Below are 72,089 nucleotides of genomic sequence, written 5' to 3'. Positions count from 1 at the left end.
TCTTGATTACCTCTGTTTTAAGACGAAATTTCTCAACGATTGTAACCTCATTCTCAGACTTTAACTTAGAGTCTTCATCCTCGAGTTTCTGGTTCTTCATTCCATCTAGCCCTCCTGTTCTGGAACCAAACTGCAACTTTTTGAGGATCAAGGCCAAGCTCAGAAGCGAGCTTGTCTTTTCTCTCGGTCTCAAGTTTGTGCTCGTGTTCAAAAGTCTGTTCTAAGAAGCTTAACTTGTTCTTCACTAAGCTTCCTCTTCCTCACTCGGCTATTGCTCGCTTCACCTTTGTCCTTCTTCCTTCTCCCGTCATGGTTTTGCCTCTCCTGAAGAAAGAGTGGAACGTCATGTTAAAGCATTATAAGTAGAGGTAACAAATGGATAGACCGACTCTATAACTTGAGGGGTCAAACGTGTTAAATTTAAAACGGGTTGTGATCCAATCCATTCAAAGTTAAATGAGTCGAGATAAGTTAAATGACGGGTCATAATTCAGCCTATCCAACTTTCCAACATGATCAAATTTATCCGAAAAGAAAGAAGTAAAATAATGTATTTTACTTACTTATGTTCTTTTCAATTTAGATAATCCTAATAATCTCTAAATTTAATTGTTTATATATGGGTATATATGGGTTGTAATTTGACGCGTGGGGTTGCAATCTTTTGACTCGTTTGGACCCTAATAGTTGATGCGTCAGTTTGATAAGTTAACAAACAGGTCATAATCGAATCTTTTTAAACATAAGCGGGTTGAAGGAATTAATAAAAAATGGGTTAATTTTACCAAAAACTACAACCCATTTTGTAGCTTTGATACTTGATAACATATAAAGATAGAAGTTGCACTATGAACCTTGTTGGGGTACCAGTTGAGTGTAAATATCAGGATATAATACTGAGAGATCATCTAGCTGGTGAGTCATATTGCCTTTCTTTCTGTCACCCTCTCTTAGCTTGTTATCGCTATTGCTTGCTGATGTAGAAAATGAAAGTTGATAGATCGAGAGTGAATTAATAAGTGAAAAGGAAATTAATATAGTAGACTTACTCTAAAGTTAAAGAGAAGAGTATACTAAAGGGGTGTGATTATAATAAGAAATTAGAGAGTATACTTGGCTTGACTTTATTTATAGACCCGGTCGTATGGAAGGAGATTCCATCACTCAATTGTTTGGAATATTCTATCCTACCTCGAGCCAAGGGGGAAACTTTTGTTACCTAGCTTGAAAAGGAAATTAATGTGGAAAATTGAAAAGGACGTGGCTTTTTTTGTTTGATTGGTGAAATTTGTCTAGGTTGATTGGATAGCAAGAAAGCTAATTACCTAGCTTTGATTATTTAAAAGTTCTATAGCACATAAATACTATGAAATGATATTCAGCTCGTAAGTATTAGAAATTTATTATCTTGCTACTTAATTTTTGTGTTTACTTAATCAAAAGGCGCCATTTATATTGAGAGGGGAATACTCCATACGTTCTATTTATTTGGCCTATATACTAGAAATAGATTTTTCTTTTTATTATCTATTTTAACAAATAAAAAGGATTTTTTTCCAAATATTGCTCTTATCATTAAGTACGATATAAAGTAATCCCTCCGTCTCAAGTTAAGTGTCTTAGTTTGACTAAGCACGGAGTTTAAGAAATAAAGAGAGATTTTTGAATCTTGTTGTCCTAAATTAAAGATATGTATAATGTACTAAAATGTTCGAATTGTCAACTTACTAATATACAAAGAAACACTCTTTTTGGAACAGACACAAAAAATAAAGCAAGACACTTAAATTGGGATGAAGAGACTAATTAATAAGGATAATTTAATAAATAAATCTCTAGCAAAATAATACTCCATCCGTTTCAATTTATGTGAACCTTTTCGGAGTACGAGGGTCAAAATTGACGGAAAGAAAGATTGAGATGAACAAAAATTACTCTTTGTATTTCTGATAAAAACGCATATGTTGTACAATACCTATATATATAGCTGACTAAAAGAATCTACAGAATAACTATCTATACACCTGTCACTATCTTATTTGTTTCCATCTAACAAAATACTAGAAATTAAAAATACAGAAATAGGATAATTACAAGGAATGTTCTAGACTATCTAATGTGGGATATGTATAATATTCTCTCATACAGCTGTTATATCTTCATTGTATCCGTATGAGCCTCTGATCAATCTTCTTTGCTTATAATAGGCCCAATAGTGTGCAAATCAGCCCAATATTCCATTGATCCATTTAGACCACTTCAGACTTCATTTTATGACTTCAGACAAGGAACTTCTTCTCCTCAATTGCATCGAATCAGTTCCTATTTCATCTTTATAGTTATCATCTCCAACTAGGGCTGCATATCGGTCGGTTCGGTTCGGATTTCAAAATTATCGGTTTAACTTATTGGTTATCGGTTTGTAAATATATTAAACCGTTAAAGAACCGTTAAAATATAGGTTAATGGGTTATCGGTTAATCGGTTTTTGTATGTTATCGGTTCGGTTATCGGTTTAACCGTTAAGATTTCACACAACAAAAAAATGGCTTGACCACAATATGAACGGTGACTGGTTAAAATTGAGGTAATTGGCAGGTTTATCCCGCTTAATCATGATTTATAATTGACAATGGGTTTCAACCCACAAAAAGATCAAGAAATGGATGTAGTTCCATATATGACTTTTCTTCATTTGAAAACTAATACTGTTAAAAGAAGGTTATTTTGCCACCATCTTTCAAAAGGTTATATTAAAATCACTCCTAACCCATAAACAGAACATAAACAAGCAACAGTTGAGTTTAAATCTTAACATACATCATATGCAAACACAACCTGAGACTTCTATATATACAGAACATAAACAAGGCAGCAGAGCATCTTAAGTGTATAACCAACAAAACACAATACTATGTTTCAGCCTTAATACTATCAAGAAGGCAGGTTGTTAATCATCTTTACATTTCTCCATCATTCTACGGTCTGCATCTTTACAGGGGTTAGTAAACTACCTATGAACGCCAACCCTATTGACAGGACCATAATTAAGCTATAGATTAGAACTTAGAAAATAACCCATAGAACAGCTTCTAGTGGGCACTGGGCAGCAGCGACAAAGGCAAAACAGTGCACAACAACTTAGTTAAAGGGTAGAAATGTAATTAATTAAATTGTTATCGGGTTATCGGGTAACCCGTTAACAAAAATGGTCAACCCGCGACCCGACCCAATAAGCCAATAACTCAAAAACACCACCCGGAACCCGAACCGGTAATCCATTAACCCGAACCATTAACCCAATAACCCAATAATCGGTTCGGGTTATTGGTTTAACCGTTAACATGCACAGCCCTATCTCCAACACCCCCCCCCCTCAAGGTGGAGGGGGCGATTCGCACACCCAACTTGGACAATATCGAGTGATAAGAGAGACCAGATAAAGGCTTTGTGAATAGATATACTAATTGAGAGGAAGAAGGCACAAAAGAAAGGGAGATCAAGCCGGCAAGAAATTGTTGCCGGACGAAGTGACAGTCCAAATCGACATGTTTGGTGTGCTCATGGAAGACCGGATTTTTTGCGATGTGAATCGCAGCCTGGCTGTCTGAATGAAGCGGTATTGGAAGAGAAGAAGAGATAGAAAGATCATTTAATAAGCGAACAAGCCAAGTAATCTCTGCTACGATAGGATGCGTGGAGCGATATTCGGCTTCAGCCGATGAGAGTGAAAGAGAAGCTTGTTTCTTGGATTTCCAAGAAATAGGACTTCCACCAAGGCTAATAAAATAGCCACTAGCAGATCTTCGAGATTCCGAACAAGTAGCCTAATCGGAATCGGAAAAAGCGAGTAGTTGAAAAGAAGGAGAAGCTAACAGTCATAAAAATGCCCAATCCAGGGCTAGAAAGAAGATACCGGAGTACATAAACAGCAGCATCGAAATGGGATTGCCTGGGATCCTGCATATATCGACTCAAATGTTGGACTGGAAAAGAAAGATCAGGTCTAGTGTTCGTCAAAAAATTGAGTTGGCCAATTTAATCGCTGATAAGCAGTAGGGTCAGAAAGTGGAACACCGTCATTAGCACGCAATTTACAAGATGGATCCAATGGAGAAGAAGCTGGCCGGAGGGACAAATAATTATACTCACTGAGAAGGTCCAAAGTGAATTTTCGTTGGCTCAAAATTACACCTTGAGATTCCCTGACGACTTCCATGCCGAGAAAATAATGTAAGGCCCCTAAATCTTTTACTTTGAATTCAGAATCAAGAAAATACTTGATAGAGTGTAATTCCTCCAAATCATTTCCTATTAAAATGATATCATCCACGTAGACTGCTAGAATAGAAACTGATGTGCCATGTCGTTTATGAAATAAGGAATAATCATTAAGAGAATGCACATAACCCTTGAAACTGAGTGCAGTAGTCAAACGAGCATACCATTGGCGAGAAGCCTGTTTAAGACAATAAATAGATTTCTTTAGGCGGCAAACATGTGTAGGACTAGGAGCAGTCATACCTGCTGGAAAACGCATATAAACTTCTTCCTCTAGCTCTCCATGGGGGAAAGCATTATTGACGTCTAGCTGAAAAATACCCCATCCTTTTTTAATTGCAATAGCCAAAACACATCGAATAGTAGTCATTTTAACTACGGGACTTAATGTTTCAGTAAAGTCCACACCTTGTCTTTGCGTGTCACCTCGAATAACTAGTCGAGCTTTTAACCTTTCTAAAGATCCATTAGATTTAGTTTTGACCTTATAAACCCATTTGCAAGCCAATAGTTTCTTTCCAGGAGGAAGTTCCATTACTTCCCAAGTCTGATTAGTGACCAAGGCATCTAATTCTTTTGACATAGCTAACTGCCAACCGGGATCTAGAGAAGCCAAAGAATAACTAGTAGGTTCTTGAATGTGAGACAAAGTATTAAGAAAATGTTGATTAAACTCAGTTAATACATTAAAAGAAAATGAGGGAACAGTGGGAGGAGATAAAAAACAAGAAGAAGAAACATCAGTAAGACAAACAGTGCTGCAGATATAATCTTCTAACTAGGCATGTGCTTTAACAGACCTAGTAGACCTTCTTAAAATTAAAGGATCAAGAGTAGGTGGACTATTTAGAGGAGGAGAGGAACTAGAAGATACAGACTAAGGGCTGGATTGAATAGGAACAAGAGAAGATGAAGAGGAATGCGTAGGAATATGAGGAGATGGACAAGGTGTAGTGGAATTGGGAAAAGAAGTAGGAGAAACATTAGGAACTGGAAAATCAGTACAGTTTGTAGTAGAGGAAGGAGTAGGAAAAATAGGTATTGCACCATGATGATGAGAAGGATCAAGAGTATAACCAGAAATGGGAGAGAGGGCACTAAAAGGATAAATTGTTTCATGAAAAATAACATTTCTGGAAATAAAAAATTTCTGAAAGGTAAGGCCGAATAACTTATATCCCTTTTTCCCATAAGGATAACCAAGAAAAACACAAGGTTCTGCTCTAAGATCTAATTTAGATCTGCCTTGGGATAAAGTAAAAGCAAAACAAAGCCAACCAAAACACTTTAAATTGGAATAACTGGGATTTTATCAAAGAGTAATTCATAAGGTGTTTTGAAGTTTAGAATTTTAGAAGGACACCTATTGATAAGGTAAGTAGTAGTCATTAAACAATCACCCCAAAAAGTGGTCGGTAAATGAGATTGAAAAAGCAAAGCTCTAGTAACTTCTAACAAATGTTTATGCTTTCTTTCAACTACACCATCTTGTTGTGGTGTAGCCACACAAGATGTTTGATGAACAGTCCCCAAAGAAGTGAAAAATTGAGAGGATTCTTTGCTGGAACCCAATTCCCATGCATTATCTGATATGATTTGCTTAACTTTCAGATTAAATTGTCTTTCAACCATGCTAAGAAAATATTTGAGAAAAGAAAATGCATTACTTTTAATGGCTAAGAGAAAAGTCCATGTTCCTCTACTATAGTCATCCACTATCGTGAGAAAAAATCTATAACCGTCATAAGTGTGAGTCTTGAAAGGCCCCCAAGTATCTATGTGAATTAGATCAAATATAGCTTGAGAAGATATTTCACTAGTAGGGAAAGAAAGCCTAGTTTGCCAGGCCAAAGGACAAATATCACAAGGAGTAATAAACTTGGTAGAAACCGAAATAGGAATTTCATTGATATTTTTCATGTTTGACAAAGGCATGTGCCCAAGCCTAATATGCCATTATTTTTGGCTTACATTATAATTGGAAAAACAAGAAACTGTAGAAGACAATCTATTTTTAGGGAATTTAGAAACAGAATTAGAAACACTAGAAAAGCTATTACATGTCTTGATAGACTTATGGAATTTAGAAAAACTATTCTGCAGCACATAAAGACCATTGAAAGAATCACCAAGGACCTTGGGGCTCTTTATTGAAGGGCCCTGCATCAAACAATGAAAATGAGTAAAGATAATATACTGAAAAAGTTGTCTGCATAACTGATAAATGGAGAAAAGATTATAGTGAAAACTAGGCACAAATAAGACGTTATGAATGGTTAAATCTAGAAAATGTTTGACTGATCCTGCATGACTAACTTGAGCTTTTTGAGAATTAGGAAGATTGACTGATATATGTTTGGATGATGGCTTAAGATTAAGAAAGAAATGCTTATTGAAACTCATATGTTCAATGGCTCCTGAATCTAGGATCCAAGATTCTTTATCAATCCGTTTAAGAGTGTCACTGGAATGGAAAGAAAAAGGTGATAAGCTTATACCAGCACAGTTAGCAGAGGCCGTAGTCTCAGAATTATTGCCTGGGTCATTGTTCTTAACTTGGTGAAGCAGCTGGACAATTTGATTAAACTATTCTTGAGTGAGTGGCTTGGTAAGGTCATCTGAATCATTGTTATACATGAAATGATCACCTGCAACATTAGTAACAGGAGCATGTCCCTGTGGCATCTTTTGAAAATTTTTCTGTTTAGTAAATTTGAAAGTAGGAGGAAAATGTCACGACCCAACCGGAGGGCCATGACGGGTACCCGGTGCTAACCCACCCGGGCACCTCTTATCGTACATTCACATTTACATCTAGGTGAGCCACATAACTTAATCATACTTTCTATCCATCATTCATGCTAATCTCATTGGGCAACAATACATTTATATCATCATCAACACAATGCCCATATCCATGTACACTAGCCGACGAGGCTATCAAGATAATATACAAAATATAAGCTGACAAAGCTAAAGACATCTAATCATACACAACTGTCTACGAGCCTCTAAGAATAGTAGGTAACATCATATAGGCGAGACAGGACCCCGCCGTGCCTATGTATGTACACAGAATAATAATACCAAAAGTTGTAGCTCCGGATGAAATGGAGCTCCTCTATGGATCAAGCCTGTCTCCCTGCCCACCTGCGGGCATGACGCAGCGTCCACACACAAAAGCACGTCAGTACGAATAATGTACTGAGTGTTTAAAGCATAATTAACATCATAATAGGAGCATAAGAGACATCATGAGAAACAACATCAGATGGGAGGATCGGGAGATAGTAGGGCCGTCATCACAATTACTTGTCTTTCATAGGGACCTTCCATTTCTAATGCGTGCTTGTGTACATACACGTATACATATACATATATCCATATCCGTATCCGTATTCGTATCCGTATTCATATACATTTTCATATCCAAATTCATGACCGTATTTCATAACTATATTCATAACCATGGCATACCCGACCATGAAGGTTCGGTGATTCACGTACCCGGCCATGACAATGCTCGGTGCAATACATACCTGGCCCTACCAAGGCTCAGTGTTAACCGTACCCAACTGCAGTGGTGCGCGCGCAGTAAATATCATACTCGGTCGTATAAGCTCGGTGTTACATAATAGGCATACATAGACACATATACATAAGAGCTTGTAAGTGTCGTCGACATCATTACTATCATCGTTTCATTACATCTATCCTCAAAGGATCACCCATCATATAAGGAAAATAGTAGAATCGTAAAAGTATTGAGAATCATGAGCTTTAGTAGCTTTAAAGATAGAATCATTTGGAGGACATTATGGAACTCATGAAAGGATATATATATATATATATATATATATATATATATATATATATATATATAGCCGAGGAACCATGCCTTATTGAAATAAGGGTTAGCCTTACATACCTCTTTGACTCCTTAATTATCTAGCGTTCACCGTTGAAGCTCGAATAATCTACATTTAGAAGAATCCATATCATGGTTAAACCTTAATGATACTATTAAACTCAAACTAGGATCATTCATGATCTAATGAAAATTGGGCAGCATTTCCCCTATTTCGTCAACTTCCACCATTTTACAAAACAACTCCTAACAACCACAATAACATCCATAATATACTCATAATATCATAATCAAGTAATCACTCTACATTAGCCTTCAACAATTCATCCTTATGTTCAACTCATGCCAATAACTTCACACCCATTTAGCACATTTTCATATAATACTTCTTCATCACCATTATTACTTTCCATAACATTGTTATATCCCTATCACACTAAGAATCATGACTTGTTTTAGTTTACTACTCATAAACATCATAAAAGCTACATTTTGACTTCATTTTCTACTTTCTTCTTCTACCCAAGTTTTGATACAACCAAACATTCTCATTAACATCAAATGAGCATGGAAACTAACCTTTTCATCCCATAGAAACAAGCTTTGGAGCAGCTATCAACTTGTGCCAAAACCCCTAGCCACAATGCTCAAGTATTTTTGAAATCTACCAACCCTAGGAAACCTTCTAACACATGAACACTTGATTTCTTGCTATTTAATCTTTGTAATCTCTTGGGTTTGAGTAAAATATGTTGGGAGAAGGGTTTTGGAGCTTTGGAGAGTTTGGATGAAATGTGGGAAATGAAAAATGAGTAAGGGTCGTCCATCCTTATAACGTAAAATTTTTGACCCGACCCGAGTTATACGGCCTACAATACGGGCCATATAATTTATACGGTCTGTATATCAGGCCGTATATTTACACCAGGCAGGACCCTTTTGCGGACCAAACCTACAGACCATTATACGGTCCGTACATATGGCCATATAACTGGAAAAATTCTGGTTTTCGTTCTCGTCGACTCGTTTGACTTCCAATCCTCATAGAACCTTCTTGACACTTATATAATACTTCATTAACCATACAATAGGACCTATAGCAGCCCTTCAAGATATTACTAAATAAACATTAACTCAATTGTAGTGGAAACCTTTCCGAACACGACTTACATTTCAATTCCTTCAATATACTAAACTTCACATATTCGTATAACTTCGAAATCTTATGGTATGAACCTTAAGCTATCTAATACCTCCCGTAATCTCATAAGGATTTCATTATCACCTTAAGCTCACATTAACCTATCCACAAGGCAACACATACGAAATATTTGAGGTGTAACAGAAAACCATTAAGCCTATAGCACTTGTCAATAGTATGACCAGATTTCTTGCAATATTTGCAAACAAGATGCATATGCTGATTGTTATAATAACCCTTGTTACCCTTATACTCATACATTCCATTTTTCTGTCCAGGGGCTGCTTGGTTTGCTGCAACAAATGAAGATGATTCCCCTGGATATTTAGTAACTGTTGTTTGGTTTGCTGCGATAAAAGAAGATGATTCCCCTGGATATTTAGGGGTATTTTGAAACTCCCTTTGCCTCTTTTCTTGTATAAGAAGAGCATAAGCATTGGCAACAGTTGGGAGAGGTGAAATCATCAATATGTTCCCCCTTGCTGCACAGTAAGAATCAGTTAATCCCCTAAAAAATTTAATTAGTCTCTCATCCTGTTTAGTCTTAATAATTTTTCTCCTTGGCTCCACAGGAACAAGCACAACTGCAAAGGGTAAAAGACTACAAAGTATCCAGCTCGTCCCAAAGCTTATTCATTTTGGTATAATAGGTAGCAATATTGTTAGATCCCTGCACAAGATCACTTAACTCTTTTTATAGTTGAAAGAGTTTGGCACCACAACTCTGGCCAAATCTGGCCTCTAAATCATCCCACAAATCCTTTGTTGTGGTAGAGTAGATGAAAATTTCAGAGATTTTACGCGACAGAGAATTAAGGAGCTAAGAAATTACCATATTGTTTGCTCTACTCCATGCTTTGCTGAGTACTGCATCTGGACCTGGTTCTGGAAAGGTTCTATTAATAAAACCAGCCTTGTTCTTGGCAGTGAGAGCAATCATCATCCCTCGTATCCAATCAGCAAAGCTCCTTCCATCAAAATCTGAGTTGACAAGTAGAGTTGCAGGTGAATCTGATGGAGCAATAAAATAAGGATGAGATGGGTCTATTGTTTCAACATAAGTAGATTTTTTGGTACACCTCGGAAAATTTCCCGTTGATGCACAGTGAATAGACTAGCGGAGGACACGAAGTATATGATATTTCAATAAGTAAGGAATGACATTTGATGACCCTAATTGAGATTTCAAAGACATTTGAGGTAAGAGAAGAAAGTTTGCCAATAGAAGGCAAGGCATACGATATGTATCGGGAAGGATTTACGAGTAACAAGTTAATGATGATTTAATGATGTTTTGGAGAAGAGTTATAACGTCCCTTAGATTGTTAATGAGGTGATAAACAAGTGTTAAGAAGGTTCTATAAGGATTGGAGATCAAACGAGTCGACGAGAATGAGTTCGGAAGAACTGGGCATTATACGGCCCAACATACTGTCTGTATAAATTATACTGACCGTATGTCTGGCCGTAGATTTGGTCCAGTGAGGCTGGACATCTGGGCTGATTATACGGCCAAACATACGGCCAGTATATTTTATACGGCCAGTATGTTGGGCCGTATAATGCCCAGTTCTTCCGAACTCATTCTCGTCGACTCGTTTGATCTCCAATCCTTATAGAACCTTCTTAACACTTGTTTATCACCTTATTAACAATCTAAGGGATGTTATAACTCTTCTCCAAAATATCATTAAATCATCATTAACTTATTACTCGTAAATCCTTCCCGATACATATCGTATGCCTTGCCTTCTCTTGGCAAACTTTCTTCTCTTACCTCAAATGTCTTTGAAATCTCAATTAGGGTCATCAAATGTCATTCCTTACTTATTGAAATATCATATACTTCGTGTCCTCCGCTATTCTGTTCACTGTGCATCAACGGAAAGTTTTTCGAGGTGTAACATTCTTCCCCCCTTAAGAACATTCGTCCTCGAATGTTAAGTCATCGGGGATTCTATAAAAATTTAGCTAGAGTTTCCCCTGTAATATGACACTACCATCTTGTCACAACAGCCCATAATAACAATGCCTCACAGGGCCACAACATAATAGCAATAGAGTTTGGCCACACACGACCCAAATGCATAAAAAGGAAACATACATACCTCATGATCTTGATGTCTCATCCTGGATCTCTTCCGGGGGCTGAAATAAGTGCGAGTACTTGGATTTCATAATTTCTTCCGCTTCCCATGTCATCTCTTCTTAGTTATTGTTTCTCCACAAAACCTTAACTGATGCCACTTCTTTGTTTCTAAGCCTCCGTACTTGCCTATCTAATATGGCAATGGGTACCTCTTCATAAGTCAACTCTTCTGTCACTTGAACATCATTTACTGGCACGATCCTAGTAGGATCTCCAACACATTTACGAAGCATCGAAACATGAAAAACTAGGTGAACTGACTCCAAATCAGGAGGTAGATCTAACTTGTACGTCACTTTGCCTACCTTGCGCACAATCTCATAAGGCCCAATGTACCGGGGACTAAGCTTCCCCTTTTTGCCAAATCTCATTACACCCTTCATTGGTGACACTTTTAAGAATACCCAATCTTTAACTTGGAACTCTAAGTCCCTTCGACGATTATCCGCATAGGCATTTTGAACTTTGGGCTGTTAATAGCCGACCTTGCATGAGCTTAACTTTTTCTATGGCTTGCTGGACCAAGTCTGGCCCTATCAAGTTAGTCTCTCCTGCTTCAAACGACCCAATTGGGGATCTATACTTTTGCCCACATAAAGCCTCATACGGTGCCATTTGGATGCTAGAATGATAACTATTGTTATAAACAAATTCAATAAGGGGTATGTGATCCTCCCAATTACCTCCAAAATCTAACATACATGCCCAAAACATATCCTCAAGAGTCTGAATGGTACGTTCAGCTTGTCCATCAGTCTGCGGATAAAATGCCGTGCTAAGGCTCACATGAGTCCCCAAACCCTCTTGGAAGGACTTCTAAAAATTAGCTATAAACTGAGGTCCTCTATCAGAGACAATAGATACTGGAACACCGTGAAGTCGCACTATCTCTCTAACATAAAGCTTTGCATAATCTTCTGCCACATATGTAGTTCTGACTGGTAAGAAATGAGCTGACTTCGTGAGCCTATCCACAATCACCCATATAGAGTCATACTTACGTCGAGAACGGGGTAAGCCTGTAATGAAGTCCATGTTAATTACTTCCCACTTCCAAGTTGGAATTTCTATAGCCTGCAGCAATCTGCCCGGCTTTTGGTGCTCGATTTTGACTTGTTGACAGTTGGGACATTGAGCTACAAATTTCGCTATATCTTTCTTCATCCCATTCCACCAATATACAGATTTAAGATCATGATACATTTTCGTTGCTCCGGGGTGGATAGAATAACGGGAGCAATGGGCTTTTCTCAATATTTGGTGGCGTAATCCTGCCACATCAGGAACACATAATCTGCCTCGACATCGGAGAACTCCGTCTCCTGCAATCTCAAATAATGACTTCTCCTTCTGAGGGAGTGCATCTCTGTAATGCATTAGCATGGGATCTTCGTATTGTCGCTCTTTCACTTCCACTACTAGCGACGAGACTGTTGAATTCTGAATGGTAGCTCCTATGTTACTTGAGTCCACTACTCGAACTCTTAGGCTAGCTAACTGCTAGAGCTCACGAGCTATTTCTCTTTTCTCTAGTCGTACATCACACAAACTTCCCATAGATCTACGGCTAAGAGAATTAGCCACAACATTTGCCTTTCCGGGGTGATATAGGATATCAACATCATAATCTTTTAGCAATTCCAACCATCGTCGTTGCCGCAAATTCAGCTCTTTTTGCTTGAAGATATACTGAAGGCTCTTATGATCTGTATAAATATCCACATGGACACCATACAAGTAATGTCTCCACATCTTTAATGCATGAATCACTGCAGCCAATTCAAGGTCATGGGTTGGATAATTTTTCTCATGTTTTCGTAATTGCCTTGAAGAATACGCAATCACCTTACCATGTTATATCAACACACAGCCTAGCCCAATGCCTGAAGCATCGCAATAAACAACATACCCTTCCAATCCCTCTGGAAGTGTCAGGACTAGAAGTTAATCTATCCTTTAGCTCTTGGAAACTATGTTCACAAGCATCTGTCCATTGAAACTTTGCTGATTTCTGGGTCAGCTTTGTTAGTGGCGCAGAAATAGAAGAAAAACCTTCAACAAATCTCCTGTAATAACCTGCTAAGCCTAGAAAGCTACAAACCTCCGTAGGAGTCGTGGGCCTTAGCCAAGTCTTCACGGCCTCAATCTTTTGGCTATCTACCTGAATACCATCGGCTGAAACAATGTGCCCTAAAAATGTCACTGAGTTCAACCAAAACTCACACTTCGAAAATTTTGCAAACAACTCTCGAGTTTGAAGAACTCTAAGGACAGTACGAAAATGATCCGCACGCTCTGCCTCGGATCTAGAATACACCAAGATATCGTCGATGAATACAATCACAAATAAATCTTGGAAGGGCTTGAACACATCGTTCATCAAATCCATAAACACTGCCGGTGCATTAGTTAGTCCAAATGACATCACCCGGAACTCAAAATGGCAATATCTTGTTCTGAAGGCTGTCTTAGGGATATCTTTCTCCCTAAATCTCACTTGATGATACCCGGATCTCAAATCTATCTTTGAAAACCATTTGACGCCTTGTAATTGGTCAAATAAGTCATCAATCCTCGAAAGAGGATATTTATTCTTAATCGTCACCTTATTCAGTTGCCGATAGTCAATGCACATTCGCAAGGAGCCATCTTTCTTTTGGACAAACAACACGGGTGCTCCCCACGGGGATGAACTAGGCCTAATAAATCCTTTCTCAAGCAAGTATTTCAATTGCTCCTTCAACTCTTTCAACTCTGCGGGAGCCATTCTATAAGGAGGAATAGATATAGGCTTGGTGTCTGACAACACATCAATAGCAAAATCAATCTCCCACTCTGGAGGGAGGCCTGGAAGCTCTTCCGGGAACACATCTGGAAATTCATTCACCACGGGGACTTACTGAAGAGTTGGCGGTTCAGCTTCTACATCTTGAACCCGAACTAGATGATAAATGCAACCTTTTGTAATCATTTTCCTTGCCTTGAGATAGGAAATAAACCTACCTTTTGGTGACGCAGTATTTCCTTTCCATTCTAAAACAGGTTCTCCCGGAAATTGGAAACGAACCATTTTCATTCTACAATCAACATTGGCATAACAAGAAGCCAACCAATCCATGCCCATAATAACATCAAAGTCCACCATTTTTAACTCATGTATGTTGACACCCAATTTTGTCCCGCCTCTCCTCCGAAATACCTATTTGCGCTTCTAATATTTTTGGGAAAATAAAAAATATATATATTATGTTTACTATAATTATTAGCCTCTTATCAATACCGCCATTGCATTATTCTATAAATTATTATTATTACTATTACCACATTTTTTATTTATTATTATTATTATTTCCGGCATTTTACCAACTTACGCACACGCATCGCATTTATCTTTGTATAATTAAATAATATTGTTTATTTACTGCGGATTTTCGAAATATTATTGCACGGCTATTACAACGCCATTTTTTTATCGGAGTACTAATAATTGCATATTTTATATTAAGTAATATTTTAACACAAGTTATTTAAATAGGTCTTTTATTTAAATGTAGTAGCCCAATCAACTCATATTATTTTCGGACCAATTCACAAAATCAGTCCACATTTTAATTTACCAGCCCACTTTAATTCAGCCCAACCCATTTTAATGCCCAATCCACATTCAAACCACCAGCCCATTATTTTAACCCAATATTCAGCCCACTACTCGAATTTACCCGACCCGACCCGGATTTTCATTTAACAAAGGAAACCCTTTAGGGTTTCCCTCATTTCTCACTTCGTCCGCCGCCCCTGCTCTTTCTCCCTCCTTTCGCCCTCTCTCCTCTCCACGCCACTGCCACCCCACTTCGCCTTGTCCCCCACACCACTGCCACCCACGCTCGTCTATCCCCCCGCTCCTCTCTCTCTCTTTCTTCAACACAAAACCTAAAAAACCCTATAAATAGTTGTGGAGTGGAATGGAAAAGGGGGATTTTTTTTTCGATTGAGAACCCCTAAGAAACACCTTAATACTTCTTGATAGTCATTTCGAAACACAAGTCTTTGATTGTTCCAGTTCTTCTTTCAAAACATCGATTTTCAATTTTTTCTCGATATCGGCAAAAAATATCGAATCTGGTTTTGTTCTTGCTTCGAGTGTTCGTTCAAATTTGAGCACACACGATTTCGAATTTCGAAGTGTTTCGAGGTATATCGGAGGCTCGAATCCCATTTCGCTGCACCCGAAGAAGGTGAATTCCCTCCCTTAAATTATTTTAGTATTTGTTGAAATATTTGAAAAAATGTTTGTGTGATCTGTTTTGCTTAGTTGTATTTCAGATTTTGTTTGTAGTTATTCTAGTTGGGTTAGACATTCTTAGTTATGTTGAGTTCAGTTTTGGACTGTTGTAGCTTTACATGTAAGTTTGGATTAACCAGGTGCTTTAAGTTCATCGTTGTTTGCCTGTAGGTCCTGGGATAAATCATGTGTTAGCGTTGATTTGGATAAGCCTGTTTATGTGTTTCTGTATTAGTCGGCTTGTTGGTTAAGCACGTCTATGTATGATAATTCAGTTTAGTTGGTTTAAGTATGTGAACAATTCTCCTTCAGTCAATTAATTGCAGTCTGGTAGTTCGATAAATGTTTATGTATTCATACGTTGTCTGTTGCCTTGGTTGGTTAATTTTAGTTTAGCTTGGTGGCATCATGTATATCCGTGTTTAGTTAGTCTAGTCTCGGGTCAGAAGTTGAAATATTGGGATGTTTCCTGTGATTTGTTGCATTAAAGACATGTGGCAAAGGAATCTTTTAATCACAGTTACGCAATGGAGTGTATAAAATATGAGTTTTGAAATAGGTTCTGTCTGTTTTAGATGGTTGTTCAGCTCAGTTTATTGGGCATAGGTTAGGTGTTATTAGCTTTAAATTATATTAAGTATATGTTTAGTCCTGTCCATACTTCAACTGTGTAGCCTTCACTCTGTTTGTCGGTGCCATGTTGTGATAGCTAAATTCTTTAGCTTATGTATGGATGCAGCATCCTATGCCTCACAATCTCTAGCTTCCATTGAATAAAACCAATTGAATAAAGTTTTCTCCTATCTTTTGATGCCAGATTTGCTTTGTTAAAAGTAAAAGAAGTGAATGTCATGTTCATTCCCGTTAAAGAAAGCTAACAATGGTCTGAATAATTAAAATCTTATATGACTAATATCTCTCAGCTTTAAAAATGCATACAGATTCTGCTTGGCGTTTTATTTATTCTTTTCCTTAGATAGCTGCTGGTATGTTGATAAAAGGCGGATCACCAGTTTAGTTTAAAATAAAAAAAAATGAACAGATCATATGTGTGCTTGTATGCTTCCCCCTTTTGCATCAGTTTGATATACCTTTCTTTGAACTGGTTTGGATATCAGCAATCAGCCATGTGACTAGTTTATTGTTACTATTGCCAATTTGTTGCCCTTGTTAGTAGTTTGTTATAGTGATTGGCTAAGCTATTAGGGTAGTGCCACTAATTTGTTGTAGCTAGTTAGCACATGTGTCTCATTATGGTAATCTGTTTCAGTATTGATTAATTTAGCCTTTGTGTTTTCTAAATGTATGGATTGGAGTTGAGTTGTTGAAACTAGTCTTACCTTACAAGGTTCCATATTGCTTCATGAATTATGTGAAAGTTGTCTTCGGGGTTCTGGTGAATATCAAAGCATGTCCCTTCGCTTTCCAGGCAGATGCTGTTCGTAGATTTTAAAACAGTAGTAAATAATTCAAAATCCAGAATCTCCTTAAATTCGTTGTTTTGATAAGTTCACTGTTAGAGTTTGTTATTTGGTTGGCTGAATCTAAAAGGAAGAGTTAGTCCAACAGAGACAGCATTTCAAGACAATGTGTGCCCTTAAGAAGTCTAAAATTTGTTGTATGTTAAACCCTGTAGCCAAAGTGGGAGTCATATAGGTTTGAAATATCTATGTGAGCAATTTAGTTCTGTGTGGGTATCTGGTCAGTCTATTTAACCGATCGAAGGTATATCGTTTGTCAGGTTTAACTACTAGTCATATTTAGCATATGAGCAGTTTATCGAATAGTGTGAAAGAGATCTGTTAAGAGTACTGTTATATTCTCGAGTTTAATATGGTATCCTTAATGCCTCTATCATAGTCTACAAAGTTGGTTCTGACAAGTTTTGGTGTTAGTTTAGTTCAGTTGATTTCATTTCTTATCTTGCTAAGCATCTTAATATAGTTGAATCCCCTGTGGCTGATTATCTTCTTATTTGCATTATAATAAATCTCCACTCATGTTTAGTTAGTATACAAATAACCAGTCTACATTTCAGTAACCGGCAACCATGTGTAGTATGGATTGACCATACTTATTTGTTGCGAATGTTTGGTCCGCTAATCAACCACTGCCTAGCTATATGCAGTCCATAGTGTTAATTAAAGTCATTGAGCTGCTCATAGATTGCTATACTCAGTGTATATGCTATGGAATATTGGTTTGTTGTTTTCCTGCCCACAAAAACTATCTCGTGGGAGGTTCAAGAGTGTAGGATCAGATCTATATGAAGCGCCGTGATGATTTTGGGTTTATTTGAATTCATATATATCAGTGTATCTAATATGTCCTTATGACTCTGTGCGCATGAAATATGCTTAGATCTACGTAGTGTATATATATATGATCCATGGAGTTTGTTTTGAATTTGTATATTTTTATATGTTTAAGCCTTATTGATCGTATACTAATCTTTTTCTCTCATATATTTTATGCATGAATCTCACCCACGAGTCCGAGGGACTCGTTCTTCTTCCACATTCGGGGTTGGGCTAAAAGCCTAACGAAATCTTTTTCCGCGTCCAGCCAGTCTGCAGCAAAACAAAAGAAACGGAAATTTTGGGCTAAGCCCAATCACTTGAACAGTTCCAGCAGTTGGGCTTTAAAATGGCCGGATCCATTTCATCTTTTCTTTCTCTCTTCCTTATTTTATTGTTGTGTATTTTTATTTGCTTTGAATGGCTGACCTTATCCTATTTTATTAACTCAGATGAATCCTAATGAATTTGTAGATTTAGTTTTAGTAATGGGTAGTTAGTTTAAAGAAGATTAAAATTAATTCCATAAGTTTTATTCTCTTCTTTTCATGTTAAAACATCTAATATTTATTTTATTTGGAATAATTGATTTGCAAAATGGCATGACTATATATTTTAACTAAAGGGAATCATATTTTATTCTTACTATCCTAAACATTTCAAAACGTCATTAATATGCAAGTATAAACTCAAGTATATTTTATAAATAACTCTTCAAGTTTGAATCAATCACGTCTATTCTTAGCTGAGCATAATTAAATAAATCAGTAAAAAAGAGAAAGAAATTCATCATCTTTGCATTCTATTTTTTTAAAACAAGTCTAGACTTCCTACACTATTATATTGATATAATGTTATTTTATTTCAAGTTAAATTGGCTAGGTTTTCTCTTAAAAGCTTCTGTTTATATACAAATCATTATATTTTGCAAGTCTCATTTTTACAGTAAAAATTATTATTTTAAGCTCAACAACATTTATAAGTTTTATTTTTAAGTGGACTACTATGTATCTCTTCAAGTCAGTTTAAATAGCATCATTATGCTTTCCTTTAAAACCTCAATAACATTTACAACCTATTTTTCTTAAGATTTAAGCATTATATTTAATCTGAATTAATTAACCTAAGTTTGGTCGGATAACCGTAGTTAACGGATTCTAAAGGATGCCTAACCCCTTCCCTTTAGGATAATATAGAGCCCTTACCTAGAATCACACTGGTTAAGCAGACTATTAATTGAAGTTTAGTTTTAACTTTGCCTTAGTTAACCTCTAGGTGTCCTAATTCACCGTTAAATTAATTAGGTGGCGACTCCATAAAACAAATAAATAGGAATCACCAATATGTTATACTCCTAAATTAACCCGGTTAAAACGGGGTAGAACAATGTAAGTCAACCATAGTACGATGGTCACAAATCACAACTATACAACTTCTATGTACTCGGCTAGCTATTACCGATTCACCAACGGGTGTAGACACCTCAAAAGGTTTGATCGACTCCGGTTTGACTCTAAACCGACCCGCAATATATGGAGTAACATATGACAATATGGAGCCCGGATCTATCAAAGCATATACATCATAAGAAAATACCGATAATATACCTGTGACAACATCAGGAGAAGACTCAAGATCTTGGCGTCCGGCCAAAGCATAAATACGGTGCTGAGAACTGCTGGAACTGGGGACCCTCCCTCTGCCTCTACCATGGACGACTAGCGCATGTGAACCTGGCCCCATGGGGCGTATAGATGACGAAGATCCGACTACCGACCCTGAAGGCTGGGTCCTACCTCTGCCACCAACTGAGGGCAATCACGCATAATATGGTCTGGCCGACCACATGAATAACAAACCTCTGAACCCAATCGGCACTGGCCCCGATGTAACTTCCCACACTGGGAGCAACGTGGTACGGGTGGCCTCGCCTGACTCGAATCACCCCTAAACTGAGATACCGAAAAACTCTGACTCGGCCCGGAATGAGTAGATCTATCAAATCTCTGGTCTGTAAACCGTGGAGGTGCACTAGACATAGGATGGCCTGAATGCCTAGAAAACTGCTGTCTATGGCCGCCTCTAAACGCACTCATCGGACCCGAAGATCTAGCCCTCTTGTTATACCCTTTATCATGCTCACGCTCACTTTTTTGTTGTTATTGGCTTTCTTCTAAATTCTGGGCATGGGCTTGAATGTATGAAATATCCATATTGTCCTGAAGGGACGCAGTCAAGCACCTATCCATCAAATGTGGCCCTAGGCCTTTCACAAATCGGTGCACTCGGTCACCCATATCCGCTACCATGGTCGAAGCATACCTAGCCAAAGAATTGAAGCGGAGACTATACTCTAGAGCACTCATACTTCCTTGCCTCAGATTCAAAAACTTATCAGCTCTAGCTCGCCGAACTTCTAGAGGCAGGTAGTGTCGGAGGAAAGCATCTACAAATTCTTGTCATACCGGGGGAGGCGCATTGGCTCCCCGTGAAGCCATCTAAATCGTGTACCAATGAACCGCAACATCCCTCAATCTATAGGATGCTAACTCCACTGATTCGATGTCCGAAGTATGTATCAACTGAAGTGTCCTCAACATTCCATCAATAAAATTCTGAGGGTCCTCATCCGACTTTGATCCAAAGAATTTTATAGGGTTCAAGCTAACAAAATCACGGGCCCTTGCACTAACAGCCCTATCACCTTGCCCTGTACCCTGCCGCTGAGTCTAGGCAGCAACCAATTGAGTAAGCAAATGAATGGCCTCTTTTACATCTTGGCCTGAAGCATCCAGTGGAGGAGCCGGAGGTGCTAGAGCTGGGGTTGAGGCTCCCTGACGCTTCTCAGAAATAGGCACTGAATGAGAGGACTGAAATTGATCCGCATTCTGGGACTCACTTTCCTCTATAACCGTTGGCGGTGCTCTTTCAGCCCGCTTTTCTGCCACTGTCTTGCCCTTTTGGGTTGTCGTAGCCTTTCTCTTTACAGGCATCTCTGAAATACATAACACAAGGTTAAGGAAAAAGAAGTTCTTGTGTCATAGCTCTATCACACGATCTTATGAAGAAAGAAGGTCATTCATTCCTAAAATTCCCACAGCCTTTTGCTTATAAGTGTGGCGCGCAACACACCTATAACCAAGACTCTACTGGACACGGCTCATAGACACACCCTAGGACAGAACTGCTCCGATACCACTTTTGTCACGACCTAACCGGAGGGCCGCGACGGACACCCGGTGCTAGCCCACCCAGGCACCTCTTATCGCACATTCACATTTACATCTAGGTGAGCCACATAGCTAGATCATGATTTCTATCCATCATTCATACTATTTCCATTGGGCAACAATACATTTATATACCACCATCAACATTTATGCCCACGACAATTTACATAAGCCGACGAGGGTACAAAAAGACATCCAAAAATATGGGCCGACAAAGCCATATACATCTAACCATATACACATGTCTACGAGCCTCTAAGGAGAGTATATCATATCATATAGGCGGGACAGGATCCCGCCATGCCCATAAATATGTACACAAAAGAATAGGTACCAAAAACTGTAGCTCCGAATGAAATGGAGCTCCGCTACGTAGTCCCTGAGTAATAAAGCTATGGATTAAGCCTGTCTCCCTGGCCACCTGTGGGCATGACGTAGCGTCCACAAACAAAAGGACGTCAGTACGAAGAATGTACTAAGTATGTAAAGCATGATCAACATCATTTTGAAAGTATAATAGACGACATAAGAAATAGCATAAGATGGGAGGTAGCAGAACCATCGTCATAAACACTTACTTGATTTTCATAGGGGCTTTCCATTTCTAATGCGTAACCGTGTACATACATCCATATCCATATCCGTATTCGTATCCATTTTCATATTCATAGCATATTCGTATTCATATTCATATTCATATCGTATACATATCCATATCATATACATAGCATACCCGACCGTGGAGGTTCGGTGTTTCACATAACCGGCCATGGCAAGGCTTGGTGAGTATACATACCTGGCCCTACCAAGGCTAAGGGTTATCCATACCCAACTGCAGTGGTGCGCGCGCAATATATATATATTCTACCCGGCCATATAAGCTCGGGGTTTCATAATAGTCATACATAGACACATATACATAAAAGCTCATAATCATCTTTAGCATCATTACTATTATCGTTCATTACATCTATCCCTAGAGGATTACTTATCATATAAGGAATTTAGTACAATCGTAACATATCGAGAATCATGAGCTTAGTAGCTTTTAAAGATAAAATCATTTGGAGGACATCATAGGCTCATGAAAGAATAGATATATGGCCGAAGAACCATGCCTTATCGAAAGAAGGGTTAGCCTTACATACCTTTCCGTTCAACTATTCTATCGCTTGAACGTTCTCCTTCAATGCTCACGTTTTTACCTTCATTAGAGTTATACTAACATTAGAAAATCGATAGCTTAGCATACATGACTAAAGCTAGAGAAAATTGGGCAGCATCTCCTTTGTTTATGCTACTTCCTCCATATCATATATCAACTCCAAAACATATATAATAACATTCACAACATCATAACAATAGTCTTTGTTCACCTATATTATCCATATTCCTCCATTCACTTCCAATCATCCATATCCATAGTCATAGCACACTATTACGTTCACTCATATACAATGTCTATCCTATGTTCTTAACATCATTTATAACATAATCATAATCACAACATATCAAGAATCATGACTCAATCCAAGCTATTACTCAAAAATGACACTATTCTCACATTCATGACCCATTTTCTATTTCCTTCTACAATCCAAGTCTTTCAACCTCTCAATACCTTAAACAACATGGAAATAACATAAAACTTACCTTAGATGGTGTAGGAATGAACCTTGAGTGGAAACACTTCACTTGACCAAAACCCTAGTTCCACCTCCACTTGGATTTCTTGTCTTGGATGAACTTTAATGAGTTTCTTACACTTGATTCACTTAGTTTGATGAAGTTGATCACTAATATCTCTTGAATTCTTGTAGGAGAAGTGTGGAGAAATATTCCAAAGAGTTCTAGAGAGAAGGGGAAATAAAATGAAATGAACTTGATCCCTTATTAATAATACTCCATCTGTCCCGACCAATTTCTACGGACCAACATACGGTCCGTATAAATTATACTGACCGTATGTCTAGCCGTAGATTTGGTCCAGTGAGGCTGGCCATCTGGGATTGCGCGTGCACCACTGCAGTTGGGTATGGATAACCCTAAGCCTTGGTAGGGCCAGGTATGTATACTCACCGAGCCTTGCCATGGTCGGGTATGTGAAACACCGAACCTTTATGGTCGGGTATGCTATGTATATGATATGGATATGTATACGATATGAATATGAATATGAATACGAATATGCTATGAATATGAAAATGGATACGAATACGGATACGGATATGGATGTATTTACACGGTTACGCATTAGAAATGGAAAGCCCCTATGAAAATCAAGTAAGTATTTATGACGATGGTTCTGCTACCTCCCATCTTATGCTATTTCTTATGTCGTCTATTATGCTTTCATAATGATGTTGATTATGCTTTACATACTCAGTACATTCTTCGTACTGACGTTCTTTTGTTTGTGGACGCTACGTCATGCCTACAGGTGGCCAGGGAGACAGGCTTAATCCATAGCTTTATTACTCAGGGACTACGTAGCGGAGCTCCATTTCATTCGGAGCTACAGTTTTTGGTACCTAAACTTTTGTGTACATATTTATGGGCATGGCGGGATTCTGTCCCGCCTATATGATATGATATACTCTCCTTAGAGGCTCGTAGACATGTGTATATGGTTAGATGTATTTGGCCTTGTCGGCCCATATTTTTGGATGTCTTTTTGTACCCTCGTCGGCTTATGTAAATTGTCGTGGGCATAAATGTTGATGGTGGTATATAAATGTATTGTTGCCCAATGGAAATAGTATGAATGATGGATAGAAAGCATGATCTAGCTATGTGGCTCACCTAGATGTAAATGTGAATGTGCGATAAGAGGTGCCTGGGTGGGCTAGCACCGGGTGCCCGTCGCGGCCCTCCGGTTGGGTCGTGACATTTTTCACCTTGTGTAATATCAGATACCTCAACCATTGTAAAAGTGATAAAATAAGAAGTTTAGGAGTGCGGAAAAACAATTAAGAGTCTGGTTTATAAAACTTGCTCTGATACCATGACGGAAAGAAAGATTGAGATGAACAAAAATTGCTCTTTGTATTTTTGATAAAAACGTATATGCTGTACAATACCTATATATATAGATGACTAAAAGAATCTACAGAATAACTATCTATACACCTGTCATTATCTTATTTGTTTCAATCTAACAAAATACTAGAAATTAAAAATACAGAAATAGGATAATTACAAGGAATGTTCTAGATTATCTAATGTGGAATATGTACAATATTCTCTCGTACAACTGTTATATCTTCATTGTATCCATATGGGCCTCTGATCAATCTTCTTTGCTTATAATAGGCCCAATAGTGTGCAAATCAGCCCAATATTCCATTGATCTATTTAGACCACTTTAGACTTCATTTTATGACTTCAGACAAGGAACTTCTTCTCCTCAATTACATCGAATCAGTTCCTATTTCATCTTTAGAGTTATCATCTCCAACACAAATCTTATAACTTTGACCGTATATTTTGATATAGATTTATCAAGTTTGTAAGAATAAAATTTATATATTTAGAAATTACATAAAAAGTACTATAAGTCATGATAATTTATAATTCAAAAAAATTGAAAAAAATGTAAGGAAAACATGATGAAAGTATCACCGTAGACTCCCCAAATAATAATAGGTTCACATAAATTAAAACAGGGAGAGTAAGTAATATTTTTTTAACGAGGTGCCAAGCCAAACAAAGGCCAAGTAAAATGCAGCTGAGCGAGTAAATAAAAAGTGAGAGTCAATAATTGATGAGGGAGAAAATAAAAAGTGAGAGTCTTACCTAAGCTATTACATCATGTATGATCAGGGGTGGATTTAAAGGAAGCCGAGCGTGTTCACCCGAACACCCTCGATAAAAAATTATAGTGTATATATAGAATAGATTTTCTGTGTTTATGTGCATATATTAATTTTTGAACACTCTGAATAAATATAAAAGATTAGCTCAATTGGTCCAGAATGTTCAAAATTATCCAGGATGTCCAAAATTATCTCTAAATCTGCCACTGTGTATGATGATACAAATGATCAGCCAATAGACGGGCAAATCAAAGACAGTATTCTTGTTCCAATCCCCTTGATAGAGAATTTGGTTAAACTAACTATCATCCATCCTAGTCCCAGATAGTAAAATATTATCCTCTCCATCCCAATTTGTTTGATATTTTTTGTTATTCAAGAGTCAAATGAGCTGTTTTTTTACCGTAACATTTTCATAAGTCTTTTAAATATTTTAAATTATTAATTATGGTAACTTATAGTACATTTAACATAGTTTTCAAATATGTAAATTTTATTTTGAAAAATCTAAATATTATATGTTCAAACACATGTTCAAATTAATTTTTTCGAAAAATATAAAGATTCTATGTTCAAAATCACAATCAAAATTAAAAAGTTTGACTCTCAAAAATCGAAAAATATCAAATGAATTGGGACGGAGAGAGTATAAGGAAAGCCAAAAACACTGATCCAAAAATTTTGAATTTAAGTTCTGTGGGCCGTCATTACAAAATATAATTACACAATATAGCTATTTATAAAATAATAACTGAGTAACTGGTAATTTTTTCTGATAACTGACTTGCTATTGCAAGTTAAACCATTATCGGGCCCCTCTTAGTTTTATTTAAGCAACAAAGGAATTAAGAGGATCATTGATAGGTATATCGAGTGGATATCATTCAAAGACGAACGTGGTACTACGAGGATACATTGACCACCTAATAATTGTTCCCTACACTACTTACTAGTTTATCCAAGTAGGAGTTATCTTAATTCTTAAGCAAGAAAGTAAAGAATCATTAGTATTTTACTAGTGTTATTATATCTATAAATCATGTCAACAAGGAGTTAAAAGTAAAAACCAAGGGTACTTAGAAAGGATAAGGATGAAATGAGAGAGAGAGGAAGGGTTGATGCATCCGAGATTTCTCCTTCAAAGTTGACGGTTTTTAAGTTGGCGTTTGATAATGGATTTTGGATCAGATTTTAAAATTTTAATTTTAAATATTTGTTTGGTCATAGATTTTGGATCAAATTTTAAAAATTTGTCTACAAAAAAATTTCAAGTTTCAAAAACTGGTCTTATGGGGCTTTTACTCACAAAACTTCAATTTTTTTTCAAGTAAACTGTATGTTCAAACACAACTTTAAATTTCAAAAATCATAGCTTCAAAAACTCAAATATCTAAATTTTAACTTTAAAATATATGGCCAAACAGGAGCTAAGTATATGATGTACTTACTTTAGAGTTTAGTCTAACTTTTGTACGATCAGTGTAAATTAAAGAGATTATACATTAGGAATTCATCTGAAAATTTATTACAGGTTACTTGAAAAATAAGTTGAATAATCTGCTATATAATGAGAATGTAAAAATTCTAACACCGGTAATGTCTATTCTGGTGGTTTTAATTTATATGATATATTTTAATTTTTAGTCTGTCTTAAAAAAATATCTTTTGTTATATTTAAAAATAATTTAACTTTAAATTACTTATTTTACCTCTTAATAAAGTGTTTTATAACCACACAAATATTTATAACTTACTCTAAAGTACAGTTTTATAATTTTTGTTCTTTCTTAAACTATACGGAAAAGAGTCAAATATACCCCTGTACTATGAGAAAAGGGTTAAATATACCCCTCGTTATACTTTGGGTCCAAATATACCCTTCCCGTTATACTTTGGGTTCAAATATACCTGTCTGTTATATTTTGGGTCCAAATATACCCCTCCTCCTTTAAAATTATCCTTAATGAACATGAAATATGACGTGACATTGACAACTCGATGAGGTGAACACCACATGGCATGCCACCTCACCACCCAACCCATTACCTCTCTCTTCCGCTCCTTCTTCCACATTAAGGCCTCATTTGTTTTCATTAAGATTAAGATGTCTGAATCTGAATGCACATCTGAATGATTAAGATGTTGTCTCTAGGTCTGAATATTGAATGATTAAGACTTTTTTTTTTTCAATATCTGAATGTGCATAATGTATTTATTTAAACATAATAAATATACAATTCAAATTAAAAAGTAACTAGTAGAAAATAAATACAAATTTACTAAAATAAAATATTACAACAACAACAACAACCCAGTGAAATCCCACATCGTGGGGTCTGGGGAGGGTAGAGTGTACGCAGACCTTACTCCTACCAAGGTAGGACGACTGTTTCCGAAAGACCCTCGGCTCAATAAAAGCATAAAAAGAAGTCAGATAAGGTTAAGAGATTCGGATAAGAGATTCAAAGCGATATGGAAATGAAATAATGCAAGCGACACAGATAACACAGGATAATCAAAGCACACGAAATAACAGATAATAGCAGAAATCGGAGCAGATAACACAGTATAATCAAAGCACAGGAAATAACAGATAATAACAGAAATTGGAGCACAAGAAATTATATTGCAATAATGCGACTACTAATAAGAACGGATAACGAGACTATCTACCAGCCTTCTACCCTAATTTGGGTCCTCCAAACCCTCCTATCTAAGGTCATGTCCTCGGTAAGCTGTAGTTGCGCCATGTCGTGTCTAATTACCTCTCCCCAATACTTCTTCGGCCTACCCCTACCTCGTCTGAAACCATCCATGGCCAACCTCTCACACCTCCGCACTGGGGCATCTATGTCTCTCCTCTTCACATGCCCAAACCATCTCAATCTCGCTTCTCGCATCTTGTCTTCCACCGAGGCCACCCCTACCTTATCCCGAATATCCTCATTCCTAATCCTGTCACTCCTGGTGTGGCCACACATCCATCTCAACATTCTCATCTCGGCAACTTTCATCTTTTGAACGTGAGAGATCTTAACTGGCCAACACTCCGCCCCATACAACATAGTCGGTCTAACCACCACTTTGTAGAACTTGCCCTTAAGTTTTGGTGGCACCTTCTTGTCACATAGCACTCCGGAAGCAAGCCTCCATTTCATCCACCCTGCCCCAATACGATGTGTGACATCATCGTCAATATCCCCGCTGCCTTGCACAATAGACCCAAGGTACTTGAAACTACTTTTCTTCTGGATGGCCTGGGTACCAAGCCTTACTTCCAAGTCAGCCTCCTGAGATGCTTCACTGAACTTACACTCCAAGTACTCTGTCTTGGTCCTACTCATCTTAAACCCTTTAGACTCTAGAGTATATCTCCAACACTCCAGCTTAGCGTTAACTCCGCTACGAGTCTCGTCAATCAGGACTATGTCGTCTGCGAAAAGCATACACCATGGCACTTCACCTTGAATTTGCCGTGTCAATCCATCCATCCCCAAGGCAAATAAAAACGGACTAAGAGCTAATCCTTGATGCAACCCCATCACAACTGGAAAGTGCTCTGAGTCTCCTCCTACTGTCCTCACCCTGGTTTTGGCTCCCTCATACATGTCCTTGATCACCCTAATGTATGCCACAAGTACACTTTTAGCCTCCAAGCATTTCCATAGGATCTGTCTTGGAACTTTGTCATAAGCCTTTTCTAGGTCGATGAATACCATGTGTAAGTCTTTCTTCCTCTCCCTATACTGCTCCACCAACCTTCTCATAAGATGGATGGCTTCTGTAGTTGAATGTCCCGGCATGAATCCAAACTGGTTTTCTGAAATAGACACACCTCTCCTCACCCTCATCTCCACCACCCTTTCCCACACTTTCATAGTATAGCTTAGCAGCTTGATACCTCTATAGTTGTTGCAACTCTGGATATCTCCCTTATTCTTGTATAGAGGGATCATTACACTCGCCCTCCATTTTTCGGGCATCAATGCCGTCTGAAAGATGACATTAAACAACCTAGTCAGCCACTCCAAACCTGCCGGGCCCGCGCTCTTCCAGAATTCCCCCAGAATCTTGTCAGGTCCGGTTGCTCTTCCCCTGCGCATCCTACGAACAACACCCTTAACCTCGTCAACCTTAATACTCCTGCAATAGCCAAAATCGCGACGCCTTCCTGTATGTTCTAAATCACCCAACACAATGTCTCTGTCCCCTTCTTCATTCAAGAGTTTGGAGAAGTATGACTGTCATCTCCGTCTAATGAGAGTCTCCTCTAGCAATACTTTGCCATGCTCGTCCTTGATGCATTTTACTTGATCCACATCACGTGCCTTTCTCTCCCTCGCCTTGGCTAGCCTGAACAATTTCTGATCCCCTCCTTTGTCTTCTAGTTCAGCATACATGCGTTCAAAAGCTGCCGTTTTTGCCGTCGAAAGCGCCAAATTCGCCTCCTTCCTCGCCATCTTATAAAGTTCTGTATTCGTCCACTTCTCCACCTCATCCTTGCTTTCTATCAACTTCGCATACGCCACCTTCTTTGCTTCCACCTTCCCTTGAACTTCTCAATTCCACCACCAGTCCCCTCGATGCTGACCACGACTACCTGTCGAGACCCCCAACACTTCCCTTGCTACCACCCTAATGCAACTAGCCGTCTTATCCCACGTACTGGTCGCATCCCCACTACTATCCCAGGTCCCCATATCCTTCAATTTCTCTCCCATCTCCAGGGCACTAATAGTGGTCAAACTCCCCCATCTGATCCTAGGTCGGTCCTCCACGACCCTCTTCTTCCTCATCATCTTGATCGCTAAATCCATCACCAAGAGCTTATGTCGGGTTGTAAGATATTCGCTCGGACTGACCTTACAATCCTTGCACAGACCTTTATCATCCTTCCTAAGGAGTAAAACGTTTATTTGAGTCTTAGCCACTGAACTACGGAAGGTTACCAAGTGTTCCTTCTTCTTTGGAAAACTCGAATTGGCTATCACCAACCCAAAAGCTCTTGCAAAATCCAAAAGTGAGACTCTTCCTCCATTCCTGTCCCCGAAGCCAAAGCCTCCATGCACATCCTTATAACCTCCCGAAATAGGTCCGATGTGTCCATTGAAATCACCTCCCACGACTAGCTTCTCAGTAGGCGGTATGCCTCCCACTAATTCGTCCAAATCCTCCCAAAAACGCCTCTTCTCCTCGTCGCCTAAGCCCGCTTGCGGCGCATATACACTAATAATGTTCAAAGTGAGTCCTTCAACGACCACCTTAATCGACATCATCCTATCAGTGACTCTCCTAACCTCTACCACCTGATCCCTTAATTCACTATCTACTAAAATGCCCACCCCATTTCTATACTTCGACCTACCAGAGAACCACAGCTTATACCCGTCTACCTCCTTAGCTTTAGGACCTACCCATTTGGTCTCTTGGATACAAGCTATATTAATCTTCCTCTTCTTAAGAATCTTAACTAGCTCTATGGACTTCCCCGTTAACGTTCCAATGTTCCAAGATCCTACTCTCAACATAGACGCTCCTTTAACCCACTTACCCCTCCTAACCCTCGCCCCCGTCCCCGAACGAGAACATGAACCTAGTCTACCATCACTAAGTAAAGCCACGAAAATGAGTATGAACTAATAAACTATTCAAAAGTCTAAAGTTAACAAAAAATATAACTACAAGTGTATGGACAAGTAATGGATATGGAAACCGGAGGTACCAACTCCAGTTGAAATGAACCTGATCGCCGCCGGAAAACACTGTTTAACGTCCGAGTTACTGTTCACTGTTCACTACCGGAATTATTCTCACAGAGACCTGAAACAAGAGCAGAGAAGAGGGGGACAAGAAAAGAAAAAGAAAAAAGAAAAAAAAGGAGAGAAAGAGAGGGCTGGCCGGAAAATGGTGCCGGAAAAAGTCTCCGGCGATGACGCAGTTGTGTTCTGGCAGCGCCAAGAGCAGCTAAAAAAGGGGAAAAGGAGAAGAGAAGAAGAAGAAGAGGAGAAGAAGAAAAGGAAAGAGAAAAAAAATAGATCTGGCCGGAAAAGTGGCCGGCGTTACCTAGTCGCCGGAGTTACCTGGGCAGTGGTGCGGTCTGGTCTCCTGACAGGGTGGCGGGTGGGGTGGGAGGAGGGAGGGAGGGAGGAGATGTTACCGTTGGAGAGTTGGAGATCAGAGGAGAGAGAAAGCAGAGGAGAGAGAATATTATTTGATTAAAAAAAATGAAACATTTATGTTCACCAGTAATGGTGGAGATGTTTTGTAGTCGTGGTGGGTGGTGAGTGGGGGTGAAGGGGTGAGTGGGTGGTGGGTGGTTGGTGTGAGGAGTAGGCAGTGGGGGTGGGGTTGATGGTGAGAGGTGGGGTAGTGGGGTAGGGGTTGATGGTGGGGTTGGTAGGGAGTAGGAGTGGGGTTGGTGGTGGGAGGTGGGGGTAGTGGGTAGTGGGGAGTGGGGGTGGGTCGTATGGGGTAAGGGTTGGTGGTGGTGGTGGGGGTGGGGTGGGGGTGGGTGGTGTGGGGTGGGATTGGGGTTGGTGGCGGGATGGGGGCAGTAGAGAGTGGGGGGTTGGAGTGGAAGGTGGGTGGGTGGTGGGGTGGGGTTGAAGTGGATTGGGGGGTTGGAGTGGAGAGTGGGTGGGGGTGGGGTTGAGGTGGAGGGTTGGGGTTGGGGTTAGGGTTGGAAAAGTTCTATACAAAAATACCTCTTAATGATATTAAGACTTGGTTCAAGATCTTAATGATTAAGACTTATTCAGACCCAATAAATGTTTAGATCTTAATGCAAACAAATGCACTTAATGGCTTAAGGTCTGAACCATTCAGATTCAGACCTCCAATAAGTGAAAACAAATGAGGCCTAAATTAACATCTGGAACAAAAATAATGAGAAAACAAACAAGAGCGTTGGTGCAGCCAAGGTGTTTGCCAAGGTGTCTGAAAATATTCCTTAAATAACTATAATCTGATATTAATTGAGAGTTAAATTCGACATCTCTGATATGTTTTTCTACTGTGTGGTGGTTTTTTTTTTCCTTCTAAAATGAACTGAATTTATGGAGTTTTCAGTAGTTTTTGAAATTTTCTTTTCTTAATCATATACTATAAAGTTCTTTTTTCTCTTTTTTGACATACAAGATGAGTTTAATGCTATATTATCCAGTCTTTTATTTCTCCATTTGAAATATCTTATTTGAGAAATTGCACATGAAAGATCAAAAAGAACAAAAGAATCTAACTAATAGATTGTAACTATGCTGCAGACCTCGGTCTGTTAGCTGTAGATAGCAGAAAAAGGCAACCTTCTGCTGGAGCTTTCCTTTGAAGATGAGCAAGGGGAAGAGATGGTGTGGTGGAAGAAAAAGGGGAAGAGCGGGGTAAATGAGTTAGGTGGTAAGGTGACATATCATGTGATTTTCACCTCATTGAGTTGTCAGTGTCACGTCTAGTGGCGAATTTATGCATTAATTTTGAGTCACGTGAACACATAATTACTCGACTAAACTCGATATATTATGTGTATAATTTTAAAAATATATCTCATATTACCGAACACATGATCAAATCAGGACGAGTGGAGCATTGATTAGGGGTTTTGTTTATTACCTCAAGGTCTCGGGATTGAACCCGAGCTCCTGCAAGTTTCTATGCTTTTATTAAAGAAGCCTTTTAACTTTTCTTTTTATATTATTCTAAATTATTTTTCTTCTATAATTTTAATTATCCAAAAGTAAAAATCGTGCTTGTATTTATTAAAGTAGCATTTTAACTTTTCTTTTATATTATTCTAAATTCTTTTCTTCTATAATTCTATGTACCCAAAAGTGAAAAACCGTATTTCTATTTTATTACCAGTAATAAAAAATAACTTTATTTCTAATTACCCAAATCCCAAAAGGCAAAAGAAATCAAAAAATTACATAGGCGTTAATCTGCAACTAACCAAAGAGAAAAGAATTAAAAAAAAATCATAGCTAATGGTGAACCCATCCCCTTGAAATCCCGGATTCGCCTCTAGTCACGTCATATCTCATGTCCTTCATGGACAATTTTAATGAAGGAGGGACATATTTGAATCTAAAGTATAACAGAGGGGTGGTGTTTCAACCCAAAGTATAATGAAAAGGATATATTTGAATTCAAAATATAACGAAGGGTATATTTAACCCTTTTTATCATAGTACAAGGGTATATTTGACCCTTTCACGTAAACTATATTGCTTAACTCAAATAACGTCACACAAAATAGGACCAAGGGGATATAAGTTAAACCCTAATTTAAAAAAAAAAAAAAAAAAAAAAAAAAAAAAAAAAAAAAAAAAAGTCTAATGGCGAAAGAAATGGAAAACATTGAACTTTGAGGAGATGCGCATGGAGTGGCTAGAATTCCCTTTCACATGCTTCATGATTTGTTTATTGTTAATTTGGTTTCATTTATGCTAATTAATTGGTGTCAAGTTTATCCCGACAAGTCAAGGCCCTGTTCCCCAGCTTCAAACTTGGAATTCTAAATGCTAATTTTTTTAACACCTACTCCTTCGGTCCAGTTTTACTTATCCACTATATTAAAAATAGTTATCCAATTTCCCTTGTCTACTTTAGGAAATCAAGAGATAATTTACCACTTCTTTTCTATTTTACCCTTCGTAATTAATAAATCAAATTTTCCAATTCCTTTTTCTAACACTATTTTTTTATGGGGAGTATGCAAACTGTAGAAACTCATAACTTAATTAGTTGGCTATTTTCTTTGATAAGCTTTAATTGATTTCAATCATTAGATAATTAAAAATAATTAGGGATAATATGATAAATTTTGCATTCGATTTTTGACTTATTAATAAGCGTGTAAAGTTAATATGTGATAAGTAAAATCAGATGGAGAGAGTAATAAAGATTGGATAAAAACACCTACTTCGTGGCTAATCAGAATCATACCAATTATTTTGATTTGTTTAACAATTTAATCAGCACTATACTAATACCAAAGGGATCTTTTATCACGTGGCACAGTCATAAACTTAACCGGCCACCTCTTTATCTTCCGTCTTTTCATTTTTACTAGATGAGCATGGCCCGTGCCAGCTCCGGCCCAACATTATTTTCGAATGATTATTTTGCATGGTCATTTGGTGACCAAGGATAGCAGCAAAAGCATTAAAAAAGAGAACAAAATAGCATCTCTTTGTACTTAAGATAAAATTTTCCTTTCGAACCTTGACAATATCTCAGCTATGCAGCAAATGGTACAGGCGAAGTAGTGTCCCCCTTGGCTTCCGTGCAAATTTTCTCTACAATTTAACACTGTATAAATATTACACAACATCGCATAGCAAACTGACTTCCACAGTAAATTACACATGCCCCTTTTCTCATTTTGTGTGCATGACTTCACAGTTAATGTTGATCTGGTGCTTGCAAGAGAACACATTTTATGTTCTGATTTTTCAACATATCATCACTCATTTTACTTGACAAGAAACCAGTAATGTCACAGCTGATTATTGGTCAACCAAACAATCTCGATCATATCAAATGAATTAAGCTTAGCCTTGCCATAACCATTTCTCCATCCTTCTACACCTTCTCCCTATCTCCCTTGTTTACACGAAAGAGGAAATGACACAGTGAGAAAAACCAAAAAAGAAAGGATAGAATGAGTCATTCAAAGACCCAACCACTTATTAGAACCAACAGATTAGATCTGACCAGCAAGAGGAGAAAATGGTTCAATCGAGTCATCGCCACCTGAGGAGAAAATGGCTCAACCATGTTTCCTCACAGTTCCCTATTTTAATCATATGAAGACATATATGAAACTGGTTCATTTATTTAAAACAGAAGGTAGACATTAAAAATGAGGTAGTATGAGAAGCCTAGGTTTAGCATACTCTCAAATAAAATATAGCTTCACTCATCGAAGCAAATCTAGATAATAGTAGTGTAAGAAAAGCTTCAACCTCCTATACCTAATGGAAGCATATACGAATCCCAGCATACAATATTTTCATGTCTAACTTCTTTAATGGTGTAGGGTATTACGAATTGGGCAATAAGCATACTCTTAAGCAAGCAAGTCGTTGTCACAAGTTTTTTTTTCCCCCTCGTTTTGGAACTTAATAGCCCTTCTCATTCAAGGAATGCTTCTGTATCAAAATGATATCTTTTACAAACTTTCAGTTTGTTTTCTAATTGTAGTTTGGAAAAAAAAAAAGTCAAATGTATATTTTCAGAAGTATGGAGCTGTGTCATTTCTTTACCCCAAATTCTCCTTCTGACCATGGCGCTGGTTATTCTTGGATGCAACTAATTAGAGTTGTTATTGACTAACTTGCTTCCTATCTCTGAGTCATAGGATAAGCAGTCTCTCAGCTTGTCCACCTTTTGAAGTATAGTTAGATAGTCGCACATATATAAAACTGACAGCTTTCAAAATCTCAATTTATAACATCATCACACATGCGGAGGCTCACATATATAAAACTGACAGCTTTCAAAATCTCAATTTGTAATATCTTCACACATGCAGAGGCACGCATATATAAAATTGACAGCTTTCAAAATCTTAATTTGCAACATTATCACACATGCAGATCAATATCCACATGCGTTATCTTGAAGTATCAAACTTAAATCTATATAACAAGTTAAAAAAGAGAGCAAGACTGGCCATAGAGCAGGAAACAAAAATACGACCAATAGTATGCATCATTTCAAGGCCAAGTGAGTAATACTTTTTTGCAGTTGATGTAGGATGTAAAACAGGACTCAAAATTGCATGAGCTGGAACATTTTGCTTTCTTATGGGAGTTGGGAATTTGAAATTCATTAGCTTCTTACTAATGGCACCTAACGACTTTACTGCAAGTAATAGTATGCATCATTTCAAGGCCAAGTGAGTAATACTTTTTGCAGTTGATGTAGGATGTAAAACAGGACTCAAAATTGCATGAGCTGGAACATTTTGCTTTCTTATGGAGTTGGGAATTTGAAATTCATTAGCTTCTTACTAATGGCACCTAACGACTTTACTGCAAGTATAAGTGTATAAAAACTCACATGGATGCTAGAAGGATACTTTGCTCTGTTTTAGTAATTTTTTCATGTGCATGTCATTTGCTTTGTACTTCAACAGCAATCCATTCATGGTTGAACTCATGTTTCTTCTTCGAATCCTACCCACCAAATTAAGTTCCCCTACTATAACTAATTAATATAACTAAATGGTAATCAATTAAAGGACTTGCAACATGAACTGTAACTTAATGTCTTCCAAGATCAAATATGAACGGAAGATAAAACACAGCTACACATAAACTTGGTAAAACCAGCCAACTTCCTTAATTCATACACAAAAAAGTCCCCTGATATAGCATAAATACTCATTACAAACGGAAGAGTAATCAAAAAATGAAATTTCAAGAAAGTTGCAACTTAAAGATAAAGATTCATACATAAAAGGAAGACACAGCTAAATAAAGATACTCTATATGATCAGCAATAGTTGCATACCTCTATTTTAGTTTGAGAAGATGAAATAAAGTTCAAAGAATTTCTGTTATATCTGACATTAATGGACCATTGTTTACTACGATGTTTGAACATGAGTATGTTATGTGCAAAGGAAAGAAGACCTCCACACTTGAAAGCAGATAGCAGACCGTACTTACAGCCAAATATTTATAATACTTGAAAGACATTCCCCAATTTCTGTTGTAAAAGGAATCTCTACAAACAAAATAAAAACATTAAACATCAAAATTCAGGCCGAAATAGGAGTAGTTATCTCTAGCGAAATTGACTAAATATGAAGCAAGAAGCAGGGAGATATAGAATACTATGCAGAAGCCGAGAAAATACAGCAGTGAAGAAGGCTGACGGCACAACAGTTTTACATACCTGTGCAGCTCATGAATCTGCATTCCTCCAGAGGCCACAAGGCGTAAACCCATTTGAAGAATAACATTTTGCATTGCAAAATCATCTGTCACACAGGGCTACGCTTGACTGTTCCTTGTGATATAAATTCATGCAGCTCATGTTACTGAAGAAAGGGAGAAGTCTAATTCTTTTCTTGTTTATTAAAAAAATTTATTTTTTGAACTTATCGAGAGAAAATCTTGGACATACCTTCCGATACAATATGATGGATAGGCTCTTCCTGTCCTAAGTTTGTCTCTCTAATTCTTGAAGGCTCCTTGGTACTTGTGGATGATTTAGACTGCCCGATGGAGGTCGGAATCCTTATCTTTCCTGCCAAAGCATGTAGAGGAAATGATGTTTTCTGGGTCCAGACCTTCTAACATATTGTTTAGATGGCTCAGATTCACTTACAACATTCTGGTTGTGGGTCCTTTTCTGTGAAAGCTGTGAAGTTGGAGCCTTTTCGGAGCTCTTTGTATGTTTAGTTGTTGGTTGTGATAGATGGATAAAAGTCTGGACTGGCGTTATTCTTAGGACCTGAGGCGAAGCTGAAATCTTCTTGATTTTCTTAGATAGAGGCAAGGGTGGTTTTCGAGGAGCGAGAGTATCTTTTACTAATTATTTCTGATTCCGAATCTTTTTTTATCCTTGGCTTGATTTGCTGGACTTGGTATGACCAACTAATAATATTAGAAATCTCAAAAAGCAATAGTTGGAACAAAAAGTATAATGATCGGAAAATCTCACCTTTACAGCAGGATCAAGCTCTCTACCTAGCTTAATCATACCACGTACTTCTTTGAGAATTATGATTTGCCTCTTCACAGCAGCAGCTACCTCCATCGGAATACCACAAATATCCCATTCATTCTCATCAGTTATAATATAGTGGCAGTGCACTCAAAGACCTACTGAACATTTGTTGAAAGTAACTATTGGTAAACCATGTATCAAACAGTTTAGTACTTCCCGATATGAAGCTAGAAAGTTAACTCATCCATATCCATGAATAGTAAAATCAATCATATTAATGTCAAGCAAGAAAACACAACAGACATTAGGTGCAAGAAACAATCTTATTTCTATATGAGTAATCATCGTGCTCTTAAGAAATTGTTACATGAGAAAGCAGTCATTCATATTATTCCACCATTCATATGGTTGTTTACTGTATTTTATCCCCTCGTCCCTCGAACAACTTGAGAGTAAAAACTAAAATAAAGTCATCTAAACAACAATCTGTAGTCAATGCTCCATAACGGGTTAACTGCTAATTGAGAAAAGATATCACACGGAAAAATATCTACTCATTCTGACAAACTATAAGTTATATCTAATTCTTCTTGTAGACAAAAAAGATAAAATAGTAGTAATGGTACTGTAGGATTACACATGCGAGCAGATGAAATACCATTGCCAAAGAGCAATAAGATGAAGGTAATTCTAGAAACACTAAACTGGTAACCCCTTCTCGACACCGGGACAAAACATTAAACGGAGTTAGCAAAACAGAATATCTTCACGACCATGCATGATGAGAAACCTCAACTACATAGCATGAGATAACTTAAGCTCAACATCACACAAAACAAAGATTGGAGACTTACACTCTGAATGGCCATTTTCATATAGTTGTCACTTGCCAGCCAAGTCATTTAAGCTTCTTATTTTAGCCTAGTGTCACCCTGTCCATAAACATAATTTATTTGAATCAAATTTTCGGTACTTCTCAAAAGGTTGCGCCTATGTATCTAGTTTCAAACATGCACAAGCAAAATTAGAGAAAACATTATTGACACCCCTGTAGAAAATCCAACAATAAAAAGATTAAGTAATATTACTTACTAAAAGTTCTGAACACTAATATAAATACCAACCAAATATTGATTACCAACAAAGAAACTGTACTATTAAGCTAATGAAATTTGTCATGGAAAAGAGAAATACAAATATGAATCTTGAGCTGGCAAGCATTAAAGTTCTGAAACAAAGACCATACTTCAGTTTCATTAGCCTTGCAAACGATCAACTCTTGGGACTAATCTCTCTCAACGACACACAAGTCTTTCTTTTGCTGGGGAATTTTGTCAAACGTGTTTATGTTGTGAGACAGCAGGACCTTAAAAACTCTTGACCTCCTAATATATATATATATATATATTCTCATTTTTGTCTAGCTATAATACATCACCAAACAGCTGAGATTCCATGAATCTAGTCTCAAGATTTAAGACTCACATAATGCAGGCAAATGAAATTTCCATTACTTAGCACAAGGTATAACAAATTAATTAATTAGAAAATAGTATAATATCCAATTACATGGCAAGATTCTTGGAAATTAAGTAGAAATAAAATGAAAACTAAAACTCTGAATATACTCAGACGGAAGTTCATCATGAAAACAGCACATACATTCAAAATTGAATAGTGAAAGAGTTTAGCGGGGGAAAAAAGAGAAAACAGCTATAACGGATAAAAAAAACCTCTCCAATAAGGGGTATGTAAGCCAGTTATCTCGGTAATTCACTCAAATGAAAGACATAATAGACAATGGACAAGAGCAAAGGAGATGAGAAGAGACCTCGTGTTTTCGAGCACAACAAGTAGAAAAGATCTGCATAGATAATACTATCGATTTCAGCACTGATCGAAGACCACCTCAGGCAAGAGAGTGAAACGTAAAAGAGAAAAGAGCGAATTGCCTACAAGCTTCTATCTATAAAATGCTAGTATTATGTTAGTTATGAAATTACGATTTTGCCCTTGGTCGTTCCAAACTTGGGTAGATTAGAATTTTTTTTGGAATAACTACGTGATATAACAAACAATAGTGGGGTATTGATATTTAGTAGCTATAGTTTAATTTAATTACTTCTCATAGCAAATATTTGTGTGTTAATACCATTTAGTAACTATATATGTATATACACACAAAAAATAGAATATTCGTCCCACTATTCACTTCCAACCCATCTCTCTTATCTTTTTCCCCCCTCTTCTCCCCACTACCCCGCCGCCGGCCACCACCGCCGCCGGCCACCACCGCCACCGGAGCTCCGGCGAAATGTCGTGACCTTTCACCACCGTCACTGCCAGCCCCTTCCCCTTTTCCCGTTCTTATCCGGCCATACCCTTTTTTCCTTTCTTCTCCGGCGCCAACAAGGGAAAAAAAACTCAGGTCTACGCCGGAAAAGCACCAAATAGCGACGGATCTAAGTATTGTTGGAAGCAAAAATGAAAAAAAACTCAGTTCTATAACGGATCTGAGCATTGTTAGAAGCAAAAACGAAAAAAATGTTGTTGTTGTATTAGCCGGAATTTTTTTCGATCACCGGAATTTTTTCCGGTCAGATCTAGAAAAAATCTAGATTTTCACTGTTTTTGTTGTATATTTACCGTGTATATAATTTTTTTTCGCTTGTATTTGTTGTATACATATCGAAAAATATGGCGTACTTGTTAATTTTTTGGTGTATCTATGTTGTATACAGTTTTTTCGCTTGTATTTGTTGTATACATACAGAAAAATATGGCATATTTGTTAATTTTTTGGTGTATTTTATATTATTGGTGTATATGTATTCGGTTTTTTAATAGTTGTATTCATGAATACAACAAGCCAATTTATGAATACAGATAGTTATTTTATGAATAGAGTTGGAAAAAAATTGTTGTATTCATGAATACAGCTAAAAAAAAAAAATTGAATACACATGTGGGAGCTGGACTGATTTGCTACAGAACGTAAATATTGAAACATTAGCTATGCAGCTTGATTATATATATATATTCTATGTTCAAAATACGATTAATATAACATTGTAGTTTGTGCTCCGTATCTAAAACTTTATTTTATTCGTGTTTGCTACGAAAATTTATTAATACTTTTTAAAATAGAAGACTTGTTTAAAAGAAAACTATTTTCCTCTGTTTGAGATAAAATAATAGCAATATTTAAGCATTAATTGATACTTTCAATTTTAATTCGATTAATTTAAAAATGTAAAATACTTATTATTTTTTATAAAATTTTGATTGAGATAATTCTAATTCAAATTATTAAATTAATTTTACATGTTTGAAACGAAACAAAGTAGAAATTAACTTTCTATTTAAATGAAGAAATGCTATTTTTTAATTTGTGGTAAATATTCTCGGTTTAACTCATTTTACTTGTCATGTTGTCTTTTGCATGGTTTTTTAAGGAAACGTGAATTAGAATTATAATTTGACTAATTTACCTTATTCATTATTTGATCTCCATTTGATATTAATCTCTTTTCACATTTATTAGAGTAAGGAAAAATGAAAAAGTAATTAAATTTTATCTTATTTTAATATATAAGTATTTTAAGTATGTTGCTGTACAATAATTTCATTTGCTCCCACTAATGGGTTGATACGCATGTGGCAATGAGTCCATCATTATTGATTTAATTGTTTGATTTTCTAAGAACTTTTTTTTTTATCATTGTTTGTTTTTTTATTATGGGATTCATTTTTTTTTATTAATATTGCTTGATTTTGTTAATATGGGGTCCACTTTTGTTTTCCCGTGAGTTTGGATGTGGTGGGTTCCACTTTTTTTTTTCTTTAATACTGGTTGGTGTTTAATATGGGGTCATGAAGAACTTCTACTTTTTAATTTTTAGTAAATATTTTTTGTTTAACTCATTTTACTTGTCATGTTGTTTTTTACATGATTTTTTAAGGAAACGTCAATTAGAATTATAATTTCACTAATTTAGCTTATTAATTATTTGATCTCCATTTAATATTATTTTTTCTTTTATGACATTAATCTCTTTTCACATTTATTAGAGTAAGGAAAAAATGAAAAAGTATTTAAATTCTATTTTATTTTAATATATAAGTATTTTAAGTATGTTGCTGTACAATAATTTCATTTGCTCCTACTAATGGGTTGATACGCATGTGGCAATGAGTCCATCAATATTGATTTATTGTTTGATTTTCTAAGCACTTTTTTTTTTTAATATTGTTTATTTTTTTAATATGGGATTCATTTTTTTTATTAATATTGTTTGATTTTGTTAATATGTGGTCCACTTTTTTTTCCCGTGAGTTTGGATGTGGTGGGTCCCACCTTTTTTTTTTTTGGTTAATACTGGTTGGTGTTTAATATGGGGCCCACAATTTTTTTAACATTGCTTATTTTTTTAATATGGGATTCACTTTTTGTTTTAATATTGCTTGATTTTGTTAATATGGGGTTCACTTTTTTTTTCCCGTGAGTTTGGATGTGGTGGGTTCCATTTTTTTTTTAATACTGATTGGTGTTTAATATGGGGCCCACAATTTTTTTTAAATATTAGTTATTGTTTAATATATATGTGGTCCACAATTTTATGGGCCTGTTTAATATGGGCCCAAAAGTTTTTTTTAACATTGTTTGTTTTTTTAATATGGGATTCACTTTTTTTTTTAATATTGCTTGATTTTGTTAATATGCGGTCCACTTTTTTTTCCCGTGAGTTTGGATGTGGTGGGTTCCATTTTTTTTTTAATATTGGTTGGTGTTTAATATGGGGCCCGTTATTTTTTTTATATTAGTTGTTGTTTAATATTTATGGGGCCCACAATTTTTTTTGCCTAATTCTGTTAATATGGGGTCCACTTTTTTTTTTCCGTGAGTTTGGATGTGGTGGGTTCCACTTTTTTTTTTTTTTAATACTGGTTGGTGTTTAATATGGGCCCCACAATTTTTTTTTAACATTGTTTATTTTTTTAATATGTGATTCAATTTTTTTTTAATATTGCTTGATTTTGTTAATATGGGTTCTACTTTTTTTTAATACTGATTGGTGTTTAATATGGAGCTCACAATTTATTTTTTAAATATTAGTTGTTGTTGAATATATATGGGGTCCACAATTTTTTTTTTACAATTTTTTTTTTGGATGTGGTGGGTTTCACTTTTTTTTTTTTATTAATACGGGTTGATGTTTAATATGGGCCCACAATTTTTTTAACATTATTTTTTTAATATGGGATTCATTTTTTTTTTAATATTGCTTGATTTTGTTAATATGGGGTCCACTTTTTTTTTCCCGTGAGTTTGGATGTGGTAGGTTCCACTTTTTTTTTATAATACTGGTTGGTGTTTAATATGAGACTCATCATTTTTTTTAAAATATTAGTTGTTGTTTAATATATATGGGATCCATAATTTTTTTTTTAAAATATTAGTTGTTGTTTAATATATATGGGGTTCATAATTTTTTAATTTTTTTTTTACAATATTTTTTAGGACCTGTTTAATATGGGGTCAAAAGTTTTTTTTTTATGAGACCCATCAACGGACGACGAAGATGGTAAAATTAAAAGAAAGTTTCATCCTTTAGTACTGGTCCTCATTCAATTACTATTCAATACCTTGATTAGTTTAAGACAGCTTTATATATATATATATATATATATTCAATCATTTCCTCCAAATGCCCAGCTCTATGGACAGCTATTATGCCACTAAAACACACATGACAATCCACGGATCATAGTATTTCCAAGACCAAGGGGCAAGGGATGCCAAGCAAATATGCGACAATACTAGGATACTAATCTTTTCAGGTGCCTTTCTATATGTAACTAGACGGCCTATACCCGTGTTGTGCACGGGCCCAACACTTTAGATTATAGTTCATCTATATGTATGTAGTTATCTTTAAATAGTGATTTTTTATATATATATAGAGTATATATTATGTTCAAAACACGATTAATATAACATTGTAGTTTGTGCTCCGTAATTTTTTAACATTATATTTTTTTTAATATAGGGTTCAGTTTTTTTTTTTTTTTTTTTTTAATATTGCTTGATTTTGATAATATGGGATCCACTTTTTTTTCCCATGAGTTTGGAAATGGTGAGTTCCACTTCTTTTTTTTATTGCTCGGTGTTATTTAGTATGGAGCCCACCCTTTTTTTATATTTTTTTAAGGGATAACGGACGATGAAGCACGGGTCTAAACCCATGCTTTATATAGTTTCTTTTTTTTTCATTTTTATTTTTTATATTGCTTGGTGTTGTTTAGTATGGGACCCACCCTTTTGGACATTATTAGTTTGCACTATTTTTATGCATATAATATATATATATATATATACACACTATGTTCAAAACACAATTAATATAACATTGTAGTTTGTGCTCCGTATCTAAAACTTTATTATATTAGTGTTTGCTATGAATACAAAGTCTGCACTTTTTTTTTTTGACATTGTTTGTTTTTTTAATATGGGATTCACTTTTTTTTTATATATATATATATTGCTTGATTTTGTCAATATGGGATACTATGTTCAAAACACGATTAATATAACATTGTAGTTTGTGCTCCGTATTTAAAACGTTATTATATTAGTGTTTGCTACGAATACAAAGTCTGCACCTTTTTTTTTTACATTGTTTGTTTTTTTTTTAATATGGGATTCACTTTTTTTTTTTTTTTTTTTTTTATATTGCTTGATTTTGTCAATATGGGATACTATGTTCAAAACACGATTAATATAGCATTGTAGTTTGTGCTCCGTATTTAAAACTGTATTATATTAGTGTTTGCTACGAATACAAAGTCTGCACTTTTTTTTTTTGACATTGTTTGTTTTTTTTAATATGGGATTCACTTTTTTTTATATTGCTTGATTTTGTTAATATGGGGTCCACTTTTTTTTTCCGTGAGTTTGGAGGTGGTGGGTTTCACTTTTTTTACTTTTTTTTTTAATATTGATTGGGGGTTTTTTTATTTTTTAATATTCGTTGGTGTTTAATATGGGGACCACACTTTTTTTTTTAATGCCTAACGGACGACGAAGCACGGGTTGAGACCCATGCTTCTATATAGTAGTAAAGTAATGTCCTTCACTTCCTCTTACAATGGGTGACTGGGGATATATATTTTGCTAACAAGTACTTCTGCAAGTTTCAACTAATCAAATGGAGTAGTAAGGAAGTTAATCAGTAAATTTAGTATAATCTAGAGATGAATATTGTTATCATAGGTTACTAAAATTGCCTTTTTAATTATTATATATCCTGATACATGGGGTAAGTAAGAACCTCATAAGGGGCGAAGCTAGGTTAGACCGATGAACCCCCTTGGGCGAAATGTTACACCGTTATACAATGTTAAAGTTATTATTGTTGTTTATATAGTAGATGTTAAACTCCCTTAATTTCTTTATGTGTTTACTTCTTTATATTTTTGAACCCCTTAGTAAAAATTCTGACTCTGCTGCTGCTCATAACCTCAATATAATTCAAACCTAATGGCTTGATTTTAAAATTGCAGTATGTATATACATATAATATATATGATCAGGTTTTTATCAAAGCTAAGAACAGTCCAAGAACCATTCTTGTATTATTTACTTCTTGGAACCATAGCATCCTTAAATTAAACCGCTGTTTCCCCTTAACATAATAACTAATTTGGATTCGGCTCCTTTTAATTTCCCTTTCTCTCTATTTTTCCAAGTTCTTGCTTAAATTGAATCAAACACATCATAATTTAAAATTAATAACTGAGATTTAATCAACTAAAGCAAAGTCCTAATCATGACCTACTAATGGTGCGTCCCTTTTGAAGGAGCATATATCTCCATATTGTATATACTAGTAGCAATTATGTGCGATCTAGACGAGCTATTTCGATTTAAATACACCAACTATGAAAAATATAGTAGAGTGAAAAAAAAAGGAAAAAAAAGGGGGTTGCATATATCATTGATAGTTGGGATCCGTGAGACGAAAAAAGCTTATCCTCAAAAAACTGAAATTAGTTACGAACTTGGTCGATAATCCGTCGCTAAATAGTTCGTACCTAACAAATTTTTCTAGTAATCCCAGCTAAATCATCGCTAACTAGGATTAGCTAGCGCCAGATTTTGCTGTTTATCTACAAAAATTTTGCGTTGCTAATTCTTGTTTTTACATGTACACGCCAAGCGATAACCACATACATAAATCTCTTTATACAAATTGTTATTAGGGATAAGGCTCTATTACCCCCTGAACTATATCCAAACTTCCAACGATACACCCTTCTTTTCATGGTGTCCTATCACTCCCCTAAACTATTTTTCCCGTAATTATAGGCACCTTTTATGCTGACGTGGCAAGGAGAGTGCATTTCACTCTCTTTGGGAGAGTGAAAAGCATAAAATCTCTTTTTCAATTATTTTTCACATTTAATTACACCTAATTAATTATTATTATTAAAGCTTAAAGTTTTGTGCTAAATAATTTTTTTTATTTTTAAAAAAGGTGGAAAACTTAATTTTTTTAATTCAAAAATCTGTATTTTAAAAATATAAAAAACTGGTTTTTTTTTTCAATGTGGAAAATCCAATTTTTCTAGAAAATAAATCTAGAAAACTAAGTTTTCTTATCAAAAAAATCTGGACTTTTAAAACTGATTTTTTTAAAAGAAAAATGTGGAAAACTGAATTGTTTTAAAAAATAAGAAAATTTATTTTTTGGAAAATAATTATGGAAAACTGGTTTATTTAAGAAAAATGAATATTTTTTTCTATATATGAAAAAAATCTGGTTTTCTAGATTATTTTAAAAAAAGGCTTTCCACTTTTTAAGAAAAATAATTGGTTTTTTAATTTTTATAAAATTCAGTTTTTTCACATTTTGACAAGAAAAAACACTTTTTCCAGATTTTTTAAAAATGATCCATATTTTATTTAAAATATAAAAGTGTCCTAAAAAATGAAATCATAAAAATCTAGATTTTTAGACATTTAAAAAAAAATCCATTTTTTTCATATTTTAAAAAATCCACTTTTCCATTTTTTTTAAATCTGTGGTTTCTGATTTTTTTTAAATGGATTTTTAAAAAATTGAAATTTTCATTTTTTTTAAATATCCATTCTAATTATTTTTAAAGAAAATCCAGTTTTTTCAATTTTGTTAAAAAATTTCCACATAAGCGAAAAGAATAAAAAAAATAGAAAACAAATAAATATACATGTGGCAAGGAGAGTGTATGTCACTTTCCCATAAGAGAGTAGATATCAGCGCTTAGGGTGGTAATTATTACGGAAAAATTGTTTAGGAGGTAATAGGACACCATGAAAGGAAAGGTGTGTCCAGTGGTGGATCTAGAAATTTCATTGAGGAGGTTCGAAAACCATTGAACCAACCCTTACTCTTGTGTTCAGGGTGTTCAAAATCTATATATGTACATAAAAAATACAAAAACACCTTATATATACAGTGTAATTTTTTGCCGAGGGTGTTCGGGTGATGTTACATCTCGGAAAATTTTCCGTTGATGCACAGCGAATAGACTAAAGAACACGAGTATACAGTATTTCAATAAGTAAGGAATGACATTTGATGACCCTAATTAAGATTTCAAAGACGTCCGAGATAAGGGAAGAAAGTTTGCCAAGAGAAGGCAAGGCATACGATACGTATCGAAAAGGAATTATGAGTAACAAGTTAGCGAGGATTTAATAATGCTTTGGAGAAGAGTTATAACGTCCCTTAGATTGTTAATGAGGTGATAAACAAGTGCTAAGAAGGTTCCATAAGGATTGGAGATCAAACGAGTCGACGAGAACGAACTTCGGAAAACTGGGCATTATACGGCCAAACATACTGGCCGTATGTTCCACCGTATAATCAGCCCAGAATAGCACCCCTCTCTGGACCAAATCTACGGCCAGACATACGGTTAGTATAATTTATACGGACCGTATGTTGGTCCGTAGAAACTGGTCGGAACAGATTTGTATTATTAATAAGGGATCAAGTCTCATTTTATTTCATTTCCCTTTCACACCCCTTCTCTCTAAAACATTTCTCTACACTTCTCCCACAAGAATTCAAGAGATATTAGAGATCAACAACATCAAACCAAGTGAATCAAGTATAAGAAACTCATTAAAGATCATCCAAGTCAAGAAATCTCATTGGAGATGAGCTAGGTTTTGGCTCAAGTGAAGTATTTCCACCCAAAGCTTGTTCCTACAACATCTAAGGTAAGTTTTATAGTATCTCCATGTTGTTTAAGGTATTGAGAAGTTGAAACACTTGGATTGTAAAAGGATATAGAAAATGGGTCATGAATGTGGGAGTAGTGTCATTTTGAGTAATAGCTTGAATTGAGTCATGATTGTTGATGTGTTGTGATATGGTTACGTTATAAATGATATTAAGGGCATGGGATAAGCATTATATGTGAGAAAACATACTAGTATACTATGACCATGATAATGGATAAATTGAAATGAAATTGTGAAATGAGTGTAATGTAGATGAATGAAGATTGTTGGTTATAATGTTGTGAATGTTATTACAGACGTTTGGGAATTGATATGTAATATGAGGAAAGTTGTATAAACAAAGGAAATGCTTCCCAATTTTCTCTAGCTTTAGTAAGCACGTTCTTATAATCGATTAGCTAATATGAATGTGAATTCTCTTGAAGGTAGAAACGTGAGCATTAAAGGAGAACAATCAAGCGATGGAAATTGTTAAACGAAAGAGGTATGTAAGGCTAGTCCTTTTCTTTCTAAGGCATGACTCTTATGGTATGAATCCTCCTATCTTTCCATGATTTTCCTACATATCGGGAATTATGAATCTACGAGTATAAAGAGCTTCATACGAGATAAAAAAAACAGATACGTTACGAGCATGACAATACCGATGATGAATCTAAGTCTAGAAGTCCTAAAGCTCATGATACGATATTCCTACGAAGCTAATGACCATTATATGATTCCTATGATATTATTTCCCTACCTCTCCATGACTTTCTTACATTCCGGGAACTATGAGACAATATTGATAAAGAGCCTCTTATGAGAAAAAGATGATAAATATGTCATGAATACGATAATAATGATGATAACTTTAAGCCTAGAGATTCTAAAGCAAGATACGATGTCTATGAAGTTAAAGATCCTACTTACGATCCCTTGATGTTGTTCATGGTGTACACTCACCTTAAAATGTTAGTTCCTTCAAGGTGAGATATGATGTATATGATTACTCCATAATATAATCGGGGGCTCTCGACCTTATGGCACCCCGACATTGTTATAGATTGTCTATAAGCTCTAATGCATGTCATATGACCAATGTTCCGAAAAGTTACGAGTCTATGTTCATAGGGGGTTCCATATGACATAAAGGTAAGAGATATGCTATAGATACGATAATGGTAATGATGAGCCTAAGTTTAGAGATTATAAAGCCTATCATACGATATTTTTATGAAGTTCATGCTACGAATATGATATGATTTTCATAGGTTGTCTTAAAATTCAAATGCATGCTTTATGGAAAGTTATGATAAGCTTATGAGATGTATGTGATGGCAATGATGATGATGAGATATACCGAGCCTTGTTATGGCCAGGTATGGGAGACATGTATGTGATATTATCGAGCCACCACGTGGCCGAATACGGATATTATCGAGCCACTACGTGGCTGAATACGGATATTATCGAGCCACTACATGGCCTAATACGGATATTGTCGAGCCACTACGTGGCCGAATACGGATCTTAAAATTCAAATGCATGCTTTATGGAAAGTTATGATAAGCTTATGAGATGTATGTGATGGCAATGATGATGATGAGATATACCGAGCCTTGTTATGGCCGGGTATGGGAGACATGTATGTGATATTATCGAGCCACCACATGGCCGAATACGGATATTATCGAGCCACTACATGGCCGAATACGAATATTGTCGAGCCACTACGTGGCCGAATACGGATAATGTTTAATGTATATGAGCAGATACGATACTATGAGGATATATACATGATACGATGATGTATGCGCTATGATGATGTATATATACACGATACGATGATGTATGCGCTATGATGATACATGTACTATGATTATATATGATATAGGCATGAAAGGTATCCACCCTTAAGAGTTACGCAGGTTATATCTTCATCTTATGTCTTAGGACTTCTCTATTATGTTAATTTCATTCATGCCTTACATACTCAGTACAATATTCGTACTGACGTCCGTTTTCTTTGGACGTTGTGTTCATGCCCACAGGTAGACGGGGAGGCGACCCAGATTTATAGAAGCCAATAAGCAGACTTTTTGGGAGCACTCCATTATTCCGGAGGTGCCATTGATTTACTATTTTATGTATATGTATGTTTTGGGCACGACGGGGTCCTGTCCCGTCCATATGTCTAGTACTCTAGTAGAGGCTCGTAGATACGTATGTGTGGGTAGCATGGTCTCACGATGTTATTATTGTATGTATATTGTTTTGAAAGCCAAGGGCTTATGTGTATAAAAGTATTTATGTTTTCCAAATGGAAAATGATTTTCCTATGATTTGAGCATTAGATTAATGAATGAACGCTTGATGTGTATGTTGGGTAACGGTATGAGCAGTGCTCGGTGGTTAGCCCCGGGTACCTGTCATGGCCCCTAGTCGGGTCGTGACAGGTGAACACCTTCACTTGTGTGTAGATCCGCCCCTGGGTGTGTCGCTGGAACTTTGAGTATAGTTCAGAGGGGTAATAGAGCCTTATCCCTTGTTATTATGTAACCATAATTTATCTGCCAGCCCACATTTTAATGAGACTTCCATGTGAATATCTTTTGGTCAATACGATAGTGTAGAAAATTCTTTACATTGTCGATATGTATAACTTAATAATTCTAATTTAATGAGTGTAATTATCAGAACTAGCTAAAAAGAATTCCTCTATACAAGCATGTACGTATGCCAATTTTATGTCTTTTGGTTGGCGGTAGATCTATACCATGCACATTGTCGGGATGATCATGGTCTCTATTCTACTTAAGTTCTAACGTTACACATGAGTCCTATTGTTTCATAATATGGAACCCACAATGACCGTATTCCATGTTTCCTTCCACCATCACCAAGTTTATGCTACCCCCCACAACCAAAAAAAAAAGAAGAAGAAGAAGAAGAGAGAATCATTATAGGTTTTATTTTGGGCAACTTACATAAAAAAACTACCTTTTATAAGCTCCTAACAATATATAGCTACAAGTTTGTGATTTACAAACCATAGCTACCTTTGCAAATTTCGGCTGTATTTCCGTGTATTTCGGCTGAATACACCAAATACATGTGACATACATCTGACCAAATACACTGAAATACAATTCAATACAGCGAAATGTTAGGTTGCTATTCGAAATACATCAAATACATATGACGTGAATGTGGTGCAACCCAATTTTGTTAATACAATCAGATACAATGAAATACAGAACTCCCTCGTGTATTTAAAGGATTTACTCCACTTAGTTTTTATGATGCATATATTCCGCTGTATTTAAAAAAACGAAAAAAAACTGAAATTACAATTTCTCAGAAAAAGAATATGGCCAGCGGGACTCGAACCTGGGCGCGCTCATTCTGTTTTTATGATGCATATATTTTTCTGTATTTAAAAATACGGAAATACAACCAAAATTGCAATTTCTCATAAAAAGAATGCGGCCAGCTTGATTCGAACTTGGGCGCGCAAGGGGAAAGCACATGCCCAATAACCACTTCAACTACAACGCGCCTCATGTATAGTAGCTACAAAATGTAATTATTGCAAAAGGTAGTTATAATTCATACATAACTCTTCGAAGTAGTTATGGCGCGTGTAAATTTCCCTTTTATTGTTGCCCTTTTTTTCCTTCGAGTTTGAGCCCATGTTGTCTGATATTCCAAATTCCTAGTACTTAGTCGTGGATTGAGAGTATCCTAAAATCTCTTTAGTGTTTTCGAGACCTTTGAATTGAACAATCAATAATTTAACCCTTAATTTGAGCATATTAATCTAGGAGTGTACTAGTCATCGTAACAACACGAACACTTAGGCCACTAGGCGAGTCACTAATCTTGGGTTGCTTATACGTAAACCAAAATCCAAAAAACCTCGGAATTAATTAATCCAAGATTTGTTAGCACCTCCACGACCCAGCAACACACTTCAGATGATCATGCCCACTATGACCTGGGCCCAACTTAGAATTCTTGCACATTTTACATTTGAGTTTTAGTTCTAAATTTTGTATAAGTTTAATAGACTAAGTTGATTAAGTCAAGTGAATAGAAAAACACAATAAGAGAATTTTCCCTCTCTTCTCTCTATCTCTCTTTCATACGATTAAGCTCAGGGTTAGTGATTTCTTCTTCTTATCTTGTATATTTTGCAATCCAACATGGTATCAGAGCTTAGATTAAGCTAACTTTCATCTTCCGCAATTGAATGATCCTAGCCTTGATAGTTTTTTTTTTTTTTTTGTGATTTACGAGTTCACTTCATCTGGGGTTTGTGAAAATTTGGGGGTTTCCGATTTTTCTTCAATTCGAAGCTCAATTAAGTGTGTTACAAGCTAGATTTGGTTGAAAATTGTTGATTAGGCTATTTTTTTTTATTACAAACAAGGCCTTAGTTCTTAAGGTTTGCGAAGAAGACCCGTAAATTCTCTCCATTTTCACCCTAATTTTGATTTTTGTTGAGGCGACCAGTTCGTTTTATGATTCTGTTGAGGCGACCAGTTCGTAGTATTGTTGGTGATGGAGCTGTGTTGTCGTCTTTTACATTGTATACGATAAGTAGTTCACCAGCTAAATTCTCTGAGGCTGTGCGAAATGTTACTGCTACTTCGACTCTGACTGATGGTTTTACACCTTTCACTGTTGAAACCTCACATCCTTTCTATATTTACCCATCAGATAACCCTAGTTGCCTTCTAGTTTCACCTCCATTCGATGGACGTGATTTTGTTATGTGCAGAAACATGCTTGTCTCACTTTCTGCTAAAAATAAATTGGGGGTAATCACGGGTAGAAACCCTAAACCAGAGGCTGAATCACCATATTACTCTGCTTGGAAAAGGTTCAATGACATGCTTATTGTTTCGATAACAAATTCACTGACTAGAGACATAGCAATCCCCCTTATAGGATATGCCACTGCTAAAGACCTCTGGGTTGACCTTAATGATAGATTTGGTCAATCATATGGGTCCAAATACATCCAAATTCAAAGAGAAATTAGTGCCAATGGTTAGGGTTCATCAGACATAGCAACAGATTTCACCAGGATGAGAGATCTGTGGGATGAGTTACATGTTGCATATGTGGGGCCAACATGCACATGTGGCGCTCTTCCGAAACTGCTAGAGGATCTACAATTATATCAGTTCTTAAGTGGACTGAATAAATCTTATTCCTCTTGCAAAAGTACCATTCTCACGATGTAACAAATGCCTTCCATTAGCAAAGCTACTCAATGCTACAACATGATGAACATCAGAAAGAGAGTTCATCTCATGTTATCTCATGTCCCTAATTTCTCAGATGGATCCAATTCATTCTCAGCTTCAGTTAGTTAGGGGTACAACATGCAGTCTTTACCTCAATGGGTCAATTTTGATCTAAAGAAACCAACTTCTACCCCTACTGGTTCCTTGTTTTGAAAATACTGAAAAAAGACTAACCACACTATTGAGAAGTTCTACAGGTTACATGGCTATCCTCCAGATTACAAGTTTACTAAGAATAAGAGAGGGTCAGCCTCTTGTGTTCAAGGTTCACCTGCGAATTCTCTTAATCCCGGTAGTTAAACAGTTACTGCCAACTCAGGTCCCATTCTTGCTGGGTTCACTTGTTACACCTCGTATTATCAGAGGAACGCTTGTTAAGCCTAAGTACAAGCACGTGAAATTTTGATCAAGAAGGGTAACCTTCAGATTTAAGAAACGACGCAAGTATTAAGCATATTTATGGATAAAGTGATATACGAGGCTGTATGCACCTATATTAGGTTATGAGAGTTTAAGATCATGTATAAGAAGTGTCGGAGGGATTGGAGGTCGAACGGGTGAAGAATGAAAATTTGGACGAACCGGGCAGAATTGCCCTACGCGTTCGCGATTGGGCCTCGCGTTCGCGATGACAATGAATATTCTAGACCATCACGTTCGCGAGGGTCCCTCGCGTTCACGAAGGTCACTGATTAAGTCGGTGGAAACCTACTTTGTCACCTTATATAAAGGGCAAAGCCCTTCATTTCCTACTCAAAATATTTCCCAAAACTCAGAAATCATATGGAGGAGTGAAGGTATCCTAAAATTGAGGGTTCTGAGAGATTTCCAAGTGGCGGAATGTTAATCGAGGCTCGGACAACGCATGGTTACAGTTCTAGTACTGTTTTACTGTGAATATTGAAGATATTGTTGTTTTAACAAGAATAAGGTATGAATCCCTCCTTATTAATACTACTTTTGGTTTATTTACGATGCTAGAGTGATTATATGATCGTATGATAAAGTTGCTGGTTGAGAAGTTAGACAAACATCGTGTGGGGGTGTTTTATGGAATATTTTGATATTGATGATGATGTTATTGATGTTGTTGTTGGTTGCTGAATTACGATTTTGGGCTAGGCATACAAACTGAGGAGATGCTGCCGAAATTTCGGCAGATTCTAGAAAGATTTATTTAAAGGCTTAAGATAAGCAGTTGATAACGAGCCTAACAATAGTATGAATCCCCTTGATTGTAGATTTTCAAGTTCGAGAAGTAGAAGTTGGGTGAATAGATAAGCTTCAAGGTATGTTAAGGCTCGTCCCTTTCTTTCAAATGCATGATTCCTATGTTATGATTCCATTAACGTTTCCGTAACCTCCTTGTTTTCAAAAGCTATAAGTTCATGGTTCTTAAAGCTTCTCATGATGAGAATGATTCTATGATGGTTACAACGATAATGATGATTTTATGTTTAAAGGTTATAGGATTATGATTTCAACGTTATTATGAGAATGTTGAGTTATTTCATGATTTTTCTCGATTTTATTCATAGTTATTGATCTCACCTTATAACAATTGTTCCTTCAAGGTGAGATAGAGCGATGATGATTATTCCACAATATAGTCGGAGGTTACTGACCTTACGTCACTCTGATAAAGTTGTAGCCTTCATATGAGCTTTCATGCTTGTTATTTCTATTATGTATATATACATATCATGGTGATGGAGTGGGTCGTACATTCCTCGGCACTAACATATGATTTTTATGGATCGGGTCGTACGTTCCTTGGCACTAACATATGATATTTATGGATCGAGCAGTTCGTTTCGCGGCAAAATGATATACTTTTGGATCGGGCTGTACGTTCCGTAGCACTAACATTTATAGATCGGGTTGCATGTTCCGCAACACTATATATATGTGCTTGTGTACCTATGATTTTAAGATGTACAGGTTATCCCTCCTATTCCATGTTACCTTTCATATCGATATATGTTGTTATTTATGGCTTACATACTTAGTACATTATTCGTACTGACCCCCTTTCTTCGGGGGCTGCATTTCATGCCCGCAGGTACAGACGCTCAGTTTGGTGATCCTGCAGACTAGCAATTCTACTTAGCTGCTCTGGGAGCTCCATTTTTCCGGAGCTTAAGTCATTTTGGTACAGATCATTTTGATATAGACTTACGTATATTTGGTGGTACGGTGGGGCCCTGTCTCGTCATGCTTCTCTATTATACTCTTAGAGGTCTGTAGACATGTGTGGGTTGTATATATGTTTTGGGCCGCTATATCGACGTAGTTCGTTTTGGATATCCCCATATATAGTGGCAGCCTTGTCAGCTTGCATATTTTGTTATTTCTTAGTTAGTTGTGACTCCCCAAGAGACAGGTTCATTCTGATATATAACATTATGAGTCCACAACGTGCTTTTACAAATTTTCATATTGTCCTTAGTTTTAGTTTGATTATATCTAGTAGGTTCGTATACGAGTGTCCAGCTTGGGCACTAGTCATGGCCCATTGGTTTGGGTCGTGACAGAAGTGGTATCAGAGCAGTTCGTCCTCGTAGTGTCTACAAACTGTGTCTAGTAGAATCTTGTTTATCGGTGTGTTGTGCACCACATCTATAAACAGGAAGCTACAAGACATTTAGGATGTCATCTTTCCTTCTTACTCTAGATCGTACGATAGAGCTATGTTATCACGATAATCCCTCCCTAAAGAATTGTTTTGTTTCAACTATGCCACCAAAGAAAGCGATAGCTGCCCAGAAGGATAAATCAGTAGCAGGAGATACTAGTCAGACTCGGAGAGTTACTAGGGCCCGTGCCGAGTCTATGCCTGAGATAGTAGTCCAGTCAGCGAGCTCTGCTACACTGCCACCTCCAGAGGAGCTTAGAGCAGCAGCAGCTCCAGTCTAGGGGAAAGCACCACCGCCAGCTCCCGAGGCCCCATTAAATGAGCCTCTAACTCCTCAGCTAGGGGCGGAGGATAGGGCTATGAGAGATGCAGCTCAGTTGCTGACCAGGTTTGCGGCAGGGCAGGCTCTCAGGCATGGACTAGGAGTTGACTGTGCGGATAGGTCTGTCAGCTTGAGGGTTCATGATTTCTTGAATTGTAATCCTCTAGAGTTTTTTGGGTCAAGCCCGATGATGATCCACAGGAGTTTATTAGGTAGATACAGCGTACATTGAGGATAATGAAGGTTTCTGAGACTGAGTCTGCTGAGTTGGCTTCGTATCGATTGCGGGATATAGCTATTAATTGGTACGAGTCTTGGGAGTTATCTAGGGGCGAGCGTGCTCCTCCAGTGGTATGGGATGAGTTTGTGGAGGCCTTCCTTGGCCACTTCTTACCTCCAGAGATGAGGCGGGCTAGTGTTGATAGATTCTTACATTTGAGGCAGAATGGTAGGAGCGTTCGAGAGTATAGTCTTGAGTTTGATTTGTTGGCTAGATATGCACCGACTATTGTAACTGATATGGCAGATAGAGTGCAACGGTATGCGATAGGACTAGATCGTTATCTGATTGATAGTTGTATGGCAGTGGCTCTTCAGCCAAGTATGGATATTGCTCGGGTACAAGCGTACACATAGGGGGTAGAGGATAGACACCGGGGACGTCAGCTAGATAGAGATCATGACAGAGGTTAGTATAAGAGGGCTAAATCTGCGGGTTATTCTGGTGAGTTTCGAGGCGGGCAGCCTTAGCAGCATGTTAGATATTCCTCCCAGTCAGCACAGAGTGCATCCCCACGGTCTCCGAGTATAAGATTCGACCGCACAGGGTATTCAGGAGCCGGTCAGAGCTCCAGGGCTTCAGGTTCACAGATAAGTAGGGGTTCGAATCAGTCGAGGCCACCTTTGCCTCGGTGTTCTCAGTGTGGCAGGCCCCACTCTGGGGAATATCATTTGGCTGCAGGTGCTTGTTTTTCTTGCGATCGTCAGGGCCATATGATGAGAGAGTGTCCTTATAGAGGTGGTACAGATGGTATGGCTCAGCCTACTGGGTTGGTTGCTGGTTCATCTTCTTCTGTAGCTATGCGCCCTATGGGGCAGGGTATTCAGACACCAACAGGCCGTGGTGGGAGTCGTGGCGGAGCTTCCAGTTAGCGGTCCTTCGAACCGCATATATGTTTTGGCTAGTAGGTAGGATCAGGAGGTGTCACCAAATGTGATTACAGGTATATTATCTATTTTCTCCCGGGACGTATATGCATTGATAGATCCAGGTTCCACCTTATCATATATATATCCCCCTTTGTTGCTAGTAGAATCAGAATAGAACCCGAGTTGATAAAACCATTTGAGGTAGCTACATCGGAAAAAAGTTGAGTAAAGGAATAAGGCACCAATTTTAGAAGGTGTAGTATGTCACACTCCTTTATTTTTCTAAATAAAAATAAATTTGATTAATTTCAAATTTAAAAGGGTTTTTCCAATTAAAGTGACATTTTGAGAAGGGATTATTTATTTATTATAGAGTCGCCACTTGGAATTGAGTTTTGGTGTTCCAAGTCACCTTATTGAACCCCTAATCAAAAGGAAAGTTGACTCTTTATTTATTGGTCTGCGAAACAAAAGATCGGGTAAGGAATTTTGTTGACCGGGGAGAAGGTATTAGGCATTCCCCAAGTCTCGTGGTTCTAGCACGGTCGCTTTATCGACTTATATCTGGCTAAAATCAATTCTTGGATAAAATGTATTTATTAGCTATGCCTATGATTTGCTTAATATTGTTTACCGGTTACTAGTTTTGACTGAAACGCGTAGTTGCTACCTCAATCTCGATACACAGAAAATTTATAGCTAAAAATATTTCTCCACTAATTAAGTAAAATAAAATCCATTAAGTAGTTGAAATATTGTGATTAATTGATTCAACTTGTAAAATCATCTAGTGCCAAAGTGCAGTTATAGACTTTTATACCTTAGCATGAATGGGCTATCAACTACATCTCAAATTTCTTAAAAATAAAAATCGCTTGTATGCCTTCAACTCAGAATAAAATCGTTCACGTCAAAACTTGAATAATGAACATATTTACAAATAACTTGGAAATATTAAAACAAGATAGAACTATGAATGTGAATCCATATCAAATATGCTACTAACTATCATTGGATACTTACTGCTAATACTTACACCTTTCATCATAAAAATGAAACACATATATAACACATTCACACAAGGATTCGGTTTCCATCAAAATGTATGGCTTAAAGCGAAGATACCGATTTAAAATTATTTGTATCAGTATACGACTAAATCAAAGGACCGTAAATCAAGATGAACATTTTAATGGCATGCTTATCTAACATCAAAAAGAAAAACTATCTAAGACAACCAAATACCTCCGAGAATCAATTTTGAATAATTTAAAAAAATAGCAAAACATCATCAGCATTATAGCATGAGCTAAACTACTACACCATTTAATTTATAAACAAAATTATCCATATACAAAAATTTACTTCAATCAAAACAAAGAAAAAAAAAACTTAAATGTGGGAGTTCCTTTATAAATCGTGAATCTGTTCGTTGACGGGAGAGTCAAACAAGAACCAAACTCAAATTTTCAAAGCTATTTTACTAAAATACTCCTTTTTTTTAAAAAAAATAATGATCCATTTTTTAAAAAATAATGATCCATAATGATACAGCATAATAAATATGAAAACACCTAATGTAATCATCAGCAACATTAAAGATATAGATCAATACATTTACTTATACAACTAAACGAATAAAACAAAAAAAATATATTCATAATTTATCAAAGCATTATCTAGGCTAATATCAAGCATCATGGCGACAATACGGATAAAAATAGAGATTTGAAAGAAAGGAGGGATCTTTTGTGGTGCAAAAATATTTCCAGTGGTTCTAATGGCTTGTATATGCATGTTTTCTGTCTATTTTGATAAAGTAGAATGAAAAGATAAATCATGTATTGTGTACAAAAGAAAGAAACGTGAATGGATGAAGGAAAATGGAAAATCACTTAGTTCAAGAATGTGCAAGGTTAGAAGTTATTCCAAGAATTTTACAATTAAAGCTAAATTTTAATAACTTGCCATGATTAAACAAACACACCAAGCTTGCGTCATTAATCATTCGTCAACATTCAGGATCGTTATAAATTAGAGGAAAAGCCCCTTATTTGTTATTGACTTTATAAATTAATCCCCTAATAATATCAATGAATGACTTTAGCGACAACCTAACTTTAAGAATCAGAAAGGCACATTCAGATTTCATTTTTTAGTTTAGGGTATACAAACTGAGTTTAATATGAGACATGAACTGACGACAAACGTTAAACAATGAACCAAAGTAATGACAAACTCAAATTAGCTAACCAAAAAAAGGAAGAAGCTAAAATATACCATACGACCAGTTTCGACCCTTCGGCCTTAACAAACAGGGACGATACTAAAAACATGACGATGTGCCTCATTTAATCATGATGTTGAATTATACAAAGAAGATTGAGCGTTACCTTTTGCAAAGATTGATCCACGACAATAAAAACGGCTAACTTCAAGTCCGCGAACTCGAAACCGCGAAACGGAAACCTCGAACTCCAACTTAATCTTCAAACAAAAACCTTTTCGAATACTGGTATTCTTTATCTCTCGGTATTTTTTTTTTTTTTGCTCTCTGTTTTTCTCTTCTATTGCTTCTGATCTTTTTTTTTTTTTTGCTCTCTGTTTTTCTCTTCTATTGCTTCTGATCTTTTTTTTTTTTTTACTCTCCGTTGCTTTTTTTTCTACTGTTTCTGATATGTCCTCTCAATGTATTTTGGGTATATATTTATATGGATGTGTGTGTGTGCTGTGTCGTGGGAGTGTGTGTGTGTTTGTTGCATAAAAAAAAGGGATTGGAGGATAAGGAGGGAGAGACGTGAGTTTAAGGGGTTGGTTTTGGGTGAGAGACGTGAGGGTGAGGGTAGTAGGTTATAGGGTTTGTTTTGGGTTGAGAATTATCAGACGTATGGTGTAGGGATTTTAGGATTAGTGGTAAAGTTATGGTTAGTATCTTTTAGTTATTTGGTCCTTTTTTTTTTTTTTTGGTTCATTAAAGTTAAATAATATAAAAATATAAGGATAAGAAAATTAGCTAATTATTTCTAAACCAATGAAATATAGCAAAAATTAAATAGCTAGTTCATAGTAAAAGAATACTAAAATCACTAGTTTATTTATTAAACCCAATTTAGAAGAAAACTTATTTTTTTGCAAATTTCTTTTCTCTTAAAAATAAAATGAAAACAAGATTTATTCTAAAATGTGACTCTATTTTTAAAGTTTTCAAATTTTAAAATAAAACTAACTAAAATTGACATAACAATCAAAATATCTAATCTAGACCTAAAAGAAATGTTTAAGAGCCCGTTTGGATTGGCTTATAAGTTGCTTATAAGCTGTTTTCAGCTTTTTTGAGTGTTTGGCTGGCCAGCTTAAAGTCATTTTGTGCTTAAAATAAACTCAAAAAAATAATTGAGCCCATTTGACTTAGCTTATCTAAAGCAGCTTATAAGCTAAAAACAGCTTATAAGCCAAAAACAAAATAAGTTAGACTACCCCAACTTATTTTTTTTTAGCTTATAAGCTGTTTGCAGCTTATAGGCATAAGCCCATCCAAACAGGCTCTAAAAGATAAACAGGGTGTAAAAACTTATGTTCGGTCAAAAATTAGGTGTTTACATAGTAGATACGAGTGGATGAGATTTGAAAGTACCTATGGAAAAGGAGCGCGAAGAGTAATTAGAAAGAAGGTTACCAGATAATTTGTATTAATAGTGTAGGTAAACCAAGGATTCATGGACCGAAAATTAAGAAGTTGGATCAGGAAGTGAGTAACCAATGAATTTGAGGTATTTGACGAGGACTAGATTTTAGAATGCATAATGTTGGTTAAGGATTACAAGATGAAAATGAGGCAGTTTGTGGGAGTAAGTGTGTTAGACTTCTCTGAAACCTAGTTCCTAGGAGATGAGTAACAAATGAGTTTCAGTATCAAGTGTAACATTCCTAAGAGGGCCAGATGGCCATATTATGCGTTACGATGGTTCAAGCGTTAAGCTAAATCATGGATTGATGCAGCGTGGTGAGGTTATAGCTCATGCCTCAGGATAGCTGTAAAGCTACAGGAAGAACCATTCGACTCATGCTCTTAAGAGAGATATAGTTATGTGCACAGGAAAGGATATATTGGGGTAGCGTCGATATTATTTATATAAGTACCCTAAGAGGTTGTAGCGCACCCTCAAACAAAGATGGTTAAGTTACGACAAGGTCAACAAATAGAATGATGGAAAGACGCTGATGAAAGGAAAGGCTTAGTGCCCTCGCTATGCTAGAAAGTGAGGATAGCAAGGACATGCATTGACATTGTTATGAGGAAAGACATAGCAAACTCCATAATACAACGGAAGTTAGATATCAGGAGTGCAGTAAGTTATAACAAGTCATTGAGATTCCAATTCGGTGATGAGAAACCACAATATAGATGACCATGTTACCGCGGAAGTTTAATTCAGTTAGGAAGACTACCAACGGGCCTATGGAATTAGCCTATGTCCTTCCCATCAGGACTACGTGTATAGTAGGGGGACTACATAAATCCTATATCAGGAGGAATAGTATGATGTGTCCATTGCTTATGTCTATTACTCAGAACAGGGGAGAGCAGGTAATAGCTCACCCCAGAAAGATTTAAAGACTCAGATAAGTCTTGTTTGAACCGAGCATGACATTAGAAACTTTAGGATATGTTATGAGTCAGTGGATTTATATGTCAAACGAGGAATTCTTTCAGAATTGTATCTGTTAATGATAATCAGATTACAGAGCAACTACGTACAGTTATTGTATAAGAAATTCAGCGCTGTGCTTGATGGCTAACTCCAAGGATTGAGATAAAGAACTGAGAAAGGTAAGTTCGTTGGGGTTCATATTAACACCCTCTACCCGATTTGTGGGAAAGGACTTGAGTTAAGCTGACACTCCAGGACAAATATTCCTAAGGGGGGGGGGGGGGGGGGGGGAAGAGGATGTTACACCTCGTATTCTCAGAGGAATGCTTGTTAGGCCTAAGCACAAGCACGTGGAATTTTGATCAAGAAGGGTAATCTTCAGATTTAAGGAATGACGCAAGTATTAAGCATATTTATGGATAAAGTGATATATGAGGCTGTATTCACCCCTATTATGGTTATGAGGGTTTAAGATCATGTATGAGAAGTATCGGAGGGATTGGAGGTCGAACGGGTGAAGAATGAAAATTCGGACGAACCGGGCAGAATTGCCCTACGCATTCGCGACTAGGCCTCACGTTAGCGATGACCATGAATTTTCTAGACCATCGCGTTCACGAGGGTCCCTCGCGTTCACGAAGGTCACTGATTAAGTCGGTGGAAACCGACTTTGTCACCCTATATAAAGGGCAAAGCCCTTCATTTCCCACTCAAAATATTTCCCAACTCTCAGAAATCATATGGCGGAGTGAGGGCATCCTAAAATTGAGGATTTTGAGAGATTTCCAAGTGGCGGAGAGTTATTCGAGACTCCGATAACGTATGGTTATGGTTCTAGTACTGTTTTGCAGGGGATATTGAAGATATTGTTGTTTTAATAAGAATAAGATATGAATCCCTCCTTATTAATACTACTTTTGGTTTATTTACGATGCTAGAGTGATTATATGATCGTATGATAAAGTTGCTGGTTGAGAAGTTAGACAAACATCGTGTGGGGGTGTTTTATGGAATATTTTGATATTGATGATGATGTTATTAATGTTGTTGTTGTTGTTGGTTGCTGAATTACGATTTTGGGCTAGGCATATAAACAGAGGAGATGCTGCCGAAATTTCGGCAGATTCTAGAAAGATTTTGTTAAAGGCTTAAGATAAGCAGTTGATAACCAACCTAACAATAGTATGAATTCCCTTGATTGTAGATTTGCGAGTTCGAGAAGTAAAAGTTGGGCGAATAGATAATCTTCAAGGTATGTTAAGGCTCATCTCTTTCTTTCAAAGGCATGATTCCTATATTATGATTCCATAAATGTTTCCGTAACCTCCTTGTTTTCAAAAGCTAAAAGTTCATGGTTCTTAAAGCTTCTCATGATGTCAAGGATGAGAATGATTCTATGATGGTTACAGCGATAACGATGGTTTTATGTTTAAAGGTTCTAGGATTATGATTTCAATGTTATTATGAGAATGTTGAGTTATTTCATGATTTTTATCGATTTTATTATTGTTGATCTCACCTTATGACAATTGTTCCTTCAAGGTGAGATAAAGCGGTGCTGATTATTCCACAATATAGTCGGAGATTACCGACCTTACGTCACTCTGATAAAGTTATAGACTCCATATGAGCTTTCATGCATGTTATTTCTATTATGTATATGTATATATCATGGTTATGGATCGGGCCGTACGTTTCTCGGCACTACCATATGATATTTATGGATCGGGCCGTACATTTCTCGGCACTAATATATGATATTTATGAATTGGGCCATACATTCCTCGACACTAACATATGATATTTATGGATCGGGCCGTTCGTTCCATGGCAAAATGATATACTTTTGGATCGGGCTGTACGTTCCGCAGCACTAATATTTATGGATCTGGTTGCACGTTCCGCAACACTAATACTTGTATTATATGTGTATATATATATATATGTGCTTGTGTACCTATGATATTAAGATGTACATGTTATCCTTCCTATTCCATGTTACCTTTCATATCTATATATGTTGTTATTTATGCCTTACATACTCAGTACATCATTCGTGCTGACCCCCCTTTCTTCGGGGGCTGCATTTCATGCCCGCAGGTACAGATGCTCAGTTTGGTGATCCTCCAGACTAGGAATTCTACTTAGCTGCTTGGGGAGCTCCATTGTTCCGGAGCTTAAGTCATTTTGGTACAGATCCTTTTGATATAGACTTATGTATATTCGGCGGTACGGCGGGGCCCTGTCTTGTCATGCTTCTCTGTTATACTCTTAGAGGTCTGTACATATGTGTGGGTTGTATATATGTTTTGGGCAGCTATATCGACGCAGTTCATTTTGGATATCCCCATATATAGTGACAGCCTTGTCAACTTGCGTATTTTGTTATGTCTTGCTTAGATGTGACTCCTCAGGAAACAGGTTCATTCTGATATATGACATTATGAGTCCACAACGTGCTTTTACAAATTTCAATATTGTCCTTAGTTTCAGTTTGATTATAACTAGCAGGTTCGTATACGAGTGTCCAGCTTGGGCACTAGTCATGGCCCATCGGTTTGGGTCGAACTCTCGCCTTATTGCGTTGCGGTATTCACTCGAGCTAGGAAGTCTGCTAGTCGTACTAACAGCCTTCAGTCGTGTCTTGAAGGCTTGCCCCCGCGCCCCAACCTAGGAACAACACTAAGACTTTCAGAAGCTTTTCCACATAAAGAGGGGAGGAAGTGCTTGCTGCCAACTTGCCAGACGAGCGGACATCTGAGGGGACAGCTTTGTCGCGGACCTTTCTTTGCCCCTTCCTTTTGCTAGATTTGACAAAATTCCACCGACCAAGCTGACCCGCTCCTCTCCTTACAGTCAAGTGGCTTTCCGCTCCTCTACAACTACCTTTCGCTCAACTATATCACGAGGGAACAATCTCAACAAATAATGAACCTTATGCAGCACTAACACATTAGTTCATAACCACATTCTAGTCCCATTCATGCTGATGCTTTCACTGGTGATAATGCTACATTTTCCAGTTTTGCAAGTGTGTTCAGTTCTGTAGTGAGTAGTCCTGATTTTCATGTTTGTGGTTTATCACATATTAGATTCAGACTCTTGGATTTTAGACTCAGGTGCAACAAATCACATGACACCCCACAAACACTTTCTTCACAATTTAAAACCTTTGCCCAAACCTTTTCTGATTAATTTACCCAATGGATACAAGGTTAAAGTAACCTCAATTGGTTCCTTTCAGTTGAGAATTGATATTATTTTACACAATGTTCTTCTTGTCCCTTCATTTCATTTCAATTTGATGTCTATTCATCAATTGATTGTCCAACTTGATTGCATAGCAATCCTAACTAAATTTGCCTGTTTTCTACATGACCCTTCTCGGAAAAGGCCACTGGAAATTGGTAGAGCTGCCAAGCGATTGTATTTCCACCATCATCCAGTCTCCACACCACCAATTTGTCTTTCTAATTCTGTTTTCAATAATTCTGCTTCTGTTAATGTGTGTAGTTCTACTGTTTCTTCTCTACCTACAGTTACAAATGTATTGTCTAGTGTTTTTTTTTGGTAACCCCATTAGTGATATAAATAAAACTGACTTGTTTTGACACCAAAGATTAGGTCATATGCCCTTTCATAAAATGAAGTCTATTCCAGATTTATCTGCTAAACTGCCTCCTAAAAATCTATTTTTTTATGTTCTATTTGCCTAATGGCTAGGCAGTTGAGACTACCTTTCTCTGATAGTTCCATTAAGTCCACCTCTCCTTTCCAATTAGTGCATATTGATATTTGGGGTCCATACCATACTAGAACATACAATGGATTTAGATACTTCTTAACTCTTGTTGATGATTATTCTAGGGCTATATGGACACACTTGTTGTCTTGTAAAAGCAATGCCCTTTTAGTTTTAAAAGTCTTTGTTGTTATGGTCAAAGTCTATTTTCAAACTCATGTTCAAGCTTTTAGGTTTGATAATGCCTATGAATTAGGGTCCAGTTCTGAATGTCAAGCCTTCTTTTCCACCAATGGTATATTACACCAAACTTCCATTCCTCACATCCTTCAACAAATTGGGGTAGTTGAGAGGAAACACAAACACTTACTTGAGTTTTCCAGAGAATTCTTATTTCGGTCCCATCTTCCTTTGAAATACTGGGAGGAATGAATCCTTACTATACTTATCTTATCAATAGGTTTCCCTCCACTACCTTGTCTCCTTATGAAGTATTACATCACAAACCCCCTTCCTATGCTCACCTAAAAGCATTTGGCTGCTTCTGTCATGCCACTACTCCCAAACCTAGAAGAGATAAGTTCCATCCTAGGTCCATTGTAGCGGCTTTCCTTGGTTATCCTTCTGGCTAGAAAGGTTACAAATTGCTACATTTAGAAAATCACTCTATTTTTTAATCTAGGGATGTACTATTTTCTGAACATATTTTCCCCTATTCTAATATTCCTTGTCCTTATTCTTATCATCCTACTATTTTTGTTGATTTGGATTTCCCTTATAATTTTCCTTCCTCTACTCCAATTCACGATTTACTCTCATCCTACCAATACTCATACTTCCCCTTCAACAGATCTTCTTTATCATCCATCTCCATCATCTGTACCATCTACTTCTCCTCAAACACCATCTGCACTATCTATGCCTTCTTCTTCTCCCCATCTATCATCTATCCCATCTTCTTCTCCCTTTGCACATTTATGCACAATGATCCTCTTCCAGACAGTCCTCCAGAGTCAAACATATCCCCATTTACCTTACAAACTACATTTCAATTCTGTTTTGCCACCTGCACCTGATTCTAATATCAAGATGTCTACTTCTGACATCCACTCACATGAAATTCAATACTACCAACAGGCAGCACCTCATACTGCTTAGCAGGCTGCCATGTCAAAGGAATTTGAGGCTCTTAATGCCAATCACACCTGGGACATTGTTTCCTTACCTCCTAATAAGAGAGAAATTCCATGTAAATGGGTTTATAAGATTAAACAGAGGTCTAATTACACTATTGAAAGATACAATGCAAGGTTGGTTATAAGGAATGATAGTCAGACTGAGAGCGTTGACTATATTGAAACTTTCTCTCCTGTTGTCAAACTCACCACAATTAAACATTTGTTAGCACTGGCTGTTAAGAGAGGTTGGACAATTTTCCAACTTGATGTCAACAATGCTTTCCTTCATGGGGATCTCCATGAAGATGCATATATGAAAATTCCCCCTGGTCTTGAAATTTCTTCTTCTTCTTCTTCTTCTTCTTCTTCTTCTTCTTCTTCTTCTTCTTCTTCTTCTTCTTCTTCTTCTTCTTCTTCTTATATCTCTGTCCCTGTGTGTAAACTCAGAAAATCCTTATATGGGCTTAAATAGGCCACCAGACAGTAGTCTTCTAAGCTTTCTGAAGCTTTATTATCTAAAGGTTTTTCCTCTAGTAAGAATGACTATTCTTTGTTCATTAAGGTTTCAAATGGTTCTCTTTTGGTGTTGGCTGTATATGTTGATGATATCCTCCTAGCAGGAGATGATGTCTCGGCCTTAATCAGTTTGAAGACTTTTTTGGATGATCAGTTTAAAATCAAAGACTTGGGTTCTGTCTATTATTTTCTGGGCTTGAGATCACTTCACATCCTGATGGTTATGCTATGAGTCAACACAAGTATGCTTCTGACTTGCTGGATGAATTTAAATATAATGCTTTTAGTCCAGTGGTCACTCCTCTTGATCCTTCCTCCAAGCTATTGGTTGCCATGGATGCTGCCCCTGTTGATGCTAGTACTTATAGGAGACTTATTGGTAAACTGAACTTTCTTCAACATACTAGGCCTGACATTTCATACTCAATCCAATATTTAAGTCAATTTCTTCAAAATCCACAAGTTCCCTATATGCTTGCTGGTTTACATGTGTTCAGGTATATTATGAATAATCCAAGTCAGGGTATTCTTCTATCTAGTTCTGCTGATTTTTCCATCTCAACATTTTCAGACTCTGACTGGGCAGCTTGTGCTACTACTAGAAAGTCTGTTACTGGTTGTTTTTATCCCTCTTGGTGGCAGTCCTGTCTCTTGGAAGAGTAAAAAGCAACCTACTATCTCTCTTTCTTCAGCAGAGGTTGAATACAGAGCTCTCAGAATGGTTGTAGCTGAATTAGCATGGCTTAGTAGACTTCTATGTGATCTTGGTCTGTTTATTTATGGTCCTATTCCAGTTTATTGTGATAATTAGGCTGCTCTTCATATTGCCAAGAACCCTGTTTTCCATGAATGTACAAAGCATATCGAGATTGATTGCCATTTTGTTCGAGACTGTTTGAATGCAAGGCTTATTTCTTTGCATTTTGTTCCTACATATGGTCAACTTGCTGATCTTATGACCAAATCTTTATATGGTGCAGCTCATCGCATTATTCTGTCCAAGCTAGGAGTGGTTTCCCCCTCCGACTTGAGGGGGTGGGGTGTTAGCACCTCTACAACCGAGCAACCCACTTCAGATGATCAGGCCCACTATGACACACACCCAACTTAGAATTCTTGCACATTTTACATTTGAGGTTTAGTTCTGATTTTTGTATAAGTGTAATAGATTAAGTTTACTAAGTCAAGTGAATAGAAAACCACAATAAGAGAATTTTCTCTCTCTTCTCTCTATCTCTCTTTCATACTATTAAACTTAGGGTTAGTGATTTCTTCTTCTTATCTTGTATATTTTGCACTCCAACAACGTTTTATCCCATGAACATCCCTTGGTCAAATACCAGGAGTAACATTATCCATTACATTAGTACACTAGTATTATCCAGAAAGCAAGGGCAAAAAGGAAAAAAAGGATGTACATACATGCATTAGGTGAGTCACTATCTACAATTAAAACATAAACAAGGATGATCATAATATCATACATTCAAGTAAACCGATTCTAATTGTCCCAGAGAGCTATATAAGTGCTTTGATCAAAGAACACTTTATTATCCATTGATATTCTCTCCATTCCAAACTCCCCAAGAAAATGTGACTGATCCATGCTGGTTTCTCTAGAGAACGATGAAGTACTAGTTGGACTATTGCTTGACATTAACCCATCACAATTACACTCCAATAATAGTGCTTGTATTTGCTTTTCTGCTTCACACAATTGCTCTTTCATCTTCAAGATCTGTGTTGGAAAATGGATAATTTGAGTGGGCACATTTTAAGAGATTAAATTAAGTTATATATCCGAGATTAATGCTTTATTTAATTATCAGGAAATCACATAAACAAGATAAAATGACACTGTTCATATATTATTTTGCTGACCATAATTTAACTTATACGGAGTATGTATCAATAATATATAAATGTATTTTCATGTCAAAACTATATTTTAACCTGTTATAACCGACAAGTTGTCTGATTTTCAAGTTACTAATATTATATAAAGAATAGTACTCCCTCCGTCTGAAAATATTTGTCGCATTTCTCATTTACTCGTCCCTTAAGAAAGCATTTGTAAAGGGTAGGATTTTGACTATTTTTCTCTCTTAATATGACATCTCCCCTCAATAAATATATGCTCCATCAATGGTGAGAACCTCTTAAATGTTGTAATTAATACAAGGGTAAAATGAGGAAAAATTACATAATTTTGTCTTGATTAAATAAAACGAAAAGTATTGTGAGACATATATTTATAGTAAGGATGACAAATATTTTGAGACGGAGGGAGTACTCCTTATTACGAGTAATCTTTTGTACGCTATCAATATCACCTAAAAAGTACTCCCTCTGTCCCAATTTATGTGATATAGTTTGATTAGATACGAAGTTTAAGAAAGAAAATGAGACTTTTGAAATTTGTGATCTAAAACAAGTCATACATATTTGTGTGACTGTAAATCATTTCATTAAGGGTAAAAGGGGAAGTTTAGGGAAAGTTTAAAGTTATATTATTTCTAAATATAGAATGTATCATTCTTTTTTAGACACACTAAAAAGAAACGTGTATCACATAAATCGGGACAAACGGTAATTTAGAGAGAGGTCCACACACATACCTCAGTTTGAAGATGATATTTCTCAACGATCGTTGTCTCATGCTGAGACTTGAGCTTGGAGTATTCAACCTCGAGTTTGTTGTTCTTCCATCGAGCCCTCCTGTTTTGGAACCAAACCGCGACTTGTTGAGGATCAAGGCCAAGCTGAGAAGCAAGCTTGTCTTTTCTTTCAGTCTTCAGTTTGTGGTCGTCCACAAAGCTCCGTTCAAGAAGATTGACTTGTTCTTCACTAAGCTTCCTCTTCCTAAGTACTTTTGCTTCATCTTTGTTCTTCTTCCTTTTTCGTTGCGGATTCACCGGTCCTGAAGAATACCAAATTAAACATCATGTTAGACCATTGATATTGCAAGTAACAAAAAACATACAACCCTTTTGTGGCTTCAAGATTAGGTACTCCTCTTTTCCAATTTACATATGACGCATGTTTACACTTTTTTATATGTTCCCTATATAGATTTGAAAATTCTTTAACTTTAATTTAGAGCTTCTATTTTACACGTAATACCAAATTAATCATCATGTTAGACCATTGATATTGCAAGTAACAAAAAACGTACAACCCTTTTGTGGCTTCAAGATTTGGTCCTCTTCTTTTCCAATTTACATATGACGCATGTTTACACTTTTTTATATGTTCCCTATATAGATTTGAAAATTCTTTAACTTTAATTTAGAGCTTCTATTTTACACGTAATCCCTCTGTTCCAATTTCTGTGATACTTTTCGCTTTCCGAGATTTAAATTGTATGAACTTTGATCAACATTTTAAGAAGTATTTTTTCATCAAATTGATATGAAAAAAATTGCAACTTATAGTACTTTTCCAGATTTCAAATATAGAAATTTTAATCTTAAAGTATTTTGTTAATATGGTCCAATTTAGCTTCAAAAAATAGCGCCGTTTAGTGGCGTGCAGGGAGTAGTCGTCTTGTTGCTGGTAGGTTTAGTCAAATTGACTAAGTATTACATTGAGATGGAGGGAGTAATTAATAGTTTAAAAAACTTCCAACCCCTGCTGGGTTTAGGACTTGAAAATACAAAGTTATAAGAGTTTATGTTTTGTGCATTGACAGTATAAAGAATTTTTACAATTATCAAGTTAAATCGACTAACAGCATATATATCATAATAATTTAAAATGGAGTAATAAGCTGCTATAACCGATTGAATTACACTGTTGGTGTAAGAACATTACTTTGTTAATGAAGTGGAGTATAGCTAAAACTCCAAGAAAAGCTGTATCGCTAACCTTGTTCACGCGTCAGTTGGGCGTAAATATCTGGATAAAACTGAGAGGTCAGCACTATTTGATCATCAACCTGGTGAGTCATGCTGCTTTTCATAGAAGTAATACTTTTCTTATGCTGCTTTTGCTAGCTAGCTTGCATATGATGGAGAAAATGAAATGAAAGTGGATATATGGGGAAAGAAATGAGGAATTTGGGACTTGATAAGACTTTGAAGAATATAGTACTTTAGTGACTTTATTTTAGAGCTAGCGTATAGGAGGAATTAACCTCGCTTTTCTTGATGATCACATGACTCGTTCAGATTCCCTCAGTCAATTGTTTGGAATATTCTATCCCAACTTGAGCTAATTAGGGGAAAAAACTTTTTTTAAAATATGGGAAATGGAAACTGGATTGAAAATTTATAGGACATGTAGCATTTTTTGTCTGATTTTGGCAAAACGTGTCTAGGTTTATTGGACTAGCAAGAAGGCTAATTACCTAGCTTTGTGCTTTAGCTTAACTAGTTTTGGTATTGTTTTTCTCATCTCCGCCTCAAAACACATATTACTGATCCTATTTCAAGTTACTTTAAGCTTTATTTTTTTTTTTAAATATTGTGTCCAGTCAATCAACTCGATACAAATTTACTGGAGGAAGTA

At 36.5% G+C, this 72,089-nt stretch overlaps 1 protein-coding gene, 1 long non-coding RNA gene and 1 pseudogene across 9 annotated transcripts; all 3 read right to left on the bottom strand.

Moving 5' to 3' along the window:
- The window catches only part of LOC132620111 (homeobox-leucine zipper protein ATHB-21-like), a 1,775-nt pseudogene extending 851 nt beyond the window's left edge, over positions 1 to 924 (bottom strand).
- Positions 925 to 34,279: 33,355 nt separating this feature from the next.
- Positions 34,280 to 39,739, bottom strand: LOC132618824 (uncharacterized). 8 transcript variants are annotated; one of them, XR_009574338.1, is made up of 8 exons: positions 39,630 to 39,739; positions 38,653 to 38,730; positions 37,793 to 37,956; positions 37,457 to 37,706; positions 37,253 to 37,375; positions 37,022 to 37,166; positions 35,383 to 36,850; positions 34,280 to 34,870 (listed from the first exon to the last, which is right to left on the bottom strand). It is a non-coding gene; the product is annotated as an uncharacterized LOC132618824 (long non-coding RNA). The 8 variants fall into 8 exon arrangements; XR_009574337.1 differs by having other exon boundaries at positions 34,280 to 34,910; positions 36,793 to 36,850; XR_009574339.1 differs by having other exon boundaries at positions 36,793 to 36,850.
- A 29,342-nt stretch (positions 39,740 to 69,081) lies between these two features.
- On the bottom strand, positions 69,082 to 71,551 carry LOC132618847 (homeobox-leucine zipper protein ATHB-40-like). The gene is made up of 3 exons (XM_060333848.1): positions 71,448 to 71,551; positions 70,199 to 70,500; positions 69,082 to 69,318 (listed from the first exon to the last, which is right to left on the bottom strand). The coding sequence occupies exons 1-3, from the start codon at positions 71,539 to 71,541 to the stop codon at positions 69,082 to 69,084; spliced, it is 633 nt and encodes a 210-aa protein (XP_060189831.1). The 5' UTR covers positions 71,542 to 71,551.
- Positions 71,552 to 72,089: the final 538 nt, after the last annotated feature.

This window comes from Lycium barbarum, chromosome 11 (genome assembly GCF_019175385.1).
Source record: "Lycium barbarum isolate Lr01 chromosome 11, ASM1917538v2, whole genome shotgun sequence".
Taxonomy (NCBI): domain Eukaryota; kingdom Viridiplantae; phylum Streptophyta; class Magnoliopsida; order Solanales; family Solanaceae; genus Lycium; species Lycium barbarum.
The sequence above is the reverse complement of the archived record's forward strand: the minus strand, read 5'-3'. Positions and strand labels throughout refer to the sequence as shown.

What these genes read in the sequence shown, in the direction of transcription:
- LOC132618847 (XM_060333848.1), bottom strand. Translation starts at nt 71,541, where the DNA reads ATGAAAAGCAGCATGACTCACCAGGTTGATGATCAAATAGTGCTGACC. An exon ending in CCAACTGACGCGTGAACAAG is followed by an intron (nt 70,501 to 71,447) that starts GTTAGCGATACA and finishes GGTATTCTTCAG; the next exon opens with GACCGGTGAATCCGCAACGA. An exon ending in AATATCATCTTCAAACTGAG is followed by an intron (nt 69,319 to 70,198) that starts GTATGTGTGTGG and finishes TTTCCAACACAG; the next exon opens with ATCTTGAAGATGAAAGAGCA.